This window comes from Agelaius phoeniceus, chromosome 31 (assembly GCF_051311805.1).
Source record: "Agelaius phoeniceus isolate bAgePho1 chromosome 31, bAgePho1.hap1, whole genome shotgun sequence".
Lineage (NCBI taxonomy): Eukaryota > Metazoa > Chordata > Aves > Passeriformes > Icteridae > Agelaius > Agelaius phoeniceus.
Window position 1 is genome coordinate 5966655 of NC_135295.1, and position 69740 is coordinate 6036394.

Sequence of the window (69740 nt, forward strand, 5' to 3'; positions counted from 1 at the left end):
TGGGGCCATGGCATCCCCCAAGGACTCACCAGCGAGGCCGAGGGTCTGGGCTGGAAGGGAGAAGGGACAGGGCTGGGTGGGGGTGGCACCATGGGGACAGAGGCACCGGGGGCACAGGGTGTGGGAGATGTCCCCAAACTGTCCCCATAGGGGACAGCAGTACATTCCTGTCCCCCTTCCTCTATCCCCACAGCCACCCCATGGCTCTGGTGACCTCATGCTCTGGCTCTGCTTGCATTGGAGACCTCCGGGGACCCTGCAGCCCCCCTGTGCCCCCTCCCCTCACCATCCCCGGGGTGTCAGGCCCGTGCCCAGGGCACTCACCCCACAGGAGCAGCGCCACCTTCCCGGCCATCCCGGTGTCCCCAGCCATGTGCACTGGCTGTCACTCGCTGCCGTGGCCACCGCTCCCCTGGCTGGCGGCTCTTTGGATGAAGGGGAAGGAAGCGAGGTCACGTCCATCCCCATGTGTAGGTGGCCCTTGGTGGGGGCTGGGTGGCCACAAACTGGGGACAGGCTGGGGACAAGGCTGAGTGGGACAAGGTGGGACATGGAGTTCCCAGGAGGGGGGGCCTCAATGGGTTTGGGGAGCCAGGGATGGGTGTCCAGCAGAATGGGGGGGTCCCAGGGATGGGGTCCCTGAACAATGGGGGTCCTGAAGAGGTGGAGTCACCTAGGATTGGGGTGGGGGGCATGGAAATCCCTCTCCCCCAGGGCTGGGGAGACTCAGGGATAGGAATCCTAATGGAACGTGGGCTCCAGGGATTTGGAGTCATGGGATGGGGATTCTTTGGATGTGGATGATGGGAGAATGGGGGAGCTGAGAGGATGAAGGTCCTGGGGGATGGGAGATTTCAGGGCTTGGAATGAACAGGACAGGGTTCCTGGGCCATGGAGATCCTGGGGAATGTCAGTACAGGGATGGGGCTCCCAGGCAAGGTGGGACATACGGAATGGGGGTGCCATGGTTGGGTTCCCAGGGGAACGGAGGTGCCAGGGATGGGCAGTTGCTTGATGGACACAGGGATCTCAGCTCCTTCCCTGGGTGCCTCAGATTTTGGTGTGACCCAGGGCCCAGCACTGCCACCCCTGGGGTGCTCATTTCCTGTGCAGGCATCACATGGGGGTCCTGGGTAGCTCTGCCTCTGTGCCCTCCCCTGCCCGTGACTTTTTCCTCTCTTTATTTCTCTTTTTTCCTTATTTTCCTCACTTTTGTGCCAGGTGCCCTCTGCCCCCGTTCCTGGCTCAGCAATCCCGGGGAGCACCTGAGCAAGGAATGGATTGGGGGGAGCCAGGGGAGGAGAAAAATGGGGAGCAGGGGGTGCAGGGAAGGGTGGGGAGGCTGTGGGGGATGGAGGTGTTGGACTGTGCCCCCTCAACACTTTCACCTCCTTTTTCCTGGACAAGAAGGAAGAGGCCGTTTGTGCTGAGAGTCAGATGGGAAAGGGGCAGGTTCTGTCCTGGGGTGGCACATCCAGAGGCTCCTGTCCTGGGGGGATCCTGTCCCAGGGGGTGACACATCCTGGCATGGGGGCTCCTGTCCCAGGGTGTGGCAGTTCCAGAAATGTCCCTGCACATTCCTGGCCGGGTGCCTGTCCCAGGGGTGGCACATCCTGGGGACCCCTGTCAATGCAAGGCTGGGGCCCAGCCATGGCCCAGCCCCACTGCACAGGGATGGCCGTTGCCCAGCCCTGCTCTGCCCAGCCCCAGGTGGCAGCCAGCACCTGAGGGTCCCCCCTGCCCCCTTGGCTTTGATTCTGGCAGCTTTAGAGCTGCTGCAGAGGGGAGAATTCTGTGGGGGAAAAAGGCCCTGTCTGTGGTTTGTTCAGCCCTGCAAGAAGCACAAACCCAAAGGGAGCTCAAGCAGTGGCTCTGTGAGGGCCTTTAATGGTTTTCAGAGCAGGGCTGGCTGGAAACTGCCCCTGCAGGGGCAGCTGTGAGGGAACCAGTCCGGAAATGCAGCAACTGATTATTTGTTCCTGTCCCCAAGGGACTGAGAATACCACAAAACAACTGCAAATCCCACACCAATCTGCTCAAGAAGCTGACCTGGACCCTCCTTCTTGAACAAAACCTCCTGCCCTTTGGATCTTCTGGAAAGAATGTTTGTGTTCTGGATGTGCACACCAGAAGAGAGGGAAAAGTGTCAAAATATTGAGCAGGGGCTGCACACAAGGTGCTGGGGAACAGGGGTGTCACAGCAGGAGCAGGGAGTGCCCAGGCAGGGGAATTCAGGGCAGGCTGGAGTGGATTTACCAGGGAATCAGACCCTGAGGAACACAGGGGCATTTCCACAGCTTCTTGTGCACTGTCCCAAGCATGGACAGAGCTTCTCCCCTTCCTCCATGGGAAATCAATCAATTTTCAGGGTGGGAACGAGCAAAATGGGGAGAGTTCCTTAATATGGTCCAAGAAAAGGTTTCCTTAGGGGCTGGGTTGCTGCCCAGTAGGCAGGGAACAATCCCATGGAGCTGGTGGACACTCAGGGAGATTCCACCCTCTGTGTTATCCACAAGCAAACCCTGCTGTGGGATGCACCAAGGGGCTCCTAAAGGGAGCCAAAAAGTCTCATTTCTTTGTGATTTGTTTGTGTTTTTATTGTGAGGGACTTGTTGGGACAGAAAGCGTTATAAGGATTCTACAAACCAGAGCATTTTATACCTTGCCAGATTGATTTTTGCTGAGTTTGTTCTTTATTAGGAAAATAACGGTGTGGGAAAGATTTTTGCTTTTATCCTATGGATGTGTAATTTTGTCTGAACCAATTGGGCATCAAGTGTTGCCTGGGATGGCTGAGCCAGGAAATGGGGGGACCTGACCCTGGGGTGAGTGTGGCAGGGACACAGAGACTCCCAGGACAGCCATGGGGTGCCCCAGGGTGGGGGCTGTGCTGGGCTCTGGGTCACCCCAAAATCTGAGGCACCCCAGGATGGAGCTGTGACACCCATGGCCACCCAGCCACTGCCCATCCCTGGCACCCCCATTCCCCTGGGAACCCAACCATGGGAACCCCATTGTCTTGGTCTCTCCTCCCTGGGGACCCCCATCCCAGGACTGACATTGCCCAGCCCCACCATTGCCTTGATCCCATCCCATGGGCTGCTTCTTCCCCGGAACCCCTATTCCCGAGGGTCCCCTTTTTCCCCCTGCACCCCCAGCCCTGGCACCCACTTGCCATGACCCCAAATCCCTGGGGACCATGTTCCCACAGCACCCCCATCCCTGAATGCCCCCAGGCATGGAAACCCCAACTCCACTGGACCCCCATTCTGCTGGACACCCATCCTTGGTTCCCCACATCCCCTGAGCCCCCCAGTCCTGGCAAGACCATCCCCCACCATGTCCCCAGGCTGTCCCACCATGTCCCCAGCCTGTGCCCATCTTGTGGCCACCCTGCCCCCACCAAGGGCCACCTCCATGTTGGGACAAGATGTGACCTCGCTTCCTTGCCCTTCATCCGAAGAGCCGCCAGCCAAGGGAGCGGTGGCCACAGCAGCGAGTGACAGCCAGTTGTCACAAGCCGTCCTCACGGATGTGTTTCGTGATGGTTTGTGATCTCAGAGTGCAAGAAGAACCAACACGGTCGAAGGGGGTTTGCAGTGATAATCAAAACAAATCACCATTATTGAAATAACCACAGTTAAAATGCCTTGGGGAGGAATTGGGGGAAAGGGAAAAATAAAAGGGAAAAGAGGGAGGAAAAAGAAAAAGGTATGTAGCTACCAAACGTAGTACTGCGGTGTCCTTTGGTGTCCAGCCGATGGAGTTCACCAGGTCACGTCCAGGGAAATCTCAGGGGTGCAGCCCATCTGCACTCTAATAATACCCTTTTTTGATGGGGGGAGGGGAATAGATCTTGAAACCAAATCAAAGATAGTCTATTGTATGCTCGGGGAAAAGAATGGTATTTGGAAAGGGTACACACAGTCCATATTCTCTGTAGTGGGCGAGAGCCATTGTCTTCATGGTCCAATGCTCCCACCTGCAACATCCATCTTGCTTTGGTCACCTTGCCTCCCCCTGCACACCTCCCTGGTTGGGGGTTTCAGTCCCAGACCTTGGAAAGTATGAGAGGGGGCCTTCTCACATAGGGGTCTCATGTCTGGGTTTTTCTCTGCTGAAGAGGCTTCTTACATCTCAGTTTGTCTGTCACGGTGATTGCAAACGAGCCAGAGGGGTCTTCTTAGGAGGACCAGCCAGAACTCAGGAGAAGTTCAGCCAGGCCAAGAGAAAAATCCCACAGCTATTGTTGCAAAAGGTCAGAATGTCCTTCTTTCTTCTTGTTGAGCTCAGTGTAGCATATAGTAAATACACCTGTGAAAACAAAACTTTGACAATGCTCTCAGGTCTCATGGCCTGGCTGGCATATGACTTTCTCCTACAGGGCTAGACAGGGGGGTCTTTTCTTCAGTGTTCCCCTAATGATGATCATGTGGCAGATGAGGGATATTTCAGACAGACTCTCACACCAGTCCACATAGCTGGCAACACTGGGATGGCTGGGATGGTGATGCTGTTCCTTTGGGGTGAGTGCCCTGGGCATGGGCCTGAAAGCCTGGGGATGAGGAGGGGAGGGAGCAAAGGGGGGCTGCAGGGTCCCCTGAGGTCCCAAGTGCCAGCAGTGCCAGTCCGTGTTAGCCACAGTGGACATTGGTTGGACTGGGGATGTAGGGTGACTTTGGGGACAAGAACAGGGGGCCAGAATTTGGGGATGGGGATGTGGGGACAGGAATGTGGGGACTGGCACCTTTGGGCTCCGGTAGCTGTGGGGATAGGGTGGGGGACAAGGGAACTGGGATGCAGGGACAGAAGGGGACACGTTCCTGTTCCCAAGGTATCTGTGCCACACAGATGTGGTGCACAGGTGGCTGTGACACAGAAATCTCCCCCTGCTTTGCCAAATCTTTTGGTGGCCACCCCCACACACTTTCTCACAAGAACGGCTGTCCCCATGGGGACACTTTGGGGACAGCCCCCACACCCCGTGACCCATGAGCCTCTGTCCCTGCAATGCCACCCCCACCCAGCCCTGTCCCTTCTCCCTTCCAGCCCAGACCCTCGGCCTCGCTGGTGAGTCCTCAGGGGATGACATGACCCCACCCCACTGTCCCCAGCCCCACACTGGCCCTGGCAGCCTGGTGTCCCCTGTCACCCACAGGTGCCCAGACCACCCAGCTCCTCGTGGAGCCGCCTTGGAGACCTGTGATGCTGTGGGACCGGGTGACACTGACCTGCCAGGGTTTGGAGACCGCTGGTGCCACGACCTGGTACAAGGACAGGAAGCGATGGGGGCATCAGGGACCTGACCATTTCACTTTCACTGAGAGTGGCACCCGTTAGTGTGACAGACCTGGCACCAGGTTCAGCCCCCCTGTGACTGTCTTATATGGTTAGGGAGGTTTGGGTGTCCCCAGCCTGGCACCCACGGGGACCCCAAGGGCTCTGGGTGGGCTCCGCTCCATGGGTCACCTCCTGTGTGACCAGAGCCCATCCCCTGCTCTGGGGACATCCCAGAGCATCCCAGACCGGGGGGATCCCAGTGTTGGCATTGGGAACTCCTGGTGCACTGGGTGTGACCCAGTGGGGAGGTCTTGGTGCCATGGGATGTGACAGGATCCCTCTGTCCCCCAGACGGGCTGGTGCTGCATGTGCCTGCGCAGGCGCTGCTGGAGGGGGACACGGTGACCCTGCGCTGCTCGGTGCAGGTGGGCTCAGCCCCTCTCACCTTCACCTGGTTGCACAACGGGCAGGAGGTGGCCCGGGGTCCCCTCCTGGAGCTTGGAGACATCAATGTGGGACATTTAGGCACCTACCGGTGTGTGGTCACCAACCAGCTGGACCTGCACTGCGTGTTCCAGGCACCCAGCACTGAGCTGGTCGTGGCTGTGACACTGCAACAAAGGTGGGGCCACACGGGGTCATCAGGGAGTGCAGGACACCCAGGGTTCAGGGTAACCCTGATGTGTCCCCTTCTGTTACTTGCAGTGGCCACAAGGGTCGGTGGGGCCCTTTTGTTCCTAGTCCTGCTCATGGGTGTCATTGTAGCCTGGCGCCCGTGGCACCACCTGGGTGGGTGACAATGGGGGGACAGGGGTCCCAGGGAGCTGTAGAGACCCCCAAAGTTGGGGAGCAATAGGGCAGCACGCACAGCCCCATATTTGTGACCTTTGCTGGGGGTGCTGATGGGGTTTGGGGAGGTGCTGGAGGGTCCTGTGGGGATGTTGGGGGTTCTTTCAGGGGCCCTGGGGGTAATTGGGGGGGTCTATGTCCCTGCTGGGCTTTGGATATTGAGGCTGAGTTGGTAGGGGGCACTGGGGAGGTTCATGGATTCTGGGAGCTCCAGAGATGTTTGGGGGTCCTGAGGAAAATTGAGGGTCCTGTGGGGGTTCAGCAATCCTGAGAGGGGTCAGAGCCCTGGGAACCCCCACAGTCACCCCTCCCCTCTTTGCTTTGAAGCTGCCAGGAAGCAGCAAGAACGGTGAGTGGGGGTCTCAAACCACACTCTCCCCTTTTACCACAACCCCCAAAGACCTCCCATTCCCTCCCCCACATCCCTTTTATTGTCTCAGGGCCCCCCCGGATCACCCGGCCCCACCAGAGCAGGGGGAGGTGCTGTACACCCACGTCGTGGTCACCAAGAGGGCAGGGGGTGAGTACGGGGGGGACACACGCAGAGGGACACGTCACCCACCAGTGTCACCCCACCCAGATCCCACAGCCTGTGTCTCTCGCAGCATCCCACTGTGCCACCACCCTCCAGCATCCCCAGGTGACCAACGCGGAGCTACGGGGACCCCAGGGGCAAACATGAGAACCCGGTGACATCTATGGGAATGTGCTGTGACACTGGGGGGAACTGGGGGCACTGGGGGTCCCCACCCATGGGCACCCTCTCGTGTCTGTGCTGCCACTAAAAGCTGCCCCTCCTGCTCCCCGTGGAGGCACAAAGATGCCAAAGAGCTGAGAGAAGAACAATTTGCTGAAACAGCAACGAGAGAGAATGAAACCAACAGCAACCGCAACAAGGCTGAGAGTCCAAATGGTCACGCAAGGACCGATTTCCAGGGAAAGCCACAACGAGGAACAAACCCCAGATGTTTCCCTCAGCATGTTTCTCCACCAGAGGAACTGGTAGGGCCCTGGACCTTGCTTGCTCTGGTGGCCAAAGCGGCCTTCAGGAGGCTCTGGATTCTCTTGTTCCCGGTCCCTAACCTCTCCTCTGCTGTGTTCCCCTCACGATGATCTCACAAAGGCCCAAGGGGCGTTCTGGAGTCTCCCCTATTGCCAGGGTAGTCGGGATCAAGCCATGGTACAGGGCGGATTGTCAGAGACAGGAAAATTTGATGACTGGAGACATTTTGGAACAGCTGTGTTTGGCAGGGGTGGGTCAAGGCTTTCATTTAAATGAGAAATCTCTGTCAAGGAAAGAGGGAATTTTCTCGGAATGGAAAGAAGACCCATGTCTAAAATTTTTTAAATTTGAAAAATGATGAGGCTTGCAGGCCAAAATGTGGGAAAAGGAATAATAGCTCTTTACCGGGAAATTTATAAAGCAGAACAGAAGAAAACAACACAAGCCCAGAACTTTCCCTCCCGCTCAGCGCTGTTGGTTTTTGTGGCAGTTATAACTGCGGCCAGCAGGGGGCGCTGCAGGGAGCACTCCCGGCCAGCAGGGGGCGCCCCGCTCCAGCTCCATCCCCTCAGTGGCCGTGGCAGCCTCGGGCGGGAGGGAGGAGGGGAAATCGCTCCTTTTGCAAACTCACGGCCACCAATCGGTCCCGGCACCACCACCGGCAGCGGGCAGAAGCCGCCAAGGCAGCAGGTTGGATCCCAGTGCCCACTGGCAGCGTAGCAGTGTCCCGGGGCAGGCACACGCCCTGTGAAACACCCGCGACTGCTCTCCATGATCCCGAATGGAAGGAAGGCAGAGCCTGACCCCAGGCAGGTCTCGGGTCCACAGCAGCACCTCTGGTGGCTTAACACCACAATTCCTGCAAACCCTCAGCCTTTCACACAGGTGAGGAGGGCAGGGATGGAGCAGCTTTGGGGACACCTGGAATCCAGACAGGGTCACTCCCCACAATGGCCAGAGTTCCTGCTCGATATTTCCACACTTTTCTCTCTCTTCTGATGACCACAGCCTGAGGCCAAACATTCGTTCCATCAGGTTTCAGAAGGCCGCAGGTTTTGTTCAAAATGAAGGCCCACTTCAGCTTGTTAAGCAGAGAGTTGTTGTCTTTGCAGTAGTTCTGGGGCTCCCTCAGTCCCTTGCCAAGAGGGACAAAATGATCAATTGCTGCATTTCTGGACTGGTTCCTTCTCAGCTACCCCTGCAGGGGCAGTTTCCAGCCAGCCCTGCTCTGAAAACCATCAAAGGCCCTCACAGAGCCACTGCTTGGGCTCCCATTGGGTTTTGTGCTTCTTGCAGCGCTGAGCAAACCACAGGCAGGGCCTTTTTCCACCACAGAATTCTCACCTCTGCAGCAGCTCTAAAGCTGCCAGAATCAAAGCCAAGGGGGCAGGGGGGACCCTCAGGTGCTGGCTGCCACCTGGGGCTGGGCAGAGCAGGGCTGGGCAATGGCCATCCCTGTGCAGTGGGGCTGGACCATGGCTGGGCCCCAGCCTTGCATTGACAGGGGTCCCCAGGATGTGCCACCCCTGGGACAGGCACCCAGCCAGGAATGTGCAGGGACATTTCTGGAACTGCCATACCCAGGACAGGACCCCCCATGCCAGGATGTGTCACCCCCTGGGACAGGATCCTCTCATGAGAGGACCCCCCCTAGATTTGCTGCTCAGGACAGAACCTCCCCCCCATGATACTCAGCACAAACGGCCTCTTCCTTCTTCTGCAGGAGAGAGAAAGTGTTGGGGGGCACAGCTCGACACTCCCATCCCCCACAGCCTCCCCACCCTTCCCTGCACCCCCCACTTCCCTGTTTCCCCCCTCCTCTGAGTCATCCCAACTCATTCCCTGCTCAGGTGCTCTCCAGGATTGCTGAGCTGGGAACGGGGCATGATGGGACCTGGCAGAAAAGTGAGGAAAATAAGAAAAAAGATAATTATAGACTCAAAAAAGTCAAAGGCACAGAAGCAGAGCTACCCAGGACCCCTATGCCCAGGAAATCAGCACCCCAGGGGAGCAGCACTAGGCCCTGATTCACCCCAAAATCTGAGGCACCCAGGGAAGGAGCTGTGACCCACCAGCCCACCCAAGCAACTGTCCATCCCTGGCACCCCCTTCCCCTGGCCCCCCAACCATATGATCCCCACTCCTTCCATCCCAACTTCCCTGGGCCACCATCCCAGGGCTGGCAGTCCCCAGGATCTTAATTCCCAAGGAACCCCAGCTTGGTAATTCTGGCCTCTGGGATCCCCCTTCCCCTGGGGGCCTTGGTTCCACCAGGAATCTCATTCCCATGGCATGCCAATCCCTCGGCCCCATCCCATGATCACAAATCCCTGGAGGCCACGTTGTCCTGGGACCCTCACCCCAAGCTTGAGTCCACCAAATCCTTGGGTCCCCCACTCCCCTGAGACGCCATCCCTGGGCCTCCCATTACCCTGAACACCCATCCCTGGCCCCCTGTACTGCCTCAGCCTCAAAATTCTGGCAACACCATGTCCCCACCATGTCCCACCATCACAAACATGTACCACTATCACCCCCATGTCCCATCAGGTCCCCACCCTGCCCCCATCCTGTACCCACCCTCCTCCCACCAAGGCCCAACTACACATGGGGACAGACGTGACCTCTCTCCTTTCCCTTCATCCAAAGAGCCACCAGCCAGGGGAGCGGTGGCCACAGCAGCGAGTGACAGCCAGTGCACATGGCTGGGGTGTCACGATCCGTCCTTACGAACAAGTTTCGAGATGGTTCGTGGATTGATCTCAGAGTGGAAAAAAAAAACTGACAGGGCACAGGGGATTTGCAGTAATAATCAAAACAAATGCACCTTTATTGAATGACCATAGCAAAATGCGATAGAGAGATTAAGGGAGAGAAAAAGAGAAAGAGAGAGAAAAAAGAGAGAGAAAGAGGGGGAATATAGCTACCAAACATAGAGACGAAGGCCTTTGGTGCAGTCCAGCTGAGGATCTGCCTGTTTCATCGGGGAGATCTCAGAGGTGCAGTTCATCTGGACTCCAATTCTACTCTCTTTCAATCGGGGAAGGGGGAATGGTATTTGCAAAGGGTACACACAGTCCATGTTCTCAGCAGTGGGCGAGAGCCATTGTGTTCATGGTCCAATGCTCACACCTGCAACATCCATCTTGCTTTGGTCAGCTTGCCTCCCCCCGCACATCTCTGCCGGGTTGGGGGTTTCAGTCCCAGGCCTTGGAAGGAGGAGAGGGGGCCTCCTCACAAAGGGGTTTCATGTCTCGGTCTTTGATGGAAAGGCTTCTTACATCTCAGTCTGTCTGTCACAGTGGTTGCAAATGAGTGAGAAGGGTCTTCTGCAGGGGACCACCCAGAACTCAGGAAAAGTCCAGCCAGGCCGAGAGGTGGGACAGCTTCCAAGGCTATTGTTGCAAAAAGGGCACGGTGCCCCCTTCTTCTTCTCATTGGGCTCAGTGTAGCATACAGCAAACAACACCTGTGAAAACAAAAACTTAGCAATGCTCTCAGGTCTCAGTGGCTTGTTGGCATGTGACTTTCTCCTTCAGAGCCAGAGATTTTAGACAGGGGGGGTCTTCTCTTCAGTGGTTCCCCAATGATGACCGTGAGGCAGATGAGGGAAAATTCGGACTGACTCTCACAGGACTCCCAAAACTCCTCACCATTTAAGACTGTCCCAGGGGGGCTGAGCCCAGTTCTGGGTCTGTCACACATGTAGGTGCTGCTCTCAGTGACTTTGAAGGGGTCGCATCCCTCCTGCCTCTAGTGCCTCCCATCCTGGTAGCAGGTGGTGGCACCAGCGGTCCCCAAGCCCTGGCAGGTCAGGGTCAGCCGGTCCCACAGCACCGCCGGCCTCCAGGGGGGCTCCACCAGGAGCTGGGTGGTCTGGGCACCTGTGGGTGACAGGGGACACCAGCCTGCCAGGGCCAGCGTGGGGCTGGGGACAGCAGGGTGGGGCCATGGCATCCCCCGAGGACTCACCAGCAAGGCTGAGGGTCTGGGCTGGAAGGGAGAAGGGACAGGGCTGGGTGGGGGTGGCATCATGGGGACAGAGGCACGATGGCACTGGGGGTGGGGGCTGTCCCCAGAAGGTCTCTGTGGGGGCACTGGTGTGGCACAGAGGTCTCGAAGACAGGGACACAGCAGCCAACCCTTGCTCAGGCATGGGGACCCTGTGCTGGCACAGATTACCCCTGCCAGACCCACAGACACATCCCCACAGCCCTGTTCCCATGATCCCATTTTGGTGGCACCTGTCCCCATGGCCCAAACACATGGTGCTTGTCCCCTTGTCCCTGTCCCTGCATGTCTGTGTCCCTGTCCCCACAGCTGCCCCAGCCCCAAGGTTCCTTCTGCCACATCATTGTCACAACATCTCCATCCCATGCTCCTGTGCACTCATCCCAGTTCCCCTGTTCCTGTCCCCCTTTTCCTGTCTCCACGGCCATCCCACAGCTCTGGTCACACTGGGCTCCATGCCCTGGTGGCCCTGGGGTTCTCAAGGAACTGTGCAGCCCCCCTGTGCCCCCTACCCACTCATCTCTCCCTCACCAGAGCCCATCCCCAGGGCGTCAGACGCCTGCCCAGGGCACTCACCCCACAGGAGCAGCGCCACCTTCCCGGCCATCCCGGTGTCCCCAGCCATGTGCACTGGCTGTCACTCGCTGCTGGGGGTGGCTGTCCCCTGGCTGGTGGCTCTTTGGCCAGAGGGGAAGGAAGCGAGGCCAGGTCTCATCCCCATGTGTAGGTGGCACCTGGTGGGTGCAGGGTGGCCACAAGCTGGGGACAGGCTGTGGGCAGGGTGGGGACAGGATGGGGACAAGGCTGGGTGGGACAAGGTGGGACATGGGGCTCCCAGGAGTGGGGGGCTCAGGGGGTTTGGGAATGGGGAATGGGTGTCCTGGGGAATGGGGGGTCCCAGGGATGGGGTCCCTGGGAATGGGGGTGCTGAGGAGGAAGAGTCACTGGGAATGGGGGTGCCATGGGAATGGGGGTGCCCAGAGCTGGGGGGACTCAGGGATGGGAGTCCCAGGGGAACGTGGGCTCCAGAGATTTGGGGTCATGGGATGGGGATGCTGGGGGAATGGGGGATCCCATGGGAATGGGGGTCCTGGTAGAATCAAGGTCCTGGAGGAAGGAGGATTGCAGGAGATGAAATGAACAGGAGAGGGTTCCTTGGGATGAGAGGGTCCTGGGCCATGGACATCTTGGGGAATGTCAGTATTAGGATGGGGGTCCCAGGGAGGGGGGGACACAATGAAAGGGGGGTCCCATGGTTGGTTCCCATGGGAATGGAGGTCCCAGGGATGGGCAATTGCTGGGTGGGCCTGTGGGTCAAAGCGCCTTCCCTGGGTGCCTCAGATTTTGGGGTGACCCAAGCCCAGCACAGGCCCCACAAGGTGCCGGTGGCCTGGGCGTCAGCCCAGAGAGATTCTGAGGGGCTCTGAGTCTATGGAGGTGCCGCAGAGGTGAGAATTCTGTGGGGGAAAAAGGCCTGGCTGTGGTTTGCTCAGCCCTGCAAGAAGCACAAAGCCCAATGGGAGCCCAAGCAGTGGCTCTGTGAGGGCCTTTGATGGTTTTCAGAGCAGGGCTGGCTGGAAACCCCCCTGCAAGGGCAGCTCTGGAGGAAGCAGTCCGGAAATGCAGCAATTGATCACTTTGTCCCTAGCAGCAAGGGTCTGAGATAGCTCCCTAACTTCTGCAAACACAATAATGTTTTGCACAACAACCTGACTGGGTCCCTCCTCCTTCCTGTCTCAAACCTGCAGCCCTTTGGAATGTCCTGGGAAGAATATTTGGGTTCTTGCTTGGCTGCCAGACAAGAGGGAAAAGTGAGGGAATAGAGAGCAGTGGCTCTGCCTGCGGCCGTGCTGGGGCTGTGGGGAATGACCCTGTCTGGATTTCAGGTGTTCCCAGAGCTGCTCCATCCCTGCCCTCCTCACCTGCACAGGGCACAGGGAATAGACAGGGCTCTGCCCTGCCCCTGCCCCGCCCCTTCCAGGGTCCCCCTCCACTTCCCGGAGCTGTGGGGGCCTTACCCTGGCAACGCTCGGTCCCGACACATCACGACAGTGGCTTCGGACACGCTGCCACAGTCGGTTCGGACACCCCGTGACCGTCCCGGCACTCGCAGCGCGATGGCAGCTGGGCCCCTTCCCGGTGCTCCGGGACCACCATTGCGGTCCCTCCTTTCCGTAGACCCCACCGCAGGGTCTCTGCTCCCCCCTGTCCCGGGGTCTCCCCTCCGCCGTTTCGCTCCCTCCACGCTCGGGGCTCCCCAGTGGGGTCCCGGTCCCTCCATCCCGGCCCCTCTCACCCGCTGCCCCCCGGTCCCTCCGGCCGCGCCCCCCGACAGCCCCGGGGCCGGCACCGGCAGAGGCTGCCGAGCTCCTGCAGGATGAGACGTCCCTGGGGCAGCACCGGCTGAGCAGGGCCCGGCTCCCTCACTCCGTCCTTGCCCGCAGCACTCGGGCTCCAGCAGCCCCGGGCTGCTCCTTCGGGATGTGCCGACCGCTCCCGGAGCGCTGCCCTTTGTCGGGAACGAGCCTGAGAGCGCCCAAATCATCCCCAAGGCCTGGGCTGGGACCTCCTGTGAGGCTGTGCCCGAGCCCTGAGGGGTTTGGGAGCCTGATGGGTGTCACTGCTCCCTCCCAAAATCTGGGGGGATCAGGAATGGCAAGCGGTGCCCTGTGGCCCTCGTCTGAGCACCCTGCAGAATTCCCGGCACTCCTGCTCCTCACCATGGCCAGGTGCTGTTCCAGTGGCCCACTTGCTCCAGCTGCTGCTGCCTCAGCTGCAGGATCCCAAAATCCCCAGGAGAGGCACCAGAACCCTGTGTTTGTGCACAGGGATGTTTTAGGAGCATGGCTGAACTTTAGGAACTCCAGAACTAATTATAACACCTCCTTAAGGGTCTGCTGGTCCCTGAGCAGAACAGGGGCATTAGGCCAACTAGATCCAATTACTCCCCATTTTTCCCTCCCAAGGCACTGCTCCCGGCCAAGGCTGTCCCTGTGCTCCAGCGGCAGCTGCAGAGCCCTTGGAATTGTGGCTCTGCTCTCCATCTGCTCTTCCTTTCCCTGCAGATGCTGTGTGGGGACCAGCAGTGGCCCAGGAAGAGGAGGAAGTCCAAATGTGCTCTGGAGCCCCCAGAGGAGCCCAGGCAGAGCCAGGACTGAACATCAGCTTTCCTCAACATTCCAGAGCAATTCAACATTTCCAGATTGGCTGTGACAGGGCTGAAAGAGGAAAAGGGAGAGAAAGGCAGAGGATTTGCAGGAATTGTGGTGTAAAACCACCAGAGGTGCTGCTGTGGACCCAAAACGTGTCAAGGGTCAGGTGCTGCTTTCCTTCCATTTGGGATCATAGAGTGGTTGCAGGTGTTGTGCAGGGTGTGTGCCTGGCCCCGGGACACTGCTACGCTGCCAGTGGGCACTGGGATCCAACCTGCTGCCTTGGCGGCTTCTGCCCGCTGCCGGTGGTGGTGCCGGGACCGATTGGTGGCCGTGAGTTTGCAAAAGGAGCGATTTGCCCTCCTCCCTCCCGCCCGAGGCCGCCATGGCCCCTGAGGGGATGGAGCTGGAGCGGGGCGCCCCCTGCTGGCCGGGAGTGCTCCCTGCAGGGCCCCCTGCTGGCCGCGGTTATAACTGCCACAAAAACCAACAGCGCTGAGCGGGAGGGAAAGTTCTGGGTTTGTGTTCTTTGTTCTCTTCTGCTTTATAAATTTCCTACTACAGAGCTATTATTCCTTTTCCTACCTTTTGGTCTGAAAGCCAAATCATTTTGAAATAAAAAAAGAGTTTTAGATGTGGGTCTTCTTTCCATTCCAGGAATGTTCCCACTTTCCTTGGCAGATATTTCTCATTTAAACGAGTTGCCGAATCCTGAGTTCCAGCCTGGATGGGGCAGACACTCTCAAGAGGATACACAGTCAGGGACTTGGTCACCTCATGCTCTGCCTTTTAAGCCAGTTGGGCCACCAAGGGCCCTCTCCCCAGCTGGCACTCCTGGTCACCCGGCCACTCAGGAGCTGGTTTTGGCAGAGTGTCACACTGTCCCCAGTGTGCCACAGCTGACAGACTGATGGACAGACGGGGCCCTGTCTCACCAAAAGCAAGGCCTGACCCACCCCTGCCACATGGAGGTATTCCAAAATGTCTCCAGACATCAAACTTTTCCTGTCTCTGACACCCCGCCCTGTGCCATGGCCGGATCGAAAGACTGTCCTTGGAATGGGGGAGGCTCTGGAACCCCCACAGGGCCTTTGTGACATCCTCATGTGGGGAATATGGCAGAAGAGTTGTTTGGTACAGGGGACAGGAGAATCCAGAGCCTCCTGAAGGCTGCTTTGGCCACCAGAGCAAGGAAGGTCCAGGGACCTTCCAGGTTCCACTGGTGGAGGAAACGTGCTGGGGGAAATGTCTGGGGTTTGTTTCTTTTTGGTGGCTTTCCAAGGAAATTTTTCCTTTTTTCACCATTTAGACTCTGAACCTTGTTGTTGTTGCTGTTGGTTTTATTCTCTCTCATTGCTGTTTCAGCAAATTGTTCTTCTCTCAGCCCTTTGGCATCTTTGTGCCCCCACGGGGAGGGATTGGGGCAGTTTTTAGAGTCAGCACAGACACGAGTGGGTGCCCATGGGTGGGGACCCCCAGTGCCCCCAGTTCCCCCCAGTGTCACAGCACATTCCCGTAGATGTCACCGGGTTCCTGGGGTCGCCCCTGGGGTCCCCGCAGCTCCGCGTAGGTCACCTGGGGATCCTGGAGGGTGGTGGCACGGGGGGACGCTGCGAGAGACACGGGCTGTGGGATCTGGGTGGGGTGACACTGGTGGGTGACGTGTCCCTCTGTGTGTGTCCCCCTGTACTCACCCCCTGCCCTCTTGGTGACCACGACGTGGGTGTACAGCACCTCCCCCTCCTCTGGGGGGGCCGGGGGATCCGGGGGGCGTCTGAGGGAATAAAGGGGATGTGGGGGAGGGACTGGGAGGTCTTTGGGTGTTGGGGTAAAAGGGGAGAGTGTGGTTTGAGCCTCCCACTCACCTTTCCTGGTGCTTCCTGGCAGCTGCAAACGAAAGAGGGAAGGGGTGATTGAGGAGTCCCCAGGGCCTAAACCCTCTGAGGAATCCTGTACCCCCAGGGCACCCTCAATCCCCCTCAGTACCCCCAAGCATCCCTGAAGCCCCCGAGGATTCATGAACCTCCCCTTTGGCCCCAAACAAATCACACTCAAGAACCCAAAGCCCAGCAGGGACAGAGACCCCCGAACACCTACAGGGCCCCTGAAGGAACCCCCAGCATCCCTGCAGGACTCTCCAGCACCTCCCCAAACCCCACAGGACCCTGAACCAAAGTCACAGTTGTGGGTATGTGGGTCGTCACCTATGGTTCCCCAATTCTGTGGGCCTCTACAGCTCCCTGGGACCCCCCATCCACCCACTGTCACCCACCCACACGGTGCCACCAGTGCCAGGTCAGAATGACAGCCATGAGGAGGACCAGGAAGGAAAGGGCCCCACCAACCCCTGCAGCCACTGCAAGAAACAGAGGGGGACACATCAGGGTAACCCATCCCCCAGGGGTCCTGCACCCCCTGGTGACCCCACCTGTGTGACCCCACCTGTGACCCAGGGTGAGCCAGGTGTCACCTCCAGGGCCAGCTCTGGGCTGAGTGCCTGGAACACGCGGTGCCCGTCCTGTCCCAGCTGGTTGGTGGCCACGCACTGGTAGGTGCCTGAATGTCCCACATCGATGTCACCGAGCTCCAGGAGGGGACCCTGGGCCACCTCCTGCCCATTGTGCAGCCAGGTGAAGGTGACAGGGACTGAGCCCACCTGCACTGAGCAGCTCAGGGTCACATTGTCACCTGCATGCACCTGGTGTGCCAGGGGACCGGGGGTGATGGTGGCATTGGCCACGGGCACTGTCGGGACACAGACAGGGCTGGCACCTGGCAAGGTGGGATGGGAGTGCTCTGGGTGGGGTCATCCCCAGCCCGAGGGTCCCGCTCACCCAGGACGGTGACATTCAGGGGGTCACTCTCGGCCACACTGTCCCCGTCACTGACCCGGCACCGGTACTGGCCGCTGTCATTGTCCCCAATGTGGTGCAGCTCCAGGTGGGGGCCGGTGCCCAGTAGTGCCCCCGAGCCCTCTCGGTGCCAGGAGAAGGACAGGGCACCTGTTCCCATGGTCACTGAGCAGTTCAGCACCAGGCTGTCCCCGAGTGCCACCTGTCCCCCGGGGGGGTGCGCTGACAGGGACACCCCCGAGGGAGGGACCCCTGCAGGAGAGGGGGACACCAGGGGACGGTGAGGGACCCAGGGGGTTCAGGGAGGGGCAGGAGAACTCCAGTGATGGAAAGCGGGCACAGAGATGGGGGGGCGGGTGCTTCTTCAAAAGGAACCCTGAGGGATGCTGGGGGGGTGGGGGAGGGAACACCTGGAGAGGGAGGTGGGCAACACCATGGCAGGTACCGGGACCCAGGGAGGAGATGGTGTGATCTGGGGAATGTGTGGAGAACTCAGAGAGGGGTGATGGGACCCAGGGAGGGGTGAGGGGACCCAATGTGGGATGGAGGGAAACACGAGCCAGGAATGGGGGGACCTGGGGAGGGACCCGGGGCAGCAATGGCAGGACATGGAAACGGTGCCAGGGAAGGATGGGCGTACCCATGTAGGGGCTGGGGGGGTCCCAGGGAGGGACTCAAGAAAGGATGATGGGAGCCAGAGAGGGATCCGGGAAAGTTTGGGTACCCCAGAGCAGGCATCACGGAGGGCTGGGCGTTGCCAGGCAGTGTGGGGGACCCAAGGAGGCTGTGGGGGCTCCCCGTGCCCATCCCCACACTCACTGCGCACTGTGACGCGGAGCCGGGCGCTGCTCTTCCGCACGGCCCCACCCTGGGAGTGCACCTCACAGCCATAATTCCCCGAGTGGGAGACCCCCACGGTGGGCACCAGCAGCTGTGGGGACCCCTGTGGGCCCCCCACCACCTGCCCATCCCGGTAGAACACGTGCAGGAGGGGGGCTTGGGGCCGCAGGGGGCTGGGGTTGCTGAGGCAGCTGAGAGTCAGAGGGGACCCCTCGGTGGGTGTGGGGGGACCCTCCAGCACCGGCACGGAGAAGAGCTCTGGGAAGGAGAGGGGAGGTGAGGACTGTGGCTCTGAATCCACTGGGAAGTGGCTTTGGGGTTGTCAAGATACTGGAGTTCCAGCCCTGGGGGTGCTCACCCTGCACTGTCACTGTCACTGGTGCTGACCATGACATAGAGGACCCCACCAAGCCCTCACAGCTGTAGCGGCTGCTGTGGTGCAGCTGCAGGGGGGGCAGGGACATCTCAGTTCCCCTGAGGGACCCCCCGAGATCCTTCTCATCCCGGTAAAATCGCACCCTGCTGAGATGGTTTTCCTGCCGGCCCCGGCAGCGCAGTGTCACTGTGTCCCCCTCCAGCAGTGCCAGCGCTGGCACCTGCAGCACCAGTGGGTCTGTGGGACAGGAAGGTCACATTTTACTGATGAGACCATTCTGAGGTGGGTGCCCATAGCACCAGGGACATCTGGGTGCTCTGGAGTGCACTGGGCTGCACTGGGATGTCCCTGTGTGCAGGGCACAGGCTCTCGCCACATGAGGGGTGTGAGGCCACCCATGGAGTGGAGCCCACCCTGACCTCTCAGGGGCCACCCTGATCATTAAAATCCACCCTCACCATCTAAGACTGTCACGGAGGGGCTGCGCCTGGTGCCGGGTCTGCCACATGTGTAGGTGCCACTCCTGGTGACACTGAGGCGGTCACGTCCCTGCTGCCCCCAGCGCTGCCCGTCCTTGTACCAGGTGGTGGCACCGGTGGTCCCCGAGCCCTGGCAGGTCAGTGTCACCCGGTCCCACAGCACCGCCGGCCTCCAGGGGGGCTCCACCAGGAGCTGGGTGGTCTGGGCACCTGTGGGTGACAGGGGACACCAGCCTGCCAGGGCCAGTGTAGGGCTGGGGACAGTGGGGTGGGGCCATGGCATCCCCTGAGGACTCACCAGCGAGGCCGAGGGTCTGGGCTGGAAGGAAGAAGGGACAGGGCTGATGGGGGTGGCACTGCAGGGAAGGAAGCACCAGGGTACAGGGTGTGGTGGCTGTCCCCAAAAACTATCCCCATGGGCACAGCATTTCTTGTGGGAAAGTGTGTCTGGGTGGTCTCAAAAAGATTTGGAGAGGCAGGGGGACATGTCTGTGTCACAGCCACCTGTGCACCAAATCCCTGTGGCACAGACACCTTGGGAACAGGGACACTGAGGCCACCCTGGGCTGAGGCAGAACATGGGGACACTGTGGATACCCCTGGCACGAGGACACCACAGACACAGCCCATGCTGGCCAAGGTCACCCCCACCAGCTCATGATCCCATCCCCATGAGCCCATCCCCATGGCCACATCCTCATGGTTCTTGTCGCTTTCTGTCCCTGCATCCCAGTTCCCTTGTCCTTATCCCCAGAGTTACATGAGCCAAAGGTGCCAGTCCCCACATTTCTGTCCCCACATCCCCATCCCCAAATTCCTGCCCCCCTATCCTGTCCCCAAAGCCACCCTACATCCCCAGTCACACCAAGGTCCACTGTGGTTAACATGGACTGGCTCTGCTGGCATTGGGGACCTCAGGGGTCCCCACAGCCCCCCTGTGCCCCCTCCCCTCCCCATCCCCAGGGTGTCAGGCCCGTGCCCGGGGCACTCACCCCACAGGAGCAGCGCCACCTTCCCGGCCATCCCGGTGTCCCCAGCCATGTGCACTGGCTGTCACTCGCTGCTGTGGCCACCGCTCCCCTGGCTGGCGGCTCTTGGGATGAAGGGGAAGGAAGCGAGGTCACGTCCGTCCCCATGCGTAGGTGGCCCTTGGTGGGGGCAGGGTGGCCACAAGCAGGGGACAGGCTGTGGGCAGGGTGGGGACAGCCTGGGGACATGGTGGGGGATGCTGTTGTCAGGAGTGGGGGGCTCAGAGGAGGTGGGGAACCCAGGATGGGTGTCCAGCAGAATTGGGGTCCACTGCAATTGGGGTTTCCATGCCTGGGGGCATTCAGGGATGGGGGTGCTGTGGGAACATGGTCCCCAGGGATTTGGGGTCATAGCATGTGGGTGCCAGGGCTGGGGGTACAGAGGGAAAAAGGGGTCGCTCGGGAATAGGGGTTCTGGGGAAGAAGCAGCCCATGGGATGGGATCAAGGCAATGGTGGTGCTGGGCAATGTCAGTCCTGGCATGGGGGTCCCCAGGGAGGAGAGACCAAGGCAATGGGGGTCCCATGGTTGGGTTCCCAGGGGAATGGGGGTGCCAGGGATGGGCAGTGGCTGGGTGGGCACAGGGGTCACAGCTCCTTCATGGGGTGCCTCAGATTTTGGGGTGACTCAGAGCCCAGCACAGTCCCCACCCTGGGGCACCCCATGGCTCTTCTGGGAGGTTCTGTGTCTCTGCCCCACTCACCCCTGGGCTTTTTCCTGTCTCCCCACATTTCCTGGCTGAACCATGCCAGGGAACAGCTGGGAGAATCCCAGGAAGGGAAAAAAGGGGTTGGGGGGTGCAGGCAGTGGTTTCAGGGCTGTGGGGGATGGGGCTCCCTGTCTGTGACCCCCCAACTCTTTCTCTTTCCTGCAGCGGTTTGTGCTGAGGCAAGGACATGAATTCTGTCAGGGGGGCACATCCAGAGGGGTCCAGCCTTTAGGGAAAAGGGCAGCTCTGCTGTGCTGACACCCGGGTCTTGTCCCAGCCTCTTGTCCCTGGGAGCTCCTCCTCGTTCTGGGGGTGCCACATCCTTGGGGATTCCTTTCCCAGAGGTGGCACATCCTGGGGTCCTCTGTCCTGGGTGGGCCTTGAGCATTCCTGCTGTCCCCAGTGGGGCCCTGTGACCTCTGGGGTGCCCAAACTTAAGGAGGCATCTTTTATGACCTTGCCCTGATGATGGTAAATCCCAGGATCAAGCTGGTTGAATTCCCTGATGCCCAATTGCTTTGGACAATTTTGGGGTCATATTTTGGTCTCAGATTTTGAGATGACTCAGAGCCCAGCACAGAGCCCACCCTGGGGCACCCCAGGCTTGTCCTGGGAGGCTCTGGGTCTCTGCTCCACAAATCCCTGGGCTTTTTCCTGTCACCCAAATTTCCTGTCTTAGCAATCTCAGGAAACACTTGATGCCAAATTGACTGTCACAAAACTATACAGCCATAGAAAAAAGGCATAAATCTTTTCCTATACCATTATTTTCCCAATAAAAAACAAACTCCTCAAAAATCAAACTGACAAGGTATAAAATGCTCTGGTTTATAGAATCCTTTTAATCATTGCTTTCCCAACAAGAGGGAATCAAAACACAATAAAAACACAAATAAGTGGAAATAAAAACCACAATAAAACCACAAACAAATCACAGTGAAATGAGACTTTTTGGTTCCCTTTAGCAGCCCCCTGCTGCATCCCACAGCAGCGTTTGCTTGTGGATAACACAGAGGGTGGAATCTCCCTGAGTGTCCAACAGCTCCATGGGATTGTTCCCTGCCTGCTGGGCAGCAACCCAGCCCCTAAGGAAGCCTTTTCTTGGCCCATATTTAGGAACTCTCCCCATTTTGCTCGTTCCCACCCTGAAACATGTTTGACTTCCCATGGAGGAAGGGGAGAAGCTCTGTCCATCCTTGGGACAGTGCACAGGAATCTGTGGAAATGCCCCTGTGTGCCTCAGGGTCTGATTCCCTGGTAAATCCACTCCAGCCTGCCCTGAATTCCCCTGCCTGGGCACTCCCTGCTCCTGCTGTGACACCCCTGTTCCCCAGCCCCCCGTGTGCAGCCCCTGCTCAATATTTCCACACTTTTCCCTCTCTTCTGGTGTGCACATTCAGAAGACAAACATTCTTTCCAGAAGTTCCAAGGGGCTGCAGGTTTTGTTCAAGAAGGAGGGTGCAGGTCAGGTTTTTGAGAAAATCGGTGTGGGATTTGCAGCAGTTCTGGGGCTCTCTCAGTCCCTTGTTGAGAGTGACAAAATGATCAATTCCTGCATTTCCAGACTGGTTCCCCCACAGCTGCCCCTGTAGGGGGGGTTTCCAGCCAGCCCTGCTCTGAAAACCATCAAAGGCCCTCACAGAGCCACTGCTTGGGCTCCCTTTGGGTTCTGTGCTTCTTGCAGGGCTGAGCAAACCACAGGCAGGGCCTTTTCACCCACAGAATTCTCACCTCTGCAGCAGCTCTAAAGCTGCCAGAATCAAAGCCAAGGGGGCAGGGGAGACCCTCAGGTGCTGGCTGCCACCTGGGGCTGGGCAGAGCAGGGCTGGGCAATGGCCATCCCTGTGCAGTGGGGCTGGGCCATGGCTGGGCCCCAGCCTTGCATTGACAGGGGTCCCCAGGATGTGCCACCCCTGGGACAGGCACCCGGCCAGGAATGTGCAGGGACATTTCCGGAACTGCCACACCTTGGGCAGGGCCTCCCATGCTAGGATGTGTCACCCCCTGGGACAGGATCCCCCCAGGACAGGAGCCTCTGGATGTCCCCCCCCAGGACAAAACCCCCCCTTTCCCATCTGACTCTCAGCACAAACGGCCTCTTCCTTCTTGTCCAGGAAAAGGAAAGTGAAAGTGTTGAAGGGGCACAGCCCAACACCTCCATCCCCCCCAGCCTGCCTACCCTTCCCTGCACCTCCTTCTCCCCATTTCCCCATCCCCTGGGTCCCCCCAACCCATTCACTGCTCAGGTGCTTCCCGGGATTGCTGAGCCAGGAACCGGGGGTGAGGGGACATGGCAAAAAGTAAGGAGAATAAGGAAAAAAGAGAAATAAAGAGAGAAAGAAGTCAGGGGCAGGGGAGGACCCAGAGGCAGAGCTACCCAGGACCCCCATGCAATGTCTGACCAGGAAATGAGCACCCCAGGGGTGATTTTGCAGGGCCCTGGGTCACTCCAAAATCTGAAGCATCCAGGGAAGGAGCTGTGACCCCCAGGACCCCCCAGCCACCGCCCATCCCTGGCACCCCCATTCCCCTGGGACCCCAACCTTGGGACCCAATTTCCTTCTGTCCCCCCCTTCCCTGAGACCCCCATCCCTGGACTGCACTTCCCCAGGATTGCCAACCCCAAGGAACCCCATCCCAGTAATTCCAGTCCCTGGGACACCCCTTCCCTTGGGGACCCTGATTTCCCCATTCTCACAGGGACCCCCTTTCCCCTGGCACCCCCAAGCCATGGCCCCCATCCCATGATCACAAATCCCTGGAGGCCACGTTGTTCTGGGACCCTTATTCCCAAGTCTGAGTCCACCCAACCCTTGGGACCCCCGTTTCCCTGGGACCCCATCCCTGGGCACCCCATTCCCCTGGACACCCATCCCTGACTCCCTACACAGCCTTAGACGCCAGATGATGGCAACACCATGTCCCCACCATTTCCCACCATCCCCCCCATGTCCCACAGCGTGCCCCCACCAAGGCCACCTATGCATGGGGACGGACGTGACTTCGCTTCCTTCCCCTTCATCCAAAGAGCCGCCAGCCAGGGGAGCAGTGGCCACAGCAGTGAGTGACAGCCAGGGCACATGGCTGGGGACACCGGGATGGCCGGGAAGGTGGCGCTGCTCCTGTGGGGTGAGTGCCCCGGGCAAAGGCCTGACACCCCGGGGATGGGGACGGGAGGGGGCACAGGGGGGCTGCGGGGTCCCCTGAGGTCCCCAAGGCCAGCAGAGCCAGAGCAGGGCATAGAGCCCAGTGTGACCAGAGTTGTGGGATGTCTTTGGGGACAGCAACAGGGGAACTGGGATGTGGGGACAGGAACAGGTGGATAGAGATGTGGGAACAAGGATGTGGCAGAAGGAGCCTTCGGGCTTGGGTAGCTGTGGGGACAGGGACAGGGGAACAGGGATGCAGGGACAGGGACAAGGGCCATGATGCATGGGGATGGGCCGGGAGAACAGGTGCCATTGGAATGGGATGATGGGCACAGGGCCATGGATTATGGCTGTGGGGACAGGTGCTGTAGGGCCGGTGGAGGTGACATGTGCAAACATGGGGTGTCCACATTGTCCACATGACCCCCACCCAGCCCTGTCCCTTCTCCCTTCCAGCCCAGACCCTCGGCCTCGCTGGTGAATCCTCGGGGGATGCCATGGCCCCACCCCACTGTCCCCAGCCCCACACTGGCCCTGGCAGGCTGGTGTCCCCTGTAACCCACAGGTGCCCAGACCACCCAGCTCCTGGTGGAGCCCCCCTGGAGGCCGGCGGTGCTGTGGGTCTGGGTGACACTGACCTGCCAGGGCTCGGGGACCGCCGGTGCCACCACCTGGTACAAGGATGGGCAGCGCTGGTGGCAGGAGGGACCTGAACATCTCACTGTCACCGAGAGGTGCACCTACACGTGTGACAGACCTGGCATCAGTCTCAGTCCCCCTGTGAGTGTGTCAGACAGGGAGGGGGGTTTGGGGGTCCCCAGCCTGGCACCCAGGGGACCCTGAGGGCTCTCAGTGGGCTCCACTCCATGGTTCACCTCCTGCTGTAACCAGAGCCTGTCCCCTGCTATGGGGACATCCCAGAGTATCCTAGTGTCGGGGAAACCATGTGGGAACTGGGGAGCCCTGGTGCACTGGGTGTAACCCAGATGGGGTCCTGGTGCCATTGGGTGTGACAGGACCCCTCTGTCCCCCAGGCCCGCTGGTGCTGCAGGTGTCTGCACAGGCGCTGCTGGAGGGGACACGGTGACACTGCGCTGCCAGGGCTGGTGGAACTGCACGGTCACCTCGGTGTCCTTCTACCGTGAGGAGAAGGGTCCGGGGGGGGCTCTGTGATGGCACCGAGCTGTCCCTGTCCCCTCTGCAGCTGCACCACAGCGGTCGCTACAGATGCAGGGTCTGGTGAAATCCTGGTGGTCAGGGAGGTCATGAAATTCAGCACCAGTGACAGTGACAGGGCACGGTGAGCACCCCACAGCTGCCACCCTGACACCCCCACAGCCACTCCCCAGGGATTCAGGCTCACAAATCCCCCTCCCCTCTCCTTCCCAGAGCTTTTCTCAGTGCCAGTGCTGGAGGGTCCCCCCGAGCACTCTGAGATGTCCCCCCGACTCTCAGCGGCCTCAGCACCCCCAGCCCCCTGCGGCCCCGAGCCCCCTCCTGCACGTGTTCTACCGGGACGGGAAGGTGGTGTGGGGCCTGCAGGGGTCGCTGCAGCTGCTGGTGCCCGCCCCGGGGGTCTCCCACTTGGGGAATTACAGCTGCCAGCTGCGCCCTGAGGGGGTGCTGTGCAAAAAAGCAGCACCCGGCTCCTTGTCACGGTGCACTGTGAGTGCGGGGATGGGCACGGGGAGCCCCCACAGCCTCCTCAGCTCTCCCAGGCCTTCAGGGGATGCCCAGTCCTTCCAGACACCTGCCCTGTGGCCCCAACCTTTCCCGGATCCTACCCTTGCTCCCCTGCTCCCTTCTCATGTCCCTCTCAGGGTCCCCCACCCCTAGAGGGCTTCCCCCATCCCACCCCTACACATCTTCTGTGTCCTGCCATCCCTGCCCCGGGTCCCTCCCCAGGTGCCCCCATTCCTGGCTTGTGTCTCCCCATCCCTCTCTGAGTCTCCTCACCCCTCCCAGCATCCCCCTCACCCCTCTCTGAGGTCCCCACACATTCCCCTGGTCCCCACACATTCCCCCCCGCCCCTGTCTGAGGTCACATCATCCCTTCTCTCAGTCCCCATATCCACCCTGGTGTCATCCCCCCCACCTCTCCAGGTGTCCCTTGGGGTTCCTTTCCAAGCCCCACCAATCTCTGCGCCCCCTCTCCCTCACTGGGGTCTCCCTGCCCCTCCCCTACCACCCCCCCGGGTCCCTCACTGTCCCTTGCTATCCTCCCCTCCCGCAGGGGTCCTGCCCTCCGGGGTGCCCCTGTCAGCACAGCCCCCAGGGGACAGGTGGCACTCAGGGACAGCCTGGTGCTGATCCGCACGGTGGCCTCAGGGACAGGTCCCCTGTCCTTCTCCTGGCACTGAGAGGGCTCGGGGGCACCGCTGGGCACCGGCCCCTGCCTGGATCTGTGCCACATTGGGGACAATGACAGCGGCCAGTACCGGTGCCGGGCCAGCGACGGGGACAGTGTGGCCGAGAGTGACCCCATGAATGTCACCATCCTGGGTGTCATTGTCGCCTGGCACCGGTGGCACCGTGTGGGTGGGTGACAATGGGGGCACAGGCGTCCCAGGGAGCTGTAGAGGCACCCAGTGTTGGACAATGATTGGGCAGCACCCACAGCCCCAAAACTGTGGCATTGTCTGGGGGTCCTTTAGGGTTTGGGGAGGTGCTGGAGGGTCCTGCAGGAATGCTGGGGGTTCTCTCAGAGGCCCTTGGGGCAGTTAGGAGGTCTCTGTCCCTGCTGGCCTTTGGGTTCTTGAGGCTCAGTTGGCTGGGGACACTGCGGAGGTTCCTGAATTCTGGGAGGCTTCAGGGATGCTTGAGGGTTCTGTTGTAAATTGAGCGTCCCGTGGGGGTCAGGAATCCTGGGAGGGTTCACGGCCCTGCAATCCCACAGTCACATCTCCCATCTTTCCTCTGCAGCTGCCAGGAAGCACCAGGTAAGGTTGGTGAAGGGCTCCCGACATGAGTCCCCTTTTACCCGCACCCCAGAGCTCTCCATTCCCCTCCCCACATCCCCTTTATTGCCTCAGGGGCCCCCTGGATCCCCCGGTCCCCCCAGGGGAGGGGGAGGTGCTGTACACCCACGTCGTGGTCACCAAGAGGGCAGGGCGTGAGTATGGGGGGGACAGACGCAGAGGGACACGTCACCCACCAGTGTCACCCCACCCAGATCCCACAGCCCGTGTCTCTCGCAGCGTCCCCCCGTGCCACCACCCTCCAGGATCCCCAGGTGACCTACACGGAGCTGCGGGGACCCCAGGGGCGACCGCGGGAACCCGGTGACATCTACGGGAATGTGCTGTGACACTGGGCGGAACTGGGGGCACTGGGGGTCCCCACCCATGGGCACCCACTCGTGTCTGTGCTGCCACTAAAAACTGCCCCACTTGCTCCCCGTGGGGGCACAAAGATCCCAAAAGAGCTAAAAGATGAACAATTTGCTGAAACAGCAATGAGAGAGAAGAAAACAAACAGCAACAAGGTTGAGAGTCCAAAGGATCACAGAAGGAGCAATTTCCAGGGAAAGCTCCCAATAAGGAACAAACCCAAGACATTTCCCCCAGCAAGTTTCCTTCACCACAGGAATCTTGCAGGGCCCTGGACCTTCCTTGCTCTGATGGCCAAATTGGCCTTCAGGAGGCTCTGGATTCTCTTGTTCCCTGTCCCAAATCCTCCTCTGCCATGTTCCCCACACGAGGATCTCACAAAGGCCCTGTGGGGGTTCTGGAGCCTCCCCCTTTTCCAGGGCAGTCAGGATCAGGCCATGGCACAGGGCGGGGTGTCAGAGACAGGAAAAGTTTGATGTCGGGAGACATTTTGGAACAGCTCTGTGTGGCAGGGGTGAGTCAGGCCATGCTTTTGGTGAGACAGGGCCCCGTCTGTCCATCAGTCTGTCAGCCATGGCACACTGGGGACAGTGTGATGCTTTGCCAAATCCAACTCTTGAGTGGCCGGGTGACCAGACGTGCCAGCTGGGGAGAGGGCCCTTGGTTGCCCAACTGGCTTTTAAAAAGCAGAGCATGAGGTGGCCAAGTTCCTGACCGTGTCTCCTCTTGGGTTGTCTTTCCCATCCAGGCTGGAATCCTGGCTGGAGTTGACAACTTGTTTAAATGAGAAATATCCGCCAAGGTAAATGGGAGCATTCCTGGAATGGAAATAAGACACATGTCTAAAACTTTTTTTAATTTTAAAAATTATGGGGCTTCAAGGCAAAAGTGTAGGAAAGGGAATACAGCTGTTTCCTAGGAAACTAATAAAGCAGGACAGAACAAACAACACAAACCCAGTACTTTCCCTCCTGCTCAGCGCTGTTGGTTTTTGTGGCAGTTATAACCGCGGCCAGCAGGGGGCGCTGCAGGGAGCACTCCCGGCCAGCAGGGGGCGCCCCGCTCCAGCTCCATCCCCTCAGGGGCCATGGCGGCCTCGGGCGGGAGGGAGGAGGGGAAATCGCTCCTTTTGCAAACTCACGGCCACCAATCGGTCCCGGCACCACCACCAGCAGCGGGCAGGAGCCGCCAAGGCAGCAGGTTGGATCCCAGTGCCCACTGGCAGCGTAGCAGTGTCCCGGGGCCACGCACACGCCCTGCAAAACACCTGCGACCGCTCTCCATGATCCCGAATGGAAGGAAGGCAGAGCCTGAGCCCAGGCAGGTGTCGTGTCCACAGCAGCACCTCTGATGGCTTTACACCACAATTCCTGCAAACCTTCAGCCTTTCACTCAGGTGAGGAAGACAGGGATGGAGCAGCTTTGGGGACACCTGGAATCCAGACAGGGTCACTCCCCACAGCCCCACCATGGCTGTGGGTTAGAGCCCCTGCTCAGTATTCCCACACATTTCCCTGTTGTCTAGGAGCCGAATCAGAACCCAATTATTCTTCCCGGGCCATTTCAAAGGGCTGCAGGTTTGAGACAGGAAGGACGTGGGTCCAGGTCAGGTTGTTGAACAGATTGTTGTCTTTGCAGGTTTCTGGGACTCTCTCAGATCCTTGCTGCAAGGGATCTAATGATCAGTTGGTGCATTTCCAGACTGCTTGCCTCTTAGCTGCCCCTGCACGGGGCAGATTCCAGCCAGCCCTGCTCTGAAAACCATCAAAGGCCCTCCCAGAGCCACTTCTTGGGCTCCCATTGGGTTCTTTGCTTCTTGCAGGGCTGAGCAAACCACAGGCAGGGCCTTTTTCCACCCACAGAATTCTCACCTCTGCAGCAGCTCTAAAGCTGCCAGAATCAAAGCCAAGGGAGCAGGGGGGACCCTCAGGTGCTGGCTGCCAGCTGGGGCTGGGCAGAGCAGGGCTGGGCAATGGCCATCCCTGTGCAGTGGGGCTGGGCCATGGCTGGGGCCCCACCCTTGCATTGACAGGGGTATCAAGGATGTGCCACCCTGTCGTGATACGGCGGAGGAATTGCAGCCCACAGTATGCATGGATGGCAAATCCCAAAGTTTATTGAAAACTCACACATATTTATATTGGTGTTAATGAAGCTTATACATATTGCAAAAGCTGAGCTCGTTATTGGTTAAAGCACACTTAGATCAACTACACCTACTTCTATGCTCTAACGATTATTTTGTTTCTATGTTTGCATTCTTCTAGCTTCTCTACCTAGGATATCTACATTTTCTGGCAAGCGATTTTCTCCCCCGTCTTCCTGTTTCAGAGAAGGTCACTATGACCTTTGTCAGTGATTGGATACTGGTTTCACAATCTCTAGCTTGTTTCTCCTATCCTTATCCAACGGTATCACATTGAAGTGGCTTTTCTCAGCTAGCTAATTATCCAAAAAGCTCTCTACATTTCCCCCGTTTTTCTGTTGAACAAGCTTGGTTTGATTAAATGCGGTAGTTATCATCTTTCGCAATATATTCTGCAAGCATATACTAAAACATGGCAAGACTAATATTAACAACAAAGCTACAATAGCTACTACAATGCTAACCTTAACAATAGAACGTAACCATGACCCTAAGCTTAAAGATTTAAGCTACCTATCAATACCAAGGCCTGATTCTACCTGTAAGTTCCCAGTTAACCTCCATAACTCAGAGAGCTGTGAGTGAACAGACTGTGCATGATCAGAAAGATTCATGCAACACATGCCCTCAAATTCATCACAGCCATGGCCTTGTGCAAGTAAGAGAAAATCAATTGCAGCTCTATTTTGAAGTGTCGCATGGCGAATAGAATCTACATCAAGCAAAAGACTAGAAATCGCTAAAGAAGTTGCATTTGTTTGTTTAGCAAGCCAACACCCTAACCTATTTAAAATAGCATGAGCACGTGCTGCTGATACCCCTGGAGCTAAGAAGGATGCTGCGATTATGGCCACTGGGGACCAAAACTTTACATCATCCTGGCAGTCGGCTGCAAATGCATGAGCCATTCGTTTGCTCCTACGATGGCGGCAGCTCATGTTTAGTATCATGGACATGTTGGGTGTAAGTAGAGACAGCCGTCCAAGTGTACATGGTCCCCCATGCAGCATTGATGGGATACCGGCCCAAGCACGGTCCCCACATATCAGGAAATATCCTGCTGGCAATTGAATAGGGTCATTTGATGAGACTGACACTCTCTTTGTTGTATAATTGCACCAGGCCGATGCATTTCGGTAGACAGCCATGCTGGAAGTTACAACGTTAGAATGGTTCTTGACTGACAGCAGGCTTCTATGGTTAAAATGAATGCATGCATCTGCCATCACTGACCCTAACAACTCCAACTCTTGGGGTTCCTGTGGTGCTATAGGAAAGTGGGAAATCCACTGATCCCAATTATCCACACTCGTCCTAGCATTGCTGACCTTACAAGTTGGTACATGTAAAGGGCATGGCCAGGGATCTGCTGGTAATCCAACCAAACAGGTTGTGAATGGATTGCCAGGAGAAGATAATGACAGGCAAATAGTCTCCTGTTTAGTTAGGTTTGCCAGGGTGACCCATATGTTAGTCTTGGGCTGCGGTGGGGCCCATGCCTGATGGTCTACACTGCCCACAAAAGAAGCAAAAGTTAATAGAGCAATAACATAAAGTTTCCATCAAACACAGCTGCTCGGGTCCATTTAGCAGGTACCCACAGAGATCCTGTAGGGGTAGAAACACAAAGATATCCACGGCTCCAATATAACACCTTAGCAGGACCTTGCCATTGTCCTGTTTTAGGATCTCTGTATCTCACCCATACATCTGTCTTTACACCATCTGTTTCATGTACATAGTGACGAATCACAGCAGGAACCTTATTTTCCTCAAAAACACACAGGTGATTCAAAACAAACAAACACTTTAACAATCTCTCTTGTGGCTCTCTGGTATCCATATATTTACTCAGATATCTTTTCAAGGTACCATTTGCTCTCTGCAGCTGCATAAACAGTTCATGTAACCTCCTGTTTTGAACCCTTTTTATAGAGACATCCTCTATTCGCTCACACACGCCTGCAACATACAAAGAATCTGTTACAATGTTAAGAGGTCCAGAGAAATGCATCATGGCCCATACAACAGCCAATAGCTCCATCGTTTGTAAAGTGTCCAACTCAGTAGCTCGGAGTATATGATGATGCCATTGTCCCTTTTCTCGCCAGGTCACTGCAGCAGTTTTGGATTTTCTTCCTGCATCTGTGTAAGCAGTTATAGCATCTGATAAGGGCTTTAGTGATCTTTTTGGGCATTGAATCCAACCCCATTGTCCTATCACGACCCTTTTTGAGCAAATCAGCTAAAATCTCAATTTTCTGAAGAAGGGTTTTATGTTGTTGAAGTGGAGGAGATATCCATTCCAAGGCCCATATCTCCCCCGTTTTTCTATTATGCTGAGTAAGTGCACCCAGTAAAAATTTTGGTCCACACCAAACTGTCAGCTGTATAGGGAGATCAAGATCATGTCTCCGAACACTGCCTTGTGTGACACAGTCCAATATCTGCTGCAGTGTCTCGAGGATGAAGAGCAATAGTAAAGAAGCAGTCCTTCAGATCAATAATCAAAAGTGGCCAGTCCCTTGGCAGCATAACCGGACCAGGCAACCCCAGTTGCAAGGCTCCCACAGGCTCCCGGCGGTGGCGGGCTGGAGGCAGGTCGAGCTAAAGCGGTGACAGCTGCTACTTGTGTCCAGGCCCAGGGAGCTGGTGGCCGGGAAGCAGAACCACGCTGGGTAGCCGCGGGGTGGGCGGACCCCCCGGAGCCCACTGCCCCACGGGGGGTGGGAGGCCCATCCTGCTGCCCCCCCGGCTCGGGGGTCGGGGCGGCTGTGGAGCGGAGCGGGAGGAGGCGGAGGGGGTGTAGGGTTTAACACCGGGACAGGCGGCGCAGACGGCACGGCTGGAGTATGCGCGGGGAGGGGGCTGCTGCTCGAAGCAGGAGCTGATAACTGCAGGGAGCTGCTGTTTAGAGCAGGAGCTAGCGTCGGCGGGGAGCCAAACCAGTCTCTGTAATTCCCGTTTCTTTCATGGGCTGCACTAGCCTGCTGGGCAGCTCTCTCCTCTGCCTGGTATTTCAACAATTCATCATGCACGACTCGCCATAACTTTCCCAACTGTCTCGCGGCTTTATCATCATTTATGACTGCCTGCCATAACTAATCCTCAAATATACGGCACTCTGATAACCTATGCACTGCGTGAGGATTTTAAAACAGTCTTTGTGCATACTCATGAGCTAACAACCCATGAAGCTCTTTCTGCGAATCTATACCCTGAACTTTACGCTTTTATAAAAAGCTAGGAAATAAATCATATGCTGCTTGCCTTTCTTTATCCGTGTTAAAGATAACAGCGCACTTCTTGCAGCCCTTCCAGGTTTCCAGTAGCACGTATCGGCCGGGGTCTCTGACGAGGTCCCCAAGGCACGGCACCTTCCCTTTTTCAGCAGTGCTTTTGCTGTCCTCAGCTGCGATAGGACCCGAACTTCTTACACCGCTTGACCATGGCTACCGTTGAATTACGTCGGGGTCACCATTTGTCGTGATACGGCGGAGGAATTGCAGCACACAATATGCGTGGATGGCAAATCCCAAAGTTTATTGAAAGCTCACACATATTTATATTGGTGTTAATGAAGCTTATACATATTGCAAAAGCTGAGCTCGTTATTGGTTAAAGCACACTTAGATCAACTACACCTACTTCTATGCTCTAACAATTATTTTGTTTCTATGTTTGCATTCTTCTAGCTTCTCTACCTAGGATATCTACATTTTCTGGCAAGCGATTTTCTCCCCCGTCTTCCCATTTCAGTGAAGGTCACTATGACCTTTGTCAGTGATTGGATACTGGTTTCACAATCTCTAGCTTGTTTCTCCTATCCTTATCCAACGGTATCACATTGAAGTGGATTTTCTCAGCTAGCTAATTATCCAAAAAGCTCTCTACACCACCCCTGGGACAGGCACCCGGCCAGGAATGTGCAGGGACATTTCCGGAACTGCCACAACCGGGACAGGAGCCACCATGCCAGGCTGTGTCACCCCCTGGGACAGGATCCTCTCATGAGAGGACCCACCCTGGATTTGCTGCTCAGGACAGAACCCTCCCCCCCCATGATACTCAGCACAAATGGCCTCTTCCTTCTTCTGCAGGAGAGAGAAAGTATTGGGGGGCACAGCTCAACACTCCCATCCCCTCGAGCCTCCCCACCCTTCCCTGCACCCCCCACTTTCCCGTTTCCCCCCTCCTCTGAGTCATCCCAACTCATTCCCTGCTCAGGTGCTCTCCAGGATTGCTGAGCTGGGAACGGGGAATGATGGGACCTGGCAGAAAAGTGAGGAAAATAAGAAAAAAGATAAATAAAGACTCAAAAAAGTCAAGGGCACAGAAGCAGAGCTACTCAGGACCCCTATGCCCAGGAAATGAGCACCCCAGGGGAGCAGTGCTAGGCCCTGAGTCACCCCAAAATCTGAGGCACCCAGGGAAGGAGCTTTGAGCCACCAGCCCACCCAAGCAACTGTCCATCCCTGGCACCCCCTTCCCCTGGCACCCCAACCATATGATCCCCACTCCTTCCATCCTAACTTCCCTGGGCCACCATCCCAGGGCTGGCAGTCCCCAGGATCTTAATTCCCAAGGAACCCCAACTTGGTAATTCTGGCCTCTGGGATCCCCCCTCCCCTGCGGGCCTTGGTTCCACCAGGAATCCCATTCCCATGGCATGCCAATCCCTCGGCCCCATCCCATGATCACAAATCCCTGGGGAGGCCATGTTGTTCTGGGACCCTCACCCCAAGCCTGAGTCCACCAAATCCTTGGGTCCCCCATTCCCCTGAGACGCCATCCCCAGGCCTCCCATTCCCCTGAACACCCATCCCTGGCCCCCTATACCGCCTCAGCCTCAAAATTCTGGCAACACCATGTCCCCACCATGTCCCACCATCACAAACATGTGCCACCATCACCCCCATGTCCCATCAGGCCCCACCCTGCCCCCATCCTGTCCCCACCCTCCTCCCACCAAGGCCCAACTACACGTGGGGACAGACGTGACCTCGCTCCTTCCCCTTCATCCGAAGAGCCACCAGCCAGGGGAGCGGTGGCCACAGCAGCGAGTGACAGCCAGTGCACATGGCTGGGGTGTCACGATCCGTCCTTACGAACGAGTTTCGAAATGGTTCGTGGATTGATCTCAGAGTGGAAAAAAAAAACTGACAGGGCACAGGGGATTTGCAGTAATAATCAAAACAAGTGCACCTTTATCGAATGACCATAGCAAAATGCGATAAAGAGATTAAGGGAGAGAAAAAGAGAAAGAGAGAGAAAAAAGAGAGAGAAAGAGGGGGAATATAGCTACCAAATGTAGAGACGAAGTCCTTTGGTGCAGTCCAGCTGAGGATCTGCCTGTTACATCGGGGAGATCTCAGAGGTGCAATTAATCTGGACTCCAATTCTACTCTCTTTCGATGGGGGAAGGGGGAATGGTATTTGCAAAGGGTACACACAGTCCATGTTCTCAGCAGTAGGCGAGAGCCATTGTCTTCATGGTCCAATGCTCCCACCTGCAACATCCATCTTGCTTTGGCCAGCTTGCCTCCCCCGCACATCTCCGCCGGGTTGGGGGTTTCAGTCCCAGGCCTTGGAAGGAGGAGAGGGGGCCTTCTCACAAAGGGGTTTCATGTCTCGGTCTTTGATGGAAAGGCTTCTTACATCTCAGTCTGTCTGTCACAGTGGTTACAAATGAGTGAGAAGGGTCTTCTGCAGGAGACCACCCAGAACTCAGGAAAAGTCCATCCAGGCCCAGAGGTGGGACAGCTCCCAAGGCTATTGTTGCAAAAAGGTGCCCCCTTCTTCTTCTCATTTGGCTCAGTGTACCATACAGCAAACAACACCTGTGAAAACAATAACTTAGCAATGCTCTCAGGTCTCAGGGGCTTGTTGGCATGTGACTTTCTCCTTAAGAGCCAGAGATTTTAGACGGGGGTGTCTTCTCTTCAGTGGTTCCCCAATGACGATCGTGAGGCAGATGAGGGAAAATTCGGACTGACTCTCACAGGACTCCCAAAACTCCTCACTATTTAAGACTGTCCCTGGGTCTGTCACACATGTAGGTGTCACTCTCAGTGACACTGAAGGGGTCGCATCCCCCCTGCCTCTAGTGCCGCCCATCCTTGTACCAGGTGGTGGCACCGGCGGTCCCCGAGCCCTGGCAAGTCAGGGTCACCCGGTCCCACAGCACCGCCGGCCTCCGGGGGACTCCACCAGGAGCTGGGTGGTCTGGGCACCTGTGGGTGACAGGGGACACCAGTCTGCCAGGGCCAGTGTGGGGCTGGGGACAGTGGGGTGGGGCCATGGCATCCCCCGAGGACTCACCAGCGAGGCCGAGCGTCTGGGCTGGAAGGGAGAAGGGACAGGGCTGGGTGGGGGTGGCACCATGGGGACAGAGGCACGATGGCACTGGGTGTGGGGGCTGTCCCCAAAAGGTCTCTGTGGGGGCACTGGTGTGGCACAGAGGTCTTGAGGACAGGGACACAGAAGCCAACCCCTGCTCAGGCATGGGGACCCTGTGCTGGCACAGCTCACCCCTGCCAGCCCCACAGCAACATCCCCATGGCCCTGTGCCCATGGTCCCATTCCAGTGGCACCTGTCCCCATGGCCCAAACACATGGTGCTTGTCCCCTTGTCCCTGTGCCTGCATCTCTGTGTCCCTGTCCCCACAGCTGCCCCGGCCCCAAGGTTCCTTCTGCCACATCATTGTCCCAAAATCTCCATCCCATGCTCCTGTGCACTCATCACAGTCCCCCTGTTCCTGTCCTCCTGTTCCTGTCCCCACGGCCATCCCACAGCTCTGGTCACACTGGGCTCCATGTCCTGGTGGCCCTGGGGATCTCAAGGAACTGCGCAGCCCCCCTGTGCCCCCTACCCACTCATCTCTCCCTCACCAGAGCCCATCCCCAGGGCGTCAGATGCCTGCCCAGGGCACTCACGCCACAGGAGCAGCACCACCTTCCCGCCATCCCGGTGTCCCCAGCCATGTGCACTGGCTCACTGCCGGGGGTGGCTGTCCCCTGGGTGGTGGCTCTTTGGCCAAAGAGGAAGGAAGCGAAGTCAGGTCTCGTCCTCATGCATAGGTGGCACCTGGTGGGGGCAGGGTGGCCACAAGCTGGGCACAGGCTGTGGGCAGGGTGGGGACAGGATGGGGACAAGGCTGGGTGGGACACGGTGGGACATGGGGTTCCCAGGAGTGGGGGGCTCAGGGGGTTTGGGGATGGGGAATGGGTGTCCAGGGAAATGGGGGGTCCCAGGGATGGGTTCCCTGGGAATGGGGGTGCTGAGGAGGGAGAGTCACTGGCAATGGGAGTGCCATGGGAATGGGAGTGCCCAGGGCTGAGGGGACTCAGGGATGGGAGTCCCAGGGGAACATGGGCTCCAGAGATTTAGGGTCATGGGATGGGGATGCTGGGGGAATGGGGGGTCCCATGGGAGTGGGGGTCCTTGTAGAATCAAGGTCCTGGAGGAAGGAGGATTGCAGGAGATGAAATGAACAGGAGAAGGTTCCTTGGGAATGGGGTCCTGGGCCATGGAGATCTTGGGGAATGTCAGTATTAGGATGGGGGTCCCCGGGAGGGGGGGACACAAGGAAAGGGGGTCCCATGGTTGGTTCCCATGGGAATGGAGGTCTCAGGGATGGGCAATTGCTGGGTGGGCCTGTGGGTAAAAGCGCCTTCCCTGGGTGCCTCAGATTTTGGGGTGACCCAAGCCCAGCACAGGCCCCACAAGGTGCCGGAGGCCTGGGTGTCACCCCAGAGAGATTCTGAGGGGCTCTGAGTCTATGGAGGTGCCGCAGAGGTGAGAATTCTGGGGGGGAAAAGGCCTGCCTGTGGTTTACTCAGCCCTGCAAGAAGCACAAAACCCAACGGGAGCCCAAGCAGTGGCTCTGAGAGGGCCTTTGATGGTTTTCAGAGCAGGGCTGGCTGGAAACCCCCCTGCAAGGGCAGCTCTGGAGGAAGCAGTCCGGAAATGCAGCAATTGATCACTTTGTCCCTAGCAGCAAGGGTCTGAGATAGCTCCATAACGTCTGCAAACACAATAATGTTTTGCACAACAACCTGACTGGGTCCCTCCTCCTTCCTGTCTCAAACCTGAAGCCCTATGGAATGTCCTGGGAAGAATATTTGGGTTCTTGCTCGGCTGCCAGACAAGAGGGAAAAGTGAGGGAATACAGAGCAGTGGCGGTGCCTGCGGCCGTGGTAGGGCTGTGGGCAGGGACCCTGTCTCAATTCCAGGTGTTCCCAGAGCTGCTCCATCCCTGCCCTCCTCACCTCCACAGGGCACAGGGAATAGACAGGGCTCTGCCCCGCCCCTGCCCCGCCCCTTCCAGGGTCCCCCTCCACTTCCCGGAGCTGTGGGGGCCTTACCCTGGCAACGCTTGGTCCCGACACATCGCGACAGTGGCTTCGGACACGCTGCCACAGTCGGTTCGGACACCCCGTGACCGTCCCGGCACTCGCAGCGCGATGGCAGCTGGGCCCCTTCCCGGTGCTCCAGGACCACCATTGCGGTCCCTCCTTTCCGCAGACCCCACCGCAGGGTCTCTGCTCCCCCCAGTCCCGGGGTCTCCCCTCCGCCGTTTCACTCCCTCCACGCTCGGGGCTCTCCAGGGGGGTCCGGTCCCTCCATTCCGGCCCCTCCCACCCGTTGCCCCCCAGCCCCTCCGGCCGCGCCCCCCGACAGCCCCGGGGCCGGCAGAGGCTGCCGAGCTCCTGCAGGATGAGACGTTCCTGGGGCAGCGCCGGCTGAGCGGGGCCCGGCTCCCTCACGCCGTCCTTGCCCGCAGTACTCGGGCTCCAGCAGCCCCGGGCTGCTCCTTCGGGATGTGCCGACCGCTCCTGGAGTGCTGCCCTTTGTCGGGAACGAGCCCAAGAGTGCCCAAATCATCCCCAAGGCCTGGGCTGGGACCTCCTGTGAGGCTGTGCCCGAGCCCTGAGGGGTTTGGGAGCCCCATGGGTGTCACTGCTCTGTCCCAAAATCTGAGTGAAGCAGGAATGGCAAGCGGTGACCCACCATGGTCCAGCTCCGTGGGGCTCACCTGAGCACCCTGTGGAATTCCAGCTCACCTGAGCTGGTGCTCCTGCTCCACCTGCATGGCCAGGTGCTGTTCCCATGGGCCCCCTGCTCCAGCCGCTCCCACCTCAGCCGATGCTCCCGTTCGGCCTTCCTGGCTGGGAAGCAGCGGCCACATGGGACAGGCACTGAATCATCCCCAGCACCAGCAAAAACCTTCCTGGCAGCCAAAAAAGCTCCTTTTGGGCAGAGCTGGCAGCATCTAACCCCCAAATAGTATCAAATACTGCCTTGTGTAGCCCAAAATCCCCAGCAGAGGCAGCGGAGCCCTATGTTTGTGCCCAGGGATGCTTTAGGAGCATGGCTAAACTTTGAGAACCCCAGCCCTAATTACAACACCTACTTAAGGGTCTGCAGCCCCCAGAGCACAACAGGGGCATTGGCCCAACCAGCTCCCATTTTGCCCCATTTTGCCCTCCCAAGGCACAGCTCCCAGCCGGAGCTGTCCCTGTGCTCCAGCTGCAGCAGCAGAGACCTTGGAACTGTGGCTCTGCTCTCCATCTCCTCCTCCTCCCCCTGTGGCTTCTGTGTTGGGACCAGCAGTGGCCCAGGAAGAGCAGGAACTCCAAACGTGCTCTGGAGCCCCCTGAGGAGCCCCAGCAGAGTCAGCACTGAGCAGCAGCTTTTCTGAACATTCCAGAGCAATTCAACATTTCCAGAGCGGCTGTGACAGGGCTGAAAGAGGAAAAGGGAGAGAAAGGCTGAGAATTTTCAGGAATTGTGGGGTAAAGCCACCAGAGGTGCTGCTGTGGACACGACACCTGCCTGGGCTCAGGCTCTGCCTTCCTTCCATTCGGGATCATGGAGAGCGGTCGCGGGTGTTGTGCAGGGCGTGTGCCTGGCCCCGGGACACTGCTACGCTGCCAGTGGGCACTGGGATCCAACCTGCTGCCTTGGCGGCTTCTGCCCGCTGCCGGTGGTGGTGCCAGGAGCGATTGGTGGCCGTGAGTTTGCAAAAGGAGCGATTTGCCCTCCTCCCTCCCGCCCGAGGCCGCCATGGCCCCTGAGGGGATGGAGCTGGAGCGGGGCGCCCCCTGCTGGCCGGGAGTGCTCCCTGCAGCGCCCCCTGCTGGCCGCGGTTATAACTGCCACAAAAACCAACAGCGCTGAGCGGGAGGGAAAGTTCTGGGTTTGAGTTGTTTGTTCTGTTCTGCTTTATAAATTTCCCCGTAAAGAGCTGCTATTCTTTTTCTGACACTTTTTCCTGTAAATCCAAAGATTTTGAAATTAAAAAAAAGTTTTAAAAGTGGTTCTTCTTTCCATTCCAGCAAGGATCCTGCTGGCATTGGCAGATATTTCTCTTGTAAACAAAGACAGCTGACAACTGGGTTCCAGCCTGGATGGGAAAGACAACCCAAGAGGAGACACGGTCAGGAACTTGGCCACCTCATGCTCTGCTTTTTAAAAGCCAGTTGGGCCACCAAGGGCCCTCTCCCCAGGTGGCACTTCTGGTCACTTAGCCACACCAGACCTGGCTTTGCCAGAGCGTCACACTGTCCCTAATGTGCAATGGCTGACAGACTGACGGACAGACAGGGCCCTGTCTCACCATAAGCAAGGCCTGACCCACTCTTGCCACACACAGATGTTACAAAACATCTCAAGACATGAAACCTTTCTTGTCTCTGACACCCCACCCTGTGCCATGGCCTGATCCCAACTGCCCTGGAAAAGGGGAAGGCTGTGGAACACCCACAGGACCTTTGTGACATCATAATGTGGGGAACAGGGCAGAGGAGGGGTGACTCCAGGGGTGAACACAGCAGCTGCAGGGGGTGAATCCAGAGCCTCCTGAAGGCCGCTTTGGCTATCAGAGCAAGGAAGGTCCAAGGCCTTGACAGGTTCCTCTAGTGGAGGAAACCTGCAAGGGAGAGTGTCCAGGGTTTGCTCCTTTTGGGGACATTCCCAGGAAATTGTTATTTTTGTGAAAATTTGCATTCTGAACCTTGTTGCTGTTGCTGTTGGTTTTATTCTCTCTCATTGCTGTTTCAGGAAATTGTTCTTCTTTCAGCCCTTTGGCATCTTTGTGCCTCCACAGGGAGGGAGGGAGAGGGGCAGTTTTTAGTGGCAGCACACACACGAGTGGGTGCCCATGAGTGGGGACCCCCAGTGCCCCCCAGTTCCCCCCAGTGTCACGGCACAACCTCATTGATATCACTGGGCTTTCGTAGTCGCCCCTGGGGTCCCAGCAGCTCCATGTAGGTCACCCAGGGTTACTGGGTGTCGGTGATGCCTGGGGGCCCTACAAGACACACTGGTTGTGGGGACCAAGGTGGGGAGGTAACACTGGTAGGGGATGTGTCACCGTCCCCCCATCCACAGTACTCACACTGCGCATGTTTGGTGCTCACAACGTGGGTCTACAGAACCTCCCCCTCCTCTGGGGGGACTGGGGGATCCAGTGGGGGCCTGTGGGGATAAAGACAATGTGTGGGAGGTGTTGGAGATTTGTGACATGGGGGAAAATGGGGAGCTCCAGGAGGGGACCCAGGGCCAACTCCTGCCCATTGTGCAGCCAGATGAAGGTGACAGGGGCTGAGCCCACCTGCAACGAGCAGCGCAGGGTAACGGGGGTGCACACACCTGGTGTGACAGGGTACCAAGGGTGATGTTGGCATCAGCCACAGGCACTGTGGGGACAGAAACAGGGCTGAGGCCACAGGGAGGGGCTGGCAGCCGGTGTGGGGGGATAGGGACAAGGGGGGATGGGTGTGATGGGGGATTTCAGGGATGGGGTCACAACAGGGAGGGTTGAGAGGACACAGGGCAGAGGCAGGGGGACCCAAGAAAGGTGTCTGGGTGACATGGGGGTACCCAGAAAGGGGAGCGGAGGAGGCTGTGGGGGCTCCCCGTGCCCATCCCCACACTCACTGCGCACCATGACGCGGAGCTGGGCGCTGCTCTTCCGCACAGCCCCCCCTCGGAGCGGATCTGGCAGCTGTAATTCTCCAAGTGGGAGACCCCCACGGCAGGCACCAGCAGCTGCAGGGACCCCTGCGGGCCCCCCACCACCTGCCCGTCCCGGTAGAACATGTGCAGGAGGGGGGCTCGGGGCCTCAGGGGGCTGGGGGTGCTGAGGCAGCTGAGAGTCAGGGGGGACCCCATGGTGGGTTTCAGGGGACCCTCCAGCACCGGCACCCAGACAAGCTTAGGGCAGGAGAGGGGGGACTGTGGGTACAGTGACCCCGAGTCCCTGGGGAAGCGCTGTGGGTCTGTCAGGGTGGTGGCTGTGAGGTGCTCACCATGCACTGTCACTGTCACCGGTGTTGACTCCTCCCATCCCCATGATACCCCGTCCTTCACCCAGATCTTGCAGCGGTAGTGGCTGCTGTGGTTCAGCTGCAGAGGGGACAGGGACAGCTCTGTCCCATTGTGGAACCCCCTCAGTTCCGTCTCCTCACGGTAGAAGAACAGCGAATCAACTGATATTTCTCGCCTGTACCAGCAGCGCAGTGTCAGCGTTTCTCCCTCCAGCAAGTGCCCACGCTGGCACCTGCAGCACCACCTGGTCTGTGGAGCAGAGGGGTGCCGTCACATCACAGGGGTCTGGAGGGTCCTGACATCACTGGGACCCCCATATTGGGTCACAGCCAGTGCACCAGGCTTCCCCAATTTCAGCACAAGGGTCCCACAACACTGGGATGCTCTGGGATGTCCCTGTGTGTAGGACATGGGCTCTGGTCACACTAGAGGGTGACCCATGGAGTGGAGGCCACCCAGAGTCCTCGGGGTTCCTGTGGGTTCCAGGCTGGGGACACAAATCGCCCTCACTGTCTGAGACAATCACGGGGTAGCTGAGCCCACTTCTGGGTCTGTCATGCCTGTAGGTGCCACTCTTGGTGACAGTGAAGTTACTGCCTCCCTCCTGACTCCAGTGCAGCCCATCCTTGTACCAGGTGGTGGCACCGGCGGTCCCCGAGCCTTGGCAGGTCAGTGTCACCCGGTCCCACAGCACCGCCAGCCTCCAGGAGGGCTCCACCAGGAGCTGGGTGGTCTGGGCACCTGTGGGTGACAGGGGACACCAGCCTGCCAGGGCCAGTGTGGGGCTGGGGACAGTGGGGTGGGGCCATGGCATCCCCTGAGGACTCACCAGCGAGGCCGAGGGTCTGGGCTGGAAGGGAGAAGGGACAGTGCTGGGTGGGGGTCATGGGGACACTGTGGACACCCCATGTTTGCACTGGCCACCTCCACCAGCCCTACAGCACCTGTCCCCATGGCCAAGTCCCCATGATCCTGTGCCAACAAACCCATTCCAATGGCACCTCTCCCCATGGCCCATCTGCATGGTACATGGCCCTTGTCCCTGTCCCTGCATCCCTGTTCCCCTGTCCCTGTCCCCACAGCTACCCCAGCCCCAAGGCTCCTTCTGCCACATCCTTGTCCCCATATGTCTATTCCCCTGTTCCTGTCCCCACATCCCGGTTCTCCAGTTCCTGTCCCCAATGCCACCCCAAAACTCTGGTCTCACTGGGCTCTATGCCCTGCTCTGGCTCTGCTGGCATTGGGGACCTCACAGGACTCCACAGCCCCCCTGTGCCCACTCCCCTCCCCATTTCCTGGGTGTCAGTCCCATGCCCGGGGCACTCACCCCACAGCAGCGAGTGATAGCTGTGGTCACTTGTTCCCTGGCTGGCGGCTCTTCCGATGAAGGGGAAGGAAGCGAGGTCACGTCTGTCCCCACGTGTAAGTGGCCCTTGGTGGGGGCAGGGTAGGGATAGGCCTTGGCCAGTGTGCGGACATGATGGGATAGTCTGGGGACATGATGGGGGATGGTGTTTCCCAGAGTGGGGGGCTCAGGGGATGTGGGGAACCAAGGATGGGTGTCCAGGAGAATGGGAGTCCACTGCAATTGGGGTTTCCATGCCTGGGGGGTTTCAGGGATGGGGGTGCTCTGGGAACATGGTCCCCAGGGATTTGGGGTCATGGTGTGTGGGTGCCAGGGTTGGGGGTGCAGGGGGAAAAAGGGGACCCTCGGGAATAGGGGCTCTGGGGGAAGAAGCAGCCCATGGGATTGGATCAAGGCAATGGTGGTACTGGGCAATGTCAGTCCTGGGATGGGGGTCCCCAGGGAGGAGAGACCAAGGCAATGGGGGTCCCATGGTTGGGTTCCCAGGGGAATGGGGGGTGCCAGGGATGGGCACTGGCTGGGTGGGCACGGGTGCCTCAGATTTTGGGGTGACTCAGAGCCCAGCACAGCCCCCACCCTGCAGCACCCCAGGGCTGTCCTGGTAGGCTCTGGCTGTCTGACCCACACACCCCTGGGCTTTTTCCTGTCACCCCCAGTTTCCTGGTTTAGCCATCCTAAGGAACATCTGAGCAGGACACAGCTCAGGGGATCCCAGGAAGAGGAAAAAGGGGGTGGGAGGGGGTGCAGGCAGTGACTGGGGGCCTGTGGGGGATGGGGCTTTATGGCTGTGATCCTCCAATACTTTCACTTTCTCTTTCCTGCTGCAGAAGGCAGAGGTTGTTTTTGCTGAAGCAAGGACCTGGATTCTGTCCTGGGGGGCACATCCAGAGGGGTCCAGCCCTTAGGAAAAGGGGCAGCTCTGCTGTGGTGACACCTGGGTCTTGTCCCAGGCTCTTGTTCCAGGGGGGTCATCCTCGTTCTGTGGGAGCCACGTCTTTTGAGATTCCTGTCATAGAGGTGGCACATCCTGGGGACCTCTGTCCTGGGGGGGCCCTGAGCATTCCCGCTGTCCCCAGTAGGGCCTGTGACCTCTGGGTTGCCCAAACTTAAGGTGTGCCTGTTACAACGTTGCCCTGATGATGGTAAATCCCAGAAAAAATTTGGTTGAATTCCATGGTGCCCAAATGCTTGAGACCAAATTATACATCCAAAAAATAAAGGCAAAACCCATTCCTACAACATTTTTCCCAATAAAAATAAACTCCGCTAAAATCAACCGGACAAGGTATAAAATGCTTTGGTTTATAGAATCTTTTTAAAAGTTGCTTTCTCAACAAGTCACTCATAATAAAATCAGAACCAAATTGTAAAGAAATGAGACTTTTTGGTTCCCTTTAGGAGCCCCCTGCTGCATCCCGCAGCAGTGTTTGCTTGTGGATAACACAGAGTGGAATCTCCCTGAGTGTCCAACAGCTCCATGGGATTGTTCCCTGCCTGCTGGGCGGCAACCCAGCCCCTAAGGAAGACTTTTCTTGGACCATATTTAGGAACTCTCCCCATGTTTCTCATTCCCACCCTGAAACTGGATCGACTTCCCATGGATTCCGCTCCCAAAAATGGGAGAAGCTCTGTCCATGCTTGGGACAGTGCACAGGAATCAGTGGAAATGCCCCTGTGTGCCTCAGGGTCTTATTCCCTGGTAAATCCACTCCAGCCTGCCCTGAATTCCCCTGCCTGGGCACTCCCTGCTCCTGCTGTGACACGCCTGTTCCCCAGTCCCTCATGTGCAGCCCCTGCTCAATATTTCCACATTTTCCCTCTCTTCTGGTGTGCACATCCAGAATCCAAATATTCTTTCTGAGAGGTACCAAAGGGCTGCAGGTTTTGTTCAAGAAGGAGGGTCCAGGTCAGGTTGTTGAACAGATTGTTGTTGTCTTTGCAGCAGTTCTGGGGCTCTCTCAGTCTCTTGTTGAGAGGGACAAAATGATCAATTGCTGCATTTCTGGACTCGTTCCCTCACAGTCGCCTCTGCAGGGGGAGTTTCCAGCCAGTCCTGCTCTGAAAACCATCAAAGGCCCTCACAGAGCCACTGCTTGGGCTTCCTTTGGGGTTTTGTGCTTCTTGCAGGGCTGAGCAAACCACAGGCAGGCCTTTTTCCACCCACAGAATTCTCACCTCTGCAGCAGCTCTAAAGCTGCCAGAATCAAAGCCAAGGGAGCAGGGGGGACCCTCAGGGCCTGGCTGCCACCTGGGGCTGGGCAGAGCAGGGCTGGGCAATGGCCATCCCTGTGCAGTGGGGCTGGGCCATGGCTGGGCCCCAGCCTTGCATTGACAGGGGTCCCCAGGATGTGCCACCCCTGGGACAGGCACCCGGCCAGGAATGTGCAGGGATATTTCTAGAACTGCCACACCTGGGACAGGAGCCCCCATGCCAGGATGTGTCACCCCCTGGACTGGTTTCCCCCAGGTGAACTCCAGAACAGGGACCTTAGAGGACAGAACCCCCCTGGATGTGCTCCCTCAGGAACAGAGACTGCCCCCCTTTCCCTTCTGACTCTCAGCGCAAATGGCCTCCCTCTCCTCCAGGACAAAGAAAGTGTTGAGGGAGCACAGCCCAACACCTCCATCCCCCAAAGACTCCCCACCCTTCCCTGCGTCCCCTGCTCCCCATTTTCCGCCTCTCCCCTGGATCCCCCAACCCCTTCCCATCTCAGGTGCCTCTCAGGATTGCTGAGCCAGGAAGTTGGGCTGATGGGATATGACAAAAAGTAACGAGAATAAGGAAAAAAGAGAAATAAAGAGAGGAAAAAGTCAGGGGCAGGGGAGGACTCAGAGGCAGAGCTACCCAGGACCCTCATGCAATACCTGGCCAGGAAATGAACACCCCAGGGGTGATTTTGCAGGGCCCCACATCACCCCAAAATCTGAGGCACCCAGGGAAGGAGCTGTGACCCCCAGGCCCCCCCAGCCACTGCCCATCCCGGGCACCCCCATTTCCCTGGGACCCCAACCTTGGGACCCGATTTCCTTCTGTCCCCCCTTCCCTGAGACCCCCATCCCTTGACTGCAATTCCCCAGGATTGCCAACCCTAAGGAACCCCATCCCAGTAATTCCAGTCCCTGGTACACCCCTTCCCTTGGGGACCTTGATTTCCCCAGGGCCTCCATTCTCATAGGGACCCCCTTTCCCCTGGCACCCCCATGCCATGGCCCCCATCCCATGATCACAAATCCCTGGAGGCCACGCTGTTCTGGGACTCTCATCCCCAAGTCTGAGTCCACTCAATCTTTGGGACCCCCATTTCCCTGGGACCCCATCCCTGGGCACCCCATTCCCCTGGACACCCATCCCTGGCTCCCTACACAGCCTTAGACTGAGATTCTGGCAACACCATGTCCCCACCATGTCCCACCATCCCCCCCATGTCCCACAGCATCCCCAGCCTGCCCCCACCAAGGGCCACCTACACATGGGGACGGACGTGACCTCGCTTCCTTCCCCTTCATCTGAAGAGCCGCCAGCCAGGGGAGCGGTGGCCACAGCAGCGAGTGACAGCCAGTGCACATGGCTGGGGACACCGGGATGGCCGGGAAGGTGGCGCTGCTCCTGTGGGGTGAGTGCCCCTGGCACGGGCCTGACACCCTGGGGATGGGGAGGGGAGGGGGCACAGGGGGGCTGTGGGGTCCCCTGAGGCCCCCAATGCCAGCAGAGGCAGAGCAGGGCATGGAGCCCAGTGTGACCAGAGTTGTGGGGTGGCTTTAGGGACAGGAACAGGGGAACTGGGATGTGGGGACAGGAACAGGGGGAAAGAGATGTGAGGACAAGGATGTGGCAGGAGCCTTGGGGCTGGGGTAGCTGTGGGGACAGGGCTGCAGGGGAACAGGGATGCAGGGACAGGGACAAGGGCCACGTTGAATGGGGATGGGCCGGGAGTACAGGTGCCATTGGAATGTAATGATGGGCACAGGGCCACGGGGATGTGGCCATGGGGACAGGTGCTGTAGGGCTGGTGGAGGTGACGAGTGCAAACATGGGGTGTCCACAGTGTCCCCATGATCCTCACCCAGCCCTGTCCCTTCTCCCTTCCAGCCCAGACCCTCAGCCTCGCTGGTGAGTCCTCGGGGGATTCCATGGCCCCACCCCACTGTCCCCAGCCCCACACTGGCCCTGGCAGGCTGGTGTCCCCTGTCACCCACAGGTGCCCAGACCACCCAGCTCCTGGTGGAGCCCCCCTGGAGGCCGGCGGTGCTGTGGGACCGGGTGACCCTGACCTGCCAGGGCTCGGGGACCGCTGGTCCCACCACCTGGTACAAGGATGGGCAGCGCTGGGGGCAGGAGAGAGGCAACAACTTCACTGTCACTGAGAGTGGCACCTACACATGTGACAGACCCGGCAGTGGGCTCAGCCGCCCTGTTAACATCTCAAATGGTGAGGATGTTTTGTGTCCCCAACCTGGCACCCATGGGAACCCCGAGGACTCTGGGTGGCCTCCACTCCATGGGTCACCCTCTAGTGTGACCAGAGCCCATGTCCTACACACAGGGACATCCCAGAGCATCCCAGTGTTGTGGGACCCTTGTGCTGAAATTGGGGAAGCCTGGTGTGCTGGCTGTTACCCAATATGGGGGTCCCGGTGACATCAGGACCCTCCAGACCCCTGTGATGTGACGGCACCCCTCGGCTCCACAGACCAGGTGGTGCTGCAGGTGCCGGCGCGGGCACTGCTGGAGGGAGAAACGCTGACACTGCGCTGCCGGTACAGGCGGGACAAGTTGGTCACTTCGGTGTTCTTCTACCGCGAGGAGACAGAACTTAGAGGGCTCCACAATGGGACAGAGCTGTCTCTGTCCCCTCTTCAGGTGAACCACAGTGGCCGCTACCTCTGCAAGGCCTGGGTGAACAACAGGGTATGGGAGGAATCAATGCCGGTGACAGTGACAGTGCATGGTGAGCACCTCACAGCCACCACCCTGACAGACCCACAGCGCTTCCCCAGGGACTCGGGGTCATTGTACCCACAGTCCCCCCTCTCCTGCCCTAAGCTTGTCTGGGTGCCGGTGCTGGAGGGTCCCCTGAAACCCACCATGGGGTCCCCCCTGACTCTCAGCTGCCTCAGCACCCCCAGCCCCCTGCGGCCCCGAGCCCCCCTCCTGCACGTGTTCTACTGGGACGGGCAGGTGGTGGGGGGCCTGTAGAGGTGTCTGCAGCTGCTGGTGCCTGCTGTGGGGGTCTCCCACTTGGGGAATTACAGCTGCCAGGTCTGCTCCGAGGGGGGGTCCATGCGGAAGAGCAGCACCCGGCTCTGCATCACGGTGTGCAGTGAGTGCGGGGATGGGCACGGGGAGCCTCCACAGCCTCCATGGCTCCCATACTTGGCTACCTTCATGTCCTGTAGACACCTTTCTTGGGTTCCCCCTGCCTCTGCCCTGTGTCCCCTCATCCCTCCGTGCTGTGACCCCATCCCTGACATCCCCCATCACACCCATCCCCCCATCCCTATCCCCCCACACCGGCTGCCAGCACCTCCCTCCAGCCTCAGCCCTGTCTGTGTCTCCCCAGTGCCTGTGGCCAATGCCACCATCACCCTCATTCCGCTGTTACACCAGTTGCACCCAGGTGACTCCGTGACCCTGCACTGCTCGGTGCAGGTGGGCTCAGCCCCTGTCACCTTCACCTGGCTGCACAATGGGCAGGAGGTGGCCCAGGGTCCCCTCCTGAAACTCGGGGCCTTTGATGAAGGACATTCAGGCACCTACCAGTGCGTGGCCACCCAACAGCTGGATGGGAACCAGGCACTTAGCCCAGAGCTGACACTGAAGGCAACACCATGGAGACATAGGGATACAGGTAAGGTTACACAGGGTCACCTGGGAGTGCAGGACCCCTGGGATGATGGGTGATTCTGATGTGTCCCCCTCTGTTTCTTGCAGTGGCCACAGGGGTCCGTTGGACCCTTTTCTTCCTGCTCCTGCTCGTGGGTGTCATTATGGCTTGGCACCCGTGTCACCGTGTGGGTGGGTGACAATGGGGGACGGGGGGTCCCAGGGAGCTGTAGAGGCCCCCAGAGTTGGGGAGCAATAGGGCGGAACCCACAGCACCAGAATTGTGACCTTGCCTGGGGGTCCTGTAGGGTTTGGGGAGGTGCTGGAGGGTCCTGCATGGATGTTGGGAGTTCTTTCAGGGGCCCTGGAGGCTTCTGGGGGGGTCTCTCTCCCTGGTGGGCTTTAGGTTCTGGATGCTGAGTTGGTTGGGGGCACTGGGGAGCTTCATGAGTTCTGGGGGGCTCCAGAGATGCTTGGGGCTCCTGAGGGAAATAGAGGGTCCTGTAGGGGTCAGGAATCCTGAGAGGCATCAGGGCCCTGGGGACCGCTCAGTCACCCCTCCCCTCTTTCTTTGCAGCTGCCAGGAAGCACCAGGAAAGGTGAGTAGGGGTGTCCAGCCATTACTCCCCCACCCCACAACTCTCCATCCCCTCCCACACATCCCCTTTATCCCCACAGCCCCCCCCCCCCCGAGCCCCTGGCCCATTCACAGGAGGGGGAGGTGCTGTACACCCACGTTATGAGCACCAAACAGGCGCAGCGTGAGTACTGTGGATGGGGGGGACAGTGACACGTCACCCACTGGTGTCACCCCCCCACCTTGGTCTCCACAACCAGTGTCTCTTGCAGGGCTCTCCCGCATCACTGTCCCTCAGGCACCTCAGGTGACCTACGCGGAGCTGCGGGGACCCCACGGGAGACCACAGGAGTCCAGTGACATCAATGAGATTGTGCCATGACACGGGGGGGAACTGGGGGGCACTGGGGGTCCCCACCAATGGGCACCCACTCTTGTGTGTGCTGCCACTAAAACTGCCCCTCTCCCTCCCTGCGGAGGCACAAAGATCCCAAAGGGCTGAGAGAAGAACAATTTTCTGAAACAACAACCAGAGAGAATAAAACCAACAGCAAGAGCAACAGGTTTGAGAGTCCAGAGGGTCACAAAGGAATGATTTCCTGGGAAAGCTCCCAAAACAGAGCCAAATCCCAGATGATTCCCCCAGCATGTTTCCTCCACCAGAAAAACCTGGCAGGGACCTGGACCTTCCTTGCTCTGAGAGCCAAAGCAGCCTTCAGGAGGCTCTGGATTCTCTTGTTCCCTGTCCCAAACCCCTCCTCTGCCCTGTTCCCCACACGAGGATGTCACAAAATCCCTGTGGCGTTCCACAGCCTCCCCCTTTGCCAGGGCAGTTGGGATCGGGCCATGGCACAGGGTGTGGTGTCAGAGACAAGAAAAGTCTGATGTCTGGAGACATTTTGGAACAGCTGCGTGTGGGAGGGGTGGGTCAGGCCATGCTTTTGGTCAGACAGGGCCCCGTCTGTCCATAATTGCATCAGCCATGGCACACTGGGGACAGTTTGAGGCTCTGCCAAAGGCAGCTCCTGAGTGGCCAGGTGACGAGAAGTGCCACCTGGGTAGAGGATACTTGGTGGCCAAACTGGTTTAAAAGGCAGAGCATGAAATGGCCAAGTCCCTGATCCTCTCTTCATTTCGGGGGTCTTTCCCATCCCCACTGAAACCCAGGACCTGTTAAGCGTCTTGGTTTACAAGAGAAATATCTACCAAAGAAAGTAGGAACATTGCTGGAATAAGAAGACCCATCTTTAAAGTATTTTTATTTCAAAAATGATGGGGCCTCCAGGCAAAAGAGTATGAAAATTAATAACTGTTTTTTATGAGGATATTTATAAAATAGAAGAGAACAAACAACACAAAACCAGGATTTTCCCTTCTGCTTTTTAGCCTTTGGTGCAGTTATGACCACGGCCAGCAGGGGGCGCTGCAGGGAGCACTCCCGGCCAGCAGGGGGCGCCCCGCTCCAGCTCCATCCCCTCAGGGGCCATGGCGGCCTCGGGCGGGAGGGAGGAGGGGAAATCGCTCCTTTTGCAAACTCACGGCCACCAATCGGTCCCGGCACCACCACCGGCAGCGGGCAGGAGCCGCCAAGGCAGCAGGTTGGATCCCAGTGCCCACTGGCAGCGTAGCAGTGTCCCGGGGCCAGGCACACGCCCTGCACAACACCCGCGACCGCTCTCCATGATCCCGAATGGGAGGAAGGCAGTGCCTGACCCCAGGCAGGTCTCCACAGCAGTGGCTCTGGTGGCTTTATGCCATAATTCCTGAAAACCCTCAGTTTTTCACTCTCCTTTCCTCCTACAGCCCTGGCACAGCAGCTCTGGGAATGTAGAATTCCTCTGGGATGTTGAGGAGCTCAGGGGGCTGCAGAGCATGTTTGGAGTTCCTGCTCTTCCTGGGCCACTGCTGGTCCCAACACAGAAGCCACAGGGGGAGGAGGAGGAGGAAGAAGAGAGCAGAGCCACAGCCCCAAGGGCTCTGCAGCTGCAGCTGGGGCACAGGGACAGCCCAGGCTGGAAGAAGTACCTTGGGAGGGCAAAATGGGGCAAAATTGGAGCTGGTTGGGCCAATGCCCCTGTTGTGCTCTGGGAGCTGCAGACCCTAAAGGAGGTGTTATAATTAGGGCTGGGGTTCCTAAAGTTCAGCCGTTCTCCTAAAGTATCCCTGTGCACAAAAACTCGGCCCTGCTGCCACTCCTGAGGATTTTGGGCTACACAGGCCAGCATTAGACACAATTTGGGGGTTAGATGCTGCCAGCTCTGCCCAAAAGGAGCTTTTTTGGCTGCCGGGAAGGTTTTTGCTGGTGCTGCGGATGATTCAGTGCCTGTCCCATGTGGCTGCTGCTTCCTGCTCGCTGGCAGGGAAGGCCGAACGGGAGCAGTAGCTGAGGTGGGAGCAGCTGGAGCAGGGGGCCCATGGGAACAGCACCTGGCCATGCAGGTGGAGCAGGAGCGCCGGGAATTCCACAGGGTGCTCAGGTGAGGCCCATGGGGCTGGGCCATGGTGGGGCACCACTTGCCATTCCTGCTCCTCCCAGATTTTGGGACAGAGCAGTGACACCCATGGGGCTCCCAAACCCCTCAGGGCTCGGGCACAGCCTCACAGGAGGTCCCAGCCCAGGCCTTGGGGATGATTTGGGCACTCTCGGGCTCATTCCCGACAAAGGGCAGCGCTCCAGGAGCGGTCGGCACATCCCGAAGGAGCAGCCCGGGGCTGCTGGAGCCCGAGTGCTGCAGGCAAGGGCGGCGTGAGGGAGCCGGGCCCCGCTCAGCCGGCGCTGCCCCAGGAACGTCTCATCCTGCAGGAGCTCGGCAGCCTCTGCCGGTGCCGGCCCCGGGGCTGTCGGGGGGCGCGGCCGGAGGGGCCGGGGGGCAGCGGGTGGGAGGGGCCGGGATGGAGGGACCGGGACCACCCTGGGGAGCCCCGAGCGTGGAGGGAGCGAAACGGCGGAGGGGAGACCCCGGGACAGGGGGGAGCAGAGACCCTGCGGTGGGGTCTGCGGAAAGGAGGGACCGCAATGGTGGTCCCGGAGCACCGGGAAGGGGCCCAGCTGCCATTGCGCTGCGAGTGCCGGGACGGTCACTCGGGGTGTCCGAACCGACTGTGGCAGCGTGTCCGAAGCCACTGTCACGATGTGTCGGGACCGAGCGTTGCCAGGGTAAGGCCCCCACAGCTGCGGGAAGTGGAGGGGGACCCTGGAAGGGGCGGGGCAGGGGCGGGGCAGAGCCCTGTCTATTCCCTGTGCCCTGTGCAGGTGAGGAGGGCAGGGATGGAGCAGCTTTGGGACACCTGGAATCCAGACAGGGTCACTCCCCACAGCCCCACCACGGCCGCAGGCACAGCCACTGCTTGATATTTCCACACTTTTCCCTCTTGTCTGACAGCTGAGCCAGAACCCTGTGGCAGCCCCTCTCTGGTCACAGAGATCAGCAAGCACAACTTTCCCAGGCCTTGTCCTGGTGAAGGCTGTGAGAAGATCAGTGAAAAGAATGAGAAACAATTCTTATCTTCACTTGCTGCACCCATTGTTGTGAACATGTGAAATGTGTTATGGAGATTTGTTTCCCAGTGGGTGATTTCTTAATTGGCCACTGGTGATGGTGTTTTAATTCCAAGGACCAATTAGGTTAAAGCTGTATAGGACTGTGTCCAAGGGCAATGAGTTTCTTAATAACTACAGTACAGTAAAGCGATAGATCAGCCTTCTGGAGTTATGGAGTCAGTGCTAATTATTAATTGGTAGGGACCCATGCTACAACAGAACTGAAACATTCTTTCTGAGAGGTTCCAAAAGTCTGCTGGTTTTGTTCAAGAAGGAGGTCCAGGTCAGGTTTTGAGCAGATCAGTTTGGGATTTGCAGTAGTTCTGGATTTCACTCAGTCCTTGGGAAAAGGGACAAGATGATCAACTGCTGTATTTCTAGGCTGGTTCCCTCGCAGCTGCCTCTGCAGGGGGGGTTTCCAGCCAGCCCTGCTCTGAAAACCATCAAAGGCCCTCCCAGAGCCACTGCTTGAGCTCCCTTTGGGGTTTGTGCTTCTTGCAGGGCTGAGCAAACCAACCACAGGCAGGGCCTTTTCCCCCCACAGAATTCTCACCTCTGCAGCAGCTCTAAAGCTGCCAGAATCAAAGCCAAGGGGGCAGGGGGGACCCTCATGTCCTGGCTGCCACTTGGGGCTGGGCAGAGCAGGGCTGGGCAATGGCCATCCCTGTGCAGTGGGGCTGGGCCATGGCTGGTCACAACCTTCGATGGCCACTGGCTTCAAGGAGCAGGAGTTTGGGAGCTCCTTCCTGCCTGGGGCTCCATTCCCCAGCTGCTCTTACTGGCTCAGATCCTGCAGGGGACGAGCAAGAATGGAGAAGTCTGGACTCCCCCACCCCCGGAGCTGCCATGCTCCAGGACAGGAGCCCCTTGTCCAGCATGTGTCCCCCCTGGGACAGGATCCCCCCAGGACAGGAGCCCCCTGGATGTGACCCCCAGGACAGAACCCGCCCCCCCCCCATGTGACACTCAGCACAAACGGCCTCTTCCTTCTGCTGCAGGAGAGAGAAAGTGAAAGTGTTGGAGGGCACTGTCAGACACCCCCATCCCCCACAGCCTCCCCAGCCCTCCCTGCAGTCCCCTCACCCCTGCTTCCCCCACTCTGGGCTTCCCCCAACCCATTCCCTGCTCAGGAGCTCCCCAGGATCATCAAGGCATGAACTGGGGGGTTTGTGAATTTGAGGGATAAAAGGAAGGAAATGGAAATGAAGAACAGAAAATGCCCCTGGGGGTTGGAGGGGCACAGACTCAGAGCACCTCTGAATCCCCTCTTGTTGCCCCCCCCTCCAAATCACAGGACACCCAGCAGGCAGGGCTAGCCCCTGGGTCACCCCAAAATCTGAGGCACTCAGGGATGGAGCTGTGACCCACATGCACATCCCATCATTGTCCATCCCTGGCAAACTCATTCCCCTGGGTAGCTGACCATGGGACCCCCATTCCTTCTGTCTCCCCGTTCCCTGGGACCCCCATCCCAGGGCTGCCATTGCCCAGGATATCCATGGCCCAGGACCCCATTCCCAAGGAACCCTCTGCCATTCATTCCATCCCCTGAAATCCCCCTTTCCCCCAGGACCTTAATTCTCCCAGATCCCCCCATTCCCCTACACCCCATCCCTGGCACACCAATCCCCTGATGAGGGATTTATTACTATTACAATTTATTACAATTAATAATTTTTTCTATATACCCTTTTAAAGTTTTAAACATACTTTAACTTTTTCCTAGTCTCATCTCAAAACAAAAAAGAAATAAATACATTCTCATAAATGCACTAATAATTAACCAACACTAAACCCACTACACTATTTAATACATTAACCAAAATATCTCAAATTAGCAAACCAAAACCATGAGACCAAATCCCTGGAGCCCACATTGTTCAGGGCCTCCCATCCCTGAGTCCCCCCAGCCCTGGGGACCCCCATTCACATGGCAGCTCCATACCCTGTGACTCCCCCTCCTCAGGACCCCCATTCTCCAGGGATCCCATTCCTGGGACCCCCCATTCCCCTGGACACCCATCCTTGGCTCCCCAAAACCCCTGAGCCCCACTGATCCTGGGAAGCCCATGTCCCACCGACCCAGGGACAGCCTTGACCCCATCCTGTCCCCACCCTGCCCACAGCCTGTCCCCTGCTTGTGGCCACCCTGCCCCCACCAAGGGCCACCTACACATGGGGACGGACGTGACCTCGCTTCCTTGCCCTTCATCCCAAGAGCCACCAGCCATGGGAGCCGTGGCCAGAGCAGCGAGTGACAGCCAGTGCACATGGCTGGGGACACCGGGATGGCCGGGAAGGTGGCGCTGCTCCTATGGGGTGAGTGCCCCTGGCACGGGCCTGACACCCTGGGGATGGGGAGGGGAGGGGGCACAGGGGGACTGTGGGGTCCCCTGAGGTCCCCAATGCCAGCAGTGCCAGTCCATGTTACCCACAGTGGACCTTGGTGAGACTGGGGATGTAGGGTGGCTTTGGGGACAGGAACAGGGGCAGGAATTTTGGGATGGGGATGTAGGAACAGGAATGTGGGGACTGGCACCTTTGGGCTCAGGTAGCTCTGGGGATAAGGACAAGGGAACTGGGATGCAGGGACAGAAGGGGACAAGAACCGTGAGGATGTGGCCATGGGGATGGGATCATGGGGATGGGATCATGAGCTGGTGGGGGTGACCTGGGCCAGCATGGGCTGTGTCCGTGGTGTCCCCGTGCCCAGGGTGTTCTGCCTCAGCCCAGGGTGGCCTCAGTGTCCCTGTCCCCAAGGTGTATGTGCCACAGGGATGTGGTACATGGGTGGCTATGACACAGAGATTTCCAGAGAAACAGCCCAAAAAGGAACAGACCTCAGATATTTCCCCCAAACTGGCAGAGTCCTGGATCTTCCTTTCTCTGATGGCCAAAGCGGCCTTCAGGAGGCTCTGGATTCTCTAGTCCCCTGTCCTAAACACTGCCTCTGCCATGTTCCCCACACGAGGATGTCACAAATGCCCTGTGGGGGTTCCAGAGCTTCCTTTTTTCCAGGGCAGTTGGGATCAGGCCATGATACATGGTGGGATGTCAGATACAGGAAAAGTTTGATGTCTGGAGACATTTTGGAACATCTGTGTGTGGCAGGGGTGGGTCAGGCCTTGCTTTTGGTGAGACAAGGCCCTGGCTGTCCATCAGTCTGTCAGCCATGGCACACTAGGGACAGTGTGATGCTCTGCCAAAGCCAGCTCCTGAGTGGCCAGGTGACGAGAAGTGCCAGCTGGGGAGAGGGCCCTTGGGGGCCCAATTGGCTTAAAAGGCTGAGCATGAGGTGGCCAAGTCCATGACCGTGTCTCCTCTTGGGGTGTCTTTCACATCCAGGCTGGAAACCAGGAGATGGCAACTCGTTTAAATGAGAAATATCTGTCAAGGAAAGTGGGAACGTTCCTGGAATGGAAAGAAGACCTCTGTCTAAAATTTTTTTAATTTCCAAGATTATGAGGACACCAGGCCAAAGTGTTGGAGAATGAATAACAGCTCTTTACCGAGATATTTATAAAGCAGAACAGAACCAACAACACAAACCCAGAACTTTCGCTCCAGCTCTGCGCTGTTGGTTTTTGTGGCAGTTATAACCGCGGCCAGCAGGGGGCGCTGCAGGGAGCACTCCCGGCCAGCAGGGGGCGCCCCGCTCCAGCTCCATCCCCTCAGGGGCCATGGCGGCCTCGGGCGGGAGGGAGGAGGGCAAATCGCTCCTTTTGCAACTCACGGCCACCAATCAGTCCCAGCACCACCACCGGCAGCGGGCAGAAGCCGCCAAGGCAGCAGGTTGGATCCCAGTGCCCACTGGCAGCGTAGCAGTGTCCCGGGGCCAGGCACACGCCCTGCACAACACCCGCGACCGCTCTCCATGATCCCGAATGGAAGGAAGGCAGAGCCTGACCCCAGGCAGGTCTCGGGTCCACAGCAGCACCTCTGGTGGCTTTACCCCACAATTCCTGCAAACCCTCAGCCTTTCACTCAGATGAGGAGGGCAGGAATGGAGCAGCTTTGGGGCCACCTGGAATCCACACAGGGTCACTCGCCACAGCCCCACCACGGCCGCAGGGCTGACCCCCTGCTTGATATTTTCACACATTTACCTCTTATCTGGAAGCCAAACCAGAACCCAAATGTTCTTCCCATGATATTAGAAAGGGCTGCAGGCTTGACACAGGTAGGAGGATGGACCCGGGCAGGTTGTTGAGCAGATTTTTATGGGATTTGCAGAGTTTTTGGGGCTCTCTCAGAACTTGCTGCAAGGGACAAAATGATCAATTGCTGCATTTCCAGACTGGTTCCCCCACAGTTGCCCCTCTAGGCGGGGGTTTCCAGCCAGCCCTGCTCTAAAAACCATCAAAGGCCCTCTCAGAGCCACTGCTTGGGCTCTCTTTGTGTTTTGTGCTTCTTGCAGAGCTGAGCAAACCAACCACAGGCAGGGCCTTTTTCCCCCCACAGAATTCTCACCTCTGCAGCAGCTCTAAAGCTGCCAGAATCAAAGCCAAGGGGGCAGGGGGGACCCTCAGGTGCTGGCTGCCACCTGGGGCTGGGCAGAGCAGGGCTGGGCAATGGCCATCCCTGTGCAGTGGGGCTGGGCCATGGCTGGGCCCCACCCTTGGATGGCCACTGGCTTCAAGGAGCAGGAGTTTGGGAGCTCCTTCCTGCCTAGGGCTCCAGTCCCCAGCTGCTCTTGCTGGCACAGATCCTGCAGGGGACAAGCAAGAATGGAAAAGTCTGGATCCCTCCGGAGCTGCTGTCCCCCAGGACAGGAGCCCCTTGTCCAGCATGTGTCCCCCCTGGGACAGGATCCCCCCAGGACAGGAGCCCCCTGGATGTGCCCCCCCAGGACAGAACCTGCCCCTCTTCCCCTGCCCTCTCCCCCGTGACAAATGTGTCAAACAGCCTCTTCCTTCTTCTGCAGGAGAGAGAAACTGAAAATGTTGGGGGTGTAAAAGCTGGGCACCCCCATCCCCCACAGCCTCCCCAGCCTTCCCTGCAGACCCCTCACCCCTGCTTCCCCCACCCTGGGTTTCCCCCTTCCATTCCCTGCTCAGGGCCTCCACAGGATCATCAAGGCACGAAATTGAGGGTTGTGAAATTGAGGGGTAAAATTATGGAAGTGGAAATAAAGAGGGGAAGACTCCCTGAGGTCTATGGGGACACAGACCCGACCTTCTTGGAATCGGCCTGGGGTGATGATCCCAAACCACAAGCACCCTGAGGGGACTTTGCTGGAGCCAGCCAGGGAAGGAGCTTTGACCCAGGGGCTCACAAGGCCACTGCCTATTCCTGGCACCCTCATTCCCCTTGAAATCAAATCATGGGAGCACCATTCCTTATGTCCCACATTGCCTGGGACCCCTATCCCAGTAATGCCATTCCCCAGGATCTCCATGGCCCAGGACCCCATTCCCAAGGAACCCTCTCCTGTTCATTCCATCCCCTGAAACCCTCCTTCCCCCAGGACCTTGATTCTCCCAGGACCCCCATTCCCACAGGGACCCCCATTCCCCCAGCATCCCCATCCCATGACCCCAAATCCCTGGAGCCCACGTTCCCCTGGGACTCCCATCCCTGAGTCCCCTCCCATCCCTGGGACCCCCCAATTCTCCTGGACACCCATACCTGGGTCCCCAAACCCACCAAATCCCCCACTCGTGGGAACCCCATGTCCCGCTGTGTCCCACCCAGCCTTGTCACCACCTTGTTCCCAACCTGCCCAAAGCCTGTCCCCACAGCCACATCCCCATGATCCTGTGCTTGTGCCACCCTGCCCCCACCAGGGGCCACCAACACGTGAGGACAAGACCTGACCTCGCTTCCTTCCCCTTTGTCCACAGAGCCACCACCCAGGGGACAGCCACCCTGGCGAGTGACAGCCAGTGCACATGGCTGGGGACACCGAGATGGCCGGGAAGGTGGCACTGCTCCTGTGGCGTGAGTGCCCCAGGCATGGGCTTGACACCCCAGGGATAGGAAGGGGAGGGGGCACAGGGGGGCTGCGGGGTCCCCAGAGGTCCCCAAGGCCATCAGAACCAGTGCATGAGGTGACTGGGGACGTGGGGTGGCTTTGGCGACAGGGGAAGGGGGACAGGAATGTGTGGACAATAACAGGGGGTCAGGGATTCGGGGAGGCAACATGGGGCAGGTGGGGGTGACCTGTGCCAGCAGGGGGTGGCTGTGACATCCCCAGTTCAGGGGTGCCCACAGTGTCCCCATGTCCTCCCTGAGCAAGGGGTGGCTGCAGTGTCCCTGTCCCCGAGGGGTCCATGTCACACAAGGACACTTTGGGCACATCCCCCACACCCCGTGGCCTTCTGCCTCTGTCCCCATGGTGGCACCCCCACCCAGCCCTGTCCCTTCTCCCTTCCAGCCCAGACCCTCGGCCTTGCTGGTGAGTCCTCAGGGGATGCCATGGCCCCACCCCACTGTCCCCAGCCCCATGCTGGCCCTGGCAGGCTGGTGTCCCCTGTCACCCACAGGTGCCCAGACCACCCAGCTCCTGGTGGAGCCCCCCTGGAGGCCGGTGGTGCTGTGGGACCGGGTGACCCTGACCTGCCAGGGCTCGGGGACCGCCGGTGCCACCACCTGCTACAAGGACGGGCAGCGCTGGGGGCACCAGGGACGTGACCACCTCATTGTCACCGAAGGTGGCACCTACACGTGTGACAGACCTGGCACCGGGCACAGCCCTACGGTGACAGTCTTACATGGTGAGGGGGCTTTGGATGTCCCCAGCCTGGCTCCTATGGGGACCCCAAGGGCTCTGGGTGGGCTCCCCTCCATGGGTCACCTCCTGGTGTGACCAGAGCCCGTCCCCTGCTCTGGGGACATCCCAGAGCATCCCTGTGCATGGAGACTTCTCTCTCACAATGGGCGGCTCCTGGTGCCTCCTGGTGCCATCATGACCCTCCTGATGGCCCTGGTGTGACAGGACCCCTCTGTCCCCCAGACTGGCTGGTGCTCAGGTGCCAGCACGGGCGCTGCTGGAGGGGGACACGGTGACACTGTGCTGCCGGAGCTGGCAGAACAAACCACTCACGGATGTGTACTTCTGCCATGATGGGAAGAAACTGGAGGGGCTCCATGATAGGACTGAGCTCTCCCTGTCCTCCCTGCGGCTGCACCACAGTGGCCGCTACCACTGCACGGGCTGGGTGGTGTCACAGTGGAGAGAGTCAGAGCAGGTGACAGTGACAGTGCACAGTGAGTGCAAGGATGGGGACAGGGAAGCCCGACATCCTCTGAGGGTTTCCCCAGCACTGCCTGAATCCTTCATCCCTCCCTTTACTCCTCTCTGGGTCACCCCAAATTTCCCAAGTCCCTCTTGGTTTCCCCCATGACTGCCCAGTTCCCCCTGCACATCCCTCATCCCTCTCTTTGTCCTCCCCAGCCCTCCCTGGATTCCCCACCCCTTCCAAGGTCCCTGCTCCACCCTCTGGTCTCCCTGCATTCCCTGGGTCCTCCAATCTCTGAACCACAAATAATTCCCTGAGGCTCCTCAGTCTCTCATCTGGTTCCCCATCCCTGCCTGGGTCTCTCCCCCTTTCCACAGGGTCTCGCCACTATCCCCAGGTCCCAGCGTGCCTCCTAGGGTCCCCTTCTGCTCACTGGGATCCTCTCTGCTCCCCTCCAATCCCCTTCTTTCCCCTCCCGTGTCCCACACCCCCCTTGGGTCCCCAATCCCTCCTGTGTCCCCCCATAGGGGTCCCGCTCTTGGGGGTGTCCCTGTCAGCACAGCCCCCGGGGGACAGGTGGCACTTGGGGACAGCCTGGTGCTGAGCTGCACGGTGGCTGTGAGGACAGGTCCGCTGTCCTTCTCCTGGCACGAGCAGGGCTCATGGGCACCTCTGGGCTCCAGCCCCCTGCCTGGAGCTGTGCCAGGCTGGGGACAATGACAGCGGCCAGTACCGGTGCCGGGTCAGCAACGGGGACAGAGAGGCCGAGAGTGACCCCCTGAATGTCACTGTCCTGGGTGAGCAGGACCCCTGGGGTGGGAGTGACCCCACCCATGACACCCCCATCCCACCTTTCTTTGTGCCAACCCTGTCTCTGTCCCCACAGTGCCTGTGGCCAATGCCACCATCACCCCTGGTCCCCTGTCACACCAGGTGCGTGCAGGTGTCCCTGTGACCCTGCACTGCTCTGTGCAGGTGGCCTCAGCCCCTGTCACCTTCACCTGGCTGCACAACGGGCAGGAGGTGGCCCAGGGTCCCCTCCTGGAGCTCAGGGACATCGATGTGGGACATTGGGGCACCTACCAGTGCGTGGCCACCAACCAGCTGGGACAGGACGGGCACCGTGTGTTCTGGGCACTCAGCCCTGGAGGTGACACCCTGGGTCTCAGGGCGGGTCACACGGGGTCACCAGTGTTTTCAGGACCCCCGGGGTTCCAGGTGACCCCAATGTGTCCCCTCTGTCCCCAGCAGTGGCTGTGAATGTCAGCAGGACCCTCCTGTTCCTGCTCCTGCTCCTGGCTGTCATCAGGGGCTGTCCCTGGTGGCACCATGTGGGTGGGTGACAATGGGGTGGGATGGGGGTCCTGGAGTGAGGGGAAGCCCCGGAATGGTGGCAGAGTTTGGCAGCACCCAGGGCCCCTGAGCTGGGGGACACAGAGCCTGCAGTGACCTCGGCTGGGGGTCCTGGAGGATGTGGGAGCAATTTGGAGGGTCTTGGTTGGGCTCCAGTGTCATCGCTGGGTGGGCTTTGTGTCACATTGGGGTGGCACTGGGAGCTCCTGAAGGATTTGGGGAGCTCCTGGATGTCTGTGCAGGGATGTTGGGGGATCTTTCTGGCGTCCTGGGGGAGTTTTGGGGTGCTCCTCTCTGCCAGGCTTGGGGTTCTGGGGGCTCAGAGGGTTGCGGACACTGGGGGTGTTGGGGGCCCTGTGGTGGTGCAGAAGTTTCAGAGGGTTCAGGGGTGCTCAGAGTGTCTGGGGAGAATCAGGGATCTGGTGGGAATCAGGGCTCAGTGGGGATTTGGGGGTCCCCTGGGTGGTTGGAGCTGCAAGGTCCCAGGAAGGTTCAGGGGTCCCGGTGTCCCCTCGGTCACCCCCTCCCCTTTCCCTTGCAGAACCCAGGAAGCTCCAGGACAGGTGAGTCGGGGCTTGGGCTGGGACTCCCCTTTTCCCTTCCCCAGACTACTGAGACCCCCCCTTATCCCCACAGGACCTCTCACTGGAGGAGAGGGCTGTGCTCAACACCCACATCATGGGCACCAAGTGGGCAGTGGGAGAATTTGGGGGGACAAGGACACGTCACCCACGGGTGTCACCCCCCCCTCACCCAAGTCCCCACAACCGGAGTCACTCTCACAGCCCCCACGGGGGTCCCCCAGCCCTGCCCCGTCTCGGGATCCCCAGGTGACCAACGCGGAGCTGTCGGGACCCCACAAGGGACAGTGGGACCCCTGTGACTACGAGAGCGTGCTGTGACACTGGGGGCACTGGGGGCACTGGGGGTCCCTGCCCCAGGGCACTCCCCGTGTGTTCCCCCCCCGGATCCTGTGCTCCCATACTCAGGGGTTGCCCACAAGTGGGGGGCTCCCATGTGGGGCTGCCCAGAGCTCCTCGTTCCAGTGCTCCCAGGGCTCCCAGGGGCTCCCCATTCCCTCCCCCAGTGCCAGGGGGCACAGCACCCCTGTCCCTCTTATAGGACCCAAAATGCAGCTTTGTGATTAAACTGGGAGAAATGGTTTTTGTTTGTTCAGCTCTGCCTGACAAGCTCGGGATTAAGGAGGGTCCCAGTCAGGTTGTTGAGCAGATCCTTGTGGGATTCGCAGGACTTTTGGGGCTCCCTCAGTCCATTGGGGACAGGAACAAAATGATCAATTGGGGCATTTCCGAACTGGTTCCCTCACCCCTGCCCCGCAGCGGGGAAGGAGCTGCCGCTCTCTGTTTGTCCCCTCTCGGGGTGACACCGACCAAGGGCTCGGGCACCTGTGGCGGTGCCGCCACGTCACCTCGGGCACCGATCCGGCATCTGCCGAGCCCCTCGGGCCCACCCCAGCTCAGCCCATCCCCACCCGGTGCCCAAAGCCCGCACCCGGCGCTCCCCGAGCGGCGTCTGAGCCCCGGAGCTGCTGCGGAGCCCCGGCCGGGGGCATCGGGAGGGTGGAGGGGACCGGGACCCCGGGGAGGAGCCCCCGGCGCTGCGGGAGCGGAGTCTCGGCCTCGGGTCACTGTCGCCGGTCGCGGCTGCCATCGCACTGCGAGAGCCGGGACTGTCCTGGGCTGCGGGGACCGACGGTGTCGCTGTGTCCCAAGGGGGGATTTTGGGATCTCACCCCGTCCTTTCTGGGACCCCCCGATCCCCCATCCCCCCACGCCTCTGGGGCTGTTGGGGATATTTGGGACAGCACCGCTCGCGCCAGGGGCCGTTGGGGCCATCTCGCGACAGCCGCTGCCGCTGCCCATGGCCGGGCCTGGCGGCAATCGCGACATCCGCATCCCCCAATGGCGACACGCGACAGCCACCCCTGCCCGGGATCCGTCTCCCTCCATGCCGGGGACACCCTGGGGTCCCGGGTCCCCCAAAACCCTCCTGGGGACACCTCGGGCCCCCCTGACCCCCCCGTTCCCTCCCGGGCTCGGCGGAGGCTCCGCAGAAGCTTCAGGGCTCGGAGCCCGCCCGGGGAGCGCCGGGTGCGGGGTCAGGCACCGAGGGGGCACCGGGAGGGGAACCGGGCAGGGCTGGGGAGGGGGGATCTGGGCACCGGAAGGATTTTGGGAGGATCTGGGGAGATTTTAGGGTGATTTGGGGGATATGGAGGGCATTTTGAGGTGATTTGGGATTATTTTGGGGGTCATTTGGGGGATTAGGAGGGGTTTTGGAGTGATTTTAAGGTATTTTGAGGGTGATTCAGAGGTGATTTTTGGGAAGTCTGGTGAGATTTTGGGGTGATTTTTGGGCAGATTTTGGAGACTTTGGGGTGATTTGGGGGATTTAGGGGATATTTGGATATTTTGTGCAGAATTTGGAGGATGTTGGGGTGATTTGGAGGATTTTGGGGCAATTTGGGTTGTAGGCATTTTGAGGAGTTTGGGGGTGATTTTGGGTTGATTTTGGTGGATTTTCATGGGATTTTTATGGTATTTTGGGGGGGATTTTTACGGGATATTTTTGTGGGATTTTGGGAGAATTTGGAGGGGATTTTGGGGTCTCACCCCATCCTTTCCCACAGCCCGAGGGCCGCTCCAGCCCCATCGTGCTGCTCCATGATGTCACCAATGTCACCACTGCCCCCAGAGCGCTGCCCTCGCTCTGGGACAAACCCAAAAGTATCCGAGTCATCACCAGGGACCTGATCCAGGAGCTCATGTGAGGCTCCCAAAATCCAACATTTTCCCCCCAACATTTGCTATTTCCCCCCTCCCCCACCAAAATCTAGGATTTTTTGCCCCAAAATTCGTGATTCTTTCACTGAAAATTCAGGATATTTTGCCCCAAAATTTAGGAATTTTTTGCCCAAAATTCAGGATTTTTTCATTGAAAAGTCAGGGGTTTTTTTCCTCCAAAATTCAGGATATTAAAAAAAAAACCCGGATTTTTTTGGCTGAAAATCTGGTGGTTTTTCCCCCCAAAATCTGGGATATTTTTCCCCTGTCACTGATCTTGGCCCATGTCCCTCAGAATTCCCAGGGATCGACCCCTGGCCTCGCTCATCATTGGCACCGATGAATTCCAGCGGATCCAGGAGGAGGCTCAGCCTCCGCGGCAGCTTGCGGATCGGCTGCGGATCCTCAAATCCCACCAGGACGTGGCTTTTGAGGGCATCTCCTGATTCCCTGAGCCCCAATTTCCCAATCCCAAATTTCCTGATCCCCCTTTTCCTGATCCCAAATTTCCCAATCCCACTTTTCCTGATCTTGATTTTCCTGATTCCGCTATTCCTGGTCCCGAATTTCCTGAGCCAAATTCTCCCTATCCCAAATTTCCCAATCTCGATCTTCCCAATCCCAAATTTTCTGATCCTGCTCTTCCCGACCCCACTTTCCCTGATGGCACTTTTCTGATCCCAACTTTCTCCCAGTCCCGATTTTCCCAATCCCACTTTTCCTGATCCTGATTTTCTGGATCCCGTTGTTCCTGATCCTGATTTTACTGATCCACGGAATGCCCCGGGATGTCCCTGGGAATGTCGCCAAGAATGGTCATGGGAATGTCCCCGGGAATGCCTCGGGATGTCCCAGGGATGTCCCCAAAATGTCCGCGGGCTGTCCCGGGGATATCCCTGGGAATGACTCCCAGGAAGACCCCGGGAATGCCCTGGGCTGTCCCTGCGATGTCCCCGGGCTGTATTAACATTGTTTGTGATTCTCTTTATGGTACAGGAATCATTGAGAGAATTCAGCACTCATTCCTGAAGGAAGTCTCTAACAAAGTTCTTTTTCTGTTATTACCCTCTCTGTACAACTTTTCACTTCCCAGGTCTCAGCAATACAACCTTCTGCACTTTGGATCACACACCCCTCTGCCTGGACCTGCACTGGAAGGTGATGTGAAGGCGGATGGCCTCGCCATGACAGTCACTATACCACAAAAGTTAGGGCAGGCCAAACTTTCTCATGATTTCTACCATCAAAATGCCCGAGCACTGGGAAAACAATTCCATCTGACTTTGCCACAAGCATGGGATGTAGCGAATCCTTGCTCACAGTGTCAGCAGACTCTTTCTTTGCCACAAATGTTAGGTACAAACTCACCAGGGTTGAAACCTAATGACATCTGGCAAACAGATGTAACACATTTTTCGAGCTTTGGGACTTTTAAATATGTCCATGTTCCTCCTGAGACCTTTTCTGGATTCATAGTAGCGACAGTACACAAGGGTGAGAAATCCATGGGAATTTGATGGGAATTTCCCATGCCATGGGAATTTGATAGAAATTTGGGAAGGGAACTGAAGGATTCTAAATGCCTGGAATGCTTTCATTCCTTGGGAATATTGGAGGGGAGCTGCAGGATTCAAAATTCCCAATGTCCAGAATGCCAGTATTCCATGGGAGTTCCATGGGGAATTTGGGAAGGGAGCTGAATAATTTGAAATTCCTGATGCCCAGAATGCAATTATTCCATAGTTTTGGTGGGAATCTGGGAGGAGAACTGGAGCATTCTAAATTCTCAACACTCAGAATACCCTTATTCCTTGGGAATTTGGGAGGGGAACTGAAGGATTCCAAATTCCCCATGCCCCAAATGCCATTATTTCATGGGAATTTGGGAAGGGAGCCGCAGGATTCAAAATTCCCAATGCCCAGAAGGCGATTATTCCATAGTTTGGGGGGAATTTTGGATGGGAACTGGAGGATTTGAAATTCCCAATGCCTGGAATGCAGTTATTTCATGGGAATTTGGGAAGGGAACTGGACGATTCTCAATTTCTGATGCTCAGAATGCAATTATTTCATAGGAATTTGGGAAGGGAACTGAAGGATTCAAACTTCCTGATGCCCAGAATGCCATTTTTCCATGGGAATTTGGGAGGGGAGCTGGAGGATTTGGGATTCCTGGTGCCCGGAATGCAGTCATCCCATTCTCCAGTTTTGGTGGGAATATGACATTGGAGCTGGAGGATTCAAACTTCCTGACACCCAGAATGCTGTTATTCCATGGGAATTTGGGAGAGGAATGGGAGGATTTGAAATTCCTGACACCCAGAATGCTGTTATTCCATGGGAATTTGGTGGGAATTTGGGAGAGGAGCTGGAGGATTTGAAATTCCCAACACTTTGAATGCCATTATTCCGTGAGCATTTGGGAGAGGAGCTGGAACATTCAAAAATTCCTATGCCCGGAATGCCATTATTCCATAGTTTTGGAGGGAATTTTGGAGGGGAACTGGAGGATTTGATGCTTGGAATGCCATTATTCCATGGGAATTTGGAGGGAGAGCTGGAGGATTCAAATTCCTCATGGCCGGAAAGCCATTATCTAATGGGAATTGGGGAGAGCAGCTGGAGCATTCAAAATTCCCAATGCCTGGAATGCCGTTATTCCATGAGAAATTGGAAGGTAAATGGGGGGATTGAAAATTCCTGACGTCTGTGCCTCTCATGTGCCTTTGCAGCTGCCAAAAGTGCAGTTTTGATCTGTGCTAATCATGCTCGTGCCAAACATTGGCACCAGTGCTTGTGCATTTTGATGGGAAAAAAGCATGACTCAGTTTTGCTTGTTCAAAATGTTTGGCAAAGTGTTTGAAAAAACCATTGTCAGTTTGTCGGCTCTCGCATTTCCTTCTGCCATGAATCCTGGAAGTGAGGAATGAACCCTGATATGAGAGACAAAATATTGGTTAGTTCTGAGTGTCAAAATTGTAGAAAGACATGAAAGCCAACAATATCATTTGTGACATCCTTTAAAACTGATCCTTCTATTCTTTTAACAATACTAGCAACATAAGATAAATCTGTAATTAAATTCAAAAGTTCTGAAAAGAGCTGAAATGCTCTAAACTACTGCAGCCAGTTCAACAATCTGAGGAGAGCCCTCTATAGTTTGAACATCTGACTCCCATGTTTGTGTTGTTTGATTTTGCCATACTATTACTGATTTGTGTGTTTTCCCTGCTCCATCAGTGAGAAGAATTATAGCACTTAAAGGCTCCTCACTTAGCATGGGTTTTTCTCTAAAACTTAATTTAGCTTGCAACAATTTGTGGCCTGGGTAATGAATAGAACAAACACCTGAATAATTTAGCGATGCAATTTGCAAGTCTGAATTTTGCAAAGCCCAATCAACCCTTTTCACAGGTAAATAAATAAATACAAAATCTTGGCTTGCCATCGTTAGCAATCTCGTTCTGGCTCTAATTATGATTTCAGCTGTCATCTCCATTGTTGTAAAAATTGTTTTTGGAGACCTATAAGGAAGAAAAACCCACTGTGTGATTAACAAAGGATCTTTCTCAGAAGTCTTCCATTGAAAAATGAGACCATAAAGTTGCATTTTTTCTCCTAACACTGCAAGAAATGCAGTGTCTATGGAATTCTACAAGATTCCCTTACTTTTATTTCTAGCTTTACAAGAAAAGAGTAAGATGTTGGAGTCAACCAAACTAAGGCATAGGGTCAGCTGGACTTCATACCAAACAAACCAAGCCTGATCTTCAAGGTCTGGGAAACATTCATCTAAATCAGGGCAAGCCTCAGATCTCCTCCCAAGAGCCTTTGGAGTAGTTATGCTCATTAGTCCAAGTTCCACTCCCCTATTGGTTACATGTGTTCCATATATAGTATGGTTTCTAGAATGTTCCACCTCCAGGACTATATATTCTTACCTCTTCCTTGTTTGTGGCCCTTGGAGCTTCTCCCTATGTTGTGTTCTGGTCCTAAGCATAGTTCCCATTTTTATTTCTCATTAAAAGTAATTTCCTTGTTGGGCACTCCATTGTTCCCTCTCCTTCTCTCCTATTTTGCACCACGTTCACCCTGAAGTCAGGGGACCCAAAGGTTTGTCACAGCCACCCTCACTGTGACAGGCAGTGCCCGGAGCGCTGTCAGGCAGTGCCGGGATCCCGGCTGTGGTTCTGGTCCCCACAAGTGAGGAATGGCAGCCCCAGGCTCAGACCCAGGCAGAAAGCCAACCAAGGGAGAGCAGAGGGAGGGCACCCTTCCAGTCTCTCTTGGGCATGGCCGCAAAACAGCCCCTGCTGCTTCTTCCTCCACCTGTGTTTGGGCTGTGCAGGTGGCAGAGCCAGCCAGGTTGTGCTCTGTGTTCCAAAGCCTGTTGGAAGCGGGCATGAAAAGCGCTGTGTGCACAGCACAGAGTCCTGGAAGGTGCTGGCAAGAGCATCCTGCAGGAACAGGGCTCTGGTCCCTGGCCAGGAACAGCCTGGTTTTGGTGCTGTGAGCGCAGGCAGGAGCTGAGGCAGGTGAAGAGGCAGCGGGCAGCTTGTGTTTGTAGAGGACCTGGAGCTGCACGTCTGAAACTCCGCCTGGAAACTCACTTGGGGGAATAGGAGCTAGAGCTGGAGTGCCTGTCCTGAAAGGACCTGAAGTCATTCAGCCTTGCCAGCTTGTCTTAAGGGTGTGTTGGTGTTCCCTAGGAAAGCTGCACATTTGGGGAAACGCCTTTGGAGGAAAGGGGCTTGCTTCTCAAGGAAAGAGCTTCCCAGGGAGCTCCCAGTGAGGCAAGTGTGAGTGTTCCCCTCTGGCTCTCTTCTGTGCTCCTTTCAGTCCGTGAGGCCTGTTGAACTTGGCAGAGGGGCAGGGAAAAGGCAGTGAAGTGTAGGTTTGGCATCTGCCTGGACCTGTGGAAACCAACCCAAGCACCTGCAGCAGGGTGTGTTACCCCTCTGTGAGAGCTGTGAATTAAAAGGCCTTTACACACACACTTTTCACATCTTTCCTGTCTGCTGTGTTTCAACTCTTGGCAATATGCATTTGCCTCCTGCTTGGTTGGAGCTGCTGTGGCACGGGGCAAGCACAGAGCTCCAATGTATGGGCCAGGGAACGCGGAGAGTCTTGGCTGATCTTGGTGTGTCCCTGGCCTAGGAAAAGGCCTCCCAAGGTGTCCTGCTCATTGGCTCACCCTGTGCATCTTGGAGAGAACAAGGCGGGGATTTCTGGCAGCTGGGCATCAGCCAGCCTTAAAATGGGGGTGTGTGGTGGAGTGAGCCCAGCTGAGATAGGCTGAGAGCAGCCCAGTGCTCCTTGCTCCTCTCTGCTGAGCCGGGAGCGTTTGTCTGCTTTCGGCATGGCCCTGGCTGTGTGTCAGGGCTGCTGCGTGGACACGAGACAGCCGGTCCTGTCCCGCTGGGTGCCAGTGGTGCCTGGCAGCAGCCCTGCATCCACATCAGGATGCTGGCCAAGAGAGGCCCTGGAAGCTGAGGCAGCTGATTTGAAGCTTTTGCGGATACGCACAGGGGATGGCCAGCAGCGTTCCCTCAGGATA

At 58.0% G+C, this 69740-nt stretch overlaps 2 protein-coding genes across 2 annotated transcripts; one reads left to right on the top strand and one right to left on the bottom strand.

Moving 5' to 3' along the window:
• Window positions 1-15784: 15784 nt before the first annotated feature.
• On the bottom strand, window positions 15785-42095 carry LOC143691874 (Fc receptor-like protein 2). Its single transcript, XM_077191931.1, has 12 exons — window positions 42081-42095; window positions 41148-41786; window positions 19854-19935; window positions 19141-19161; window positions 18822-19052; window positions 18346-18600; window positions 17967-18245; window positions 17130-17399; window positions 16738-17040; window positions 16564-16651; window positions 15990-16069; window positions 15785-15905 (listed from the first exon to the last, which is right to left on the bottom strand). Exons 1-12 carry the CDS (start codon window positions 42093-42095, stop codon window positions 15796-15798), a joined length of 2373 nt encoding a protein of 790 aa, XP_077048046.1. The 3' UTR covers window positions 15785-15795.
• A 13038-nt stretch (window positions 42096-55133) lies between these two features.
• LOC143691895 (Fc receptor-like protein 2) lies at window positions 55134-64629 on the top strand. Its single transcript, XM_077191932.1, is given in 13 exon segments — window positions 55134-55164; window positions 59222-59242; window positions 59331-59578; window positions 59817-60054; window positions 60554-60592; window positions 60595-60710; window positions 60712-60823; window positions 60913-61176; window positions 61245-61357; window positions 62016-62068; window positions 62185-62272; window positions 64030-64166; window positions 64479-64629. Coding segments are annotated over 13 exon segments (1611 nt in total).
• Window positions 64630-69740: the final 5111 nt, after the last annotated feature.

What these genes read in the sequence shown, in the direction of transcription:
- LOC143691874 (XM_077191931.1), bottom strand. An exon ending in CCAGACCCTCGGCCTCGCTG is followed by an intron (nt 19,053 to 19,140) that starts GTGAGTCCTCAG and finishes TGTCACCCACAG; the next exon opens with GTGCCCAGACCACCCAGCTC. An exon ending in CCTGAATGTCACCGTCCTGG is followed by an intron (nt 17,041 to 17,129) that starts GTGAGCGGGACC and finishes GTGTCCCGACAG; the next exon opens with TGCCCGTGGCCAATGCCACC.